The sequence below is a fragment of the Setaria italica genome, chromosome III (assembly GCF_000263155.2).
Source record: "Setaria italica strain Yugu1 chromosome III, Setaria_italica_v2.0, whole genome shotgun sequence".
NCBI classification, from domain to species: Eukaryota; Viridiplantae; Streptophyta; class Magnoliopsida; order Poales; family Poaceae; genus Setaria; species Setaria italica.
In genome coordinates this window covers 44,760,246-44,824,103 of record NC_028452.1, presented here as the reverse complement: position 1 = coordinate 44,824,103, position 63,858 = coordinate 44,760,246, and the positions used below count along the sequence as shown (strand labels likewise).

At 45.9% G+C, this 63,858-nt stretch overlaps 5 protein-coding genes across 7 annotated transcripts in view; 3 read left to right on the top strand and 2 right to left on the bottom strand.

Annotated features, from left to right (window-relative positions):
• Positions 1-3,293: 3,293 nt before the first annotated feature.
• Positions 3,294-5,500, bottom strand: LOC101782273 (protein phosphatase 1 regulatory subunit 12C). The gene has a single exon (XM_004964035.3). The coding sequence runs from the start codon at positions 5,248-5,250 to the stop codon at positions 4,180-4,182; it is 1,071 nt and encodes a 356-aa protein (XP_004964092.2). The 5' UTR covers positions 5,251-5,500; the 3' UTR covers positions 3,294-4,179.
• A 15,070-nt stretch (positions 5,501-20,570) lies between these two features.
• LOC101781579 (protein ACCELERATED CELL DEATH 6) lies at positions 20,571-24,687 on the bottom strand. The gene is made up of 3 exons (XM_004962819.2): positions 23,470-24,687; positions 21,563-22,143; positions 20,571-21,469 (listed from the first exon to the last, which is right to left on the bottom strand). The coding sequence occupies exons 1-3, from the start codon at positions 24,527-24,529 to the stop codon at positions 20,756-20,758; spliced, it is 2,355 nt and encodes a 784-aa protein (XP_004962876.1). The 5' UTR covers positions 24,530-24,687; the 3' UTR covers positions 20,571-20,755.
• Positions 24,688-26,716: 2,029 nt separating this feature from the next.
• On the top strand, positions 26,717-30,124 carry LOC111256772. The gene is made up of 4 exons (XM_022825301.1): positions 26,717-26,950; positions 29,082-29,508; positions 29,593-29,742; positions 29,829-30,124. Exons 1-4 carry the CDS (start codon positions 26,717-26,719, stop codon positions 30,077-30,079), a joined length of 1,062 nt encoding a protein of 353 aa, XP_022681036.1. The 3' UTR covers positions 30,080-30,124.
• Positions 30,125-55,016: 24,892 nt separating this feature from the next.
• Positions 55,017-59,614, top strand: LOC101781185 (AP-5 complex subunit mu). The gene is made up of 8 exons (XM_004962818.3): positions 55,017-55,177; positions 55,257-55,415; positions 55,818-56,126; positions 56,341-56,624; positions 56,763-57,658; positions 58,089-58,145; positions 58,627-58,674; positions 59,253-59,614. The coding sequence occupies exons 1-8, from the start codon at positions 55,107-55,109 to the stop codon at positions 59,325-59,327; spliced, it is 1,899 nt and encodes a 632-aa protein (XP_004962875.1). The 5' UTR covers positions 55,017-55,106; the 3' UTR covers positions 59,328-59,614.
• A 594-nt stretch (positions 59,615-60,208) lies between these two features.
• LOC101780781 (glutathione synthetase, chloroplastic) overlaps positions 60,209-63,858 on the top strand; it is a 5,057-nt gene continuing 1,407 nt past the window's right edge. Inside the window, exons 1-9 of one of the 3 annotated variants that reach the window (XM_012844920.3) lie at positions 60,209-60,450; positions 60,669-60,838; positions 61,142-61,217; positions 61,424-61,554; positions 62,173-62,295; positions 62,619-62,699; positions 63,018-63,098; positions 63,204-63,273; positions 63,546-63,667. In XM_012844920.3, the coding sequence (XP_012700374.1) occupies positions 60,337-60,450; positions 60,669-60,838; positions 61,142-61,217; positions 61,424-61,554; positions 62,173-62,295; positions 62,619-62,699; positions 63,018-63,098; positions 63,204-63,273; positions 63,546-63,667 (968 nt within the window). In that variant the 5' untranslated portion in view covers positions 60,209-60,336. Of the gene's footprint in view, positions 60,556-60,668; positions 60,839-61,141; positions 61,218-61,423; positions 61,555-62,172; positions 62,296-62,618; positions 62,700-63,017; positions 63,099-63,203; positions 63,274-63,545; positions 63,668-63,858 lie in introns of all 3 variants that reach the window. The other 2 variants (XM_012844921.3, XM_012844922.3) reach the window with 2 other exon arrangements.

Genomic DNA, 63,858 nt, shown 5'->3' with positions numbered 1-63,858 from the left:
TCCTATACGTGTCTTAATTACTTTATTTTGTGTTGTGTCTGTCACATGCATGAGCCCACGAGTTGTGTGATTGTTTTTTTAGAAACGAGTTGTGTGATGGCCTTGCATGTCAGTTCAGGCTGTCGCGAGAATAGCTCGCAGCAGACCGAGTCTTTGGGCTACGGGATACACTCTCGCGTCGTGCGCTCGTTTTCTTTTCAGTTGTAAGCGGTCTTTTACTTCTTTTCAGTTGTAAGCGGTCAATAAAAAGGATAAAACAACAACAGAAAAGCTGCAGCTTCATCGCAGCACAAAATCCTCTTCGTGTGTGTTCCTGGGAGCTCGCCTGGCGTTCATCATCGTGTGATCTCTGACAACCACAAGGTGCTCATGAGTCATGATGCTTGCCTATGATGCTGAGGATTGCCTCCAAGATTGTTTCGTTCATCTCAAGAAGCCATATCAAGATCCAAGTCTGCAGAGGACGCAGCGTCAACAGAACAAGTCCAAAGCAGATCTCATTCGACTGATCAACAACAGAACTACTCTAGTGGCGCTGCAACTGACTGGCGTACAGAGATGCTCAGGAGGTGAGATCGACGTCAAATCTGTGCAGTTTAAAGACGGAACAGCGCCTAAGCTTGAGATGTTAGACTCTGGTCACAGTGGCCGTGATGGAATAATGAATGCTGGGTTGTTTTCTGGGCTAGCATCCCTACAAAGCCTCAAGAAATTTGAGCTGAGCAACAGTAGCTTCGAGGGCAGTGAAGCATTCGTGGAAGACGTGCGGGCCCAGCTTGCCCAGAGCCCAAACCGGCCTGTTTTGATAAAAAAAAGATGGTAATTTCTGTGGTGCCACTGTAAATACTCCAAATCCTGGATTTGTCACCGGACTTATCCATTTCCTCTATGCAATTGTATCTGGACAATTGACGCATGCCTCTGTCAATTTTTCATTTCTCTTGCTCCTGTATTGAACCATTGATGTATGCACCTGAACAATTCTGAATCGGTACAGTGTGTCATGTCATTATCCTACTATCCTGGGTGGTGAGTGTGTGTGCGCCTCTATCCCAGTTGCGTTTGTGTGCCCACGTTTTTTTTCCTTTTTTTTTTTGGTTCTCTTGACGAGATGTGCTCTTGACATTTTAAGTTCTTGACCAATGGCAATATGCCATCAAATTCTTAATCAAATGCTGAACATCTAAAAATTACAACAGAACAGGGGCTAATTGTAGAGAGAATCGCATTTAAATACCTGGGTACCTTAGTACTTGCTCGATTTCTCCCAAACTGGTGCTGCACTGCTCCAGCCTGCTGGACTAATTCTGCGCCGCGCTCGCTGCCGCCTGCCTGCCGTCAGCAGGCCTGCAGCCGTGCGCCCTGGCATGCTGCTCGCCGGCGTCGTCGCGCCCAGCCGCCTTGCGCCCGTGCCGCTCCTAGCGCCCTGCCCCCGGTGCGCCTGCACTGTGCCCCAGAAAAGCCGCCCCACCGCCTCTCCTCTCTCCTCTTCGTCCTCCACTCTGGGGCGCTCGTTGCTCTGCCCCCCATCGCAAGAACATGCATTTAAATAGGAGAGGTGTCAAATGCTTATACTTGCAAATGCCTCATCCCTTCTCATCTGTTTCGCGGTTCTCCCCAATCAGTGGTGGATCCTTGCAAATGCAGCCCAAGCAAAGGTAACAATGAGGGGCCAAAGATCCATCAGTATCGTGCCAAAGACCGCCATTCCGAAAAAATTCAATATTGTTGGGATTGGTCCCTTCCTAACAAGTCGCGCCCGTGCAAGAAGACCCCATTTAAATATTCTATCCACATTTCTATATAGCACAGGGAGAGGGCTAATCATAAATATCGCAATAGCAGTGCTACGAGCAACCGGAGCTAGCACCATATACGCAGCAAGTGCAAAAGCAACCGTCATGCTTGTGACTGAACTCGACAACAGATAAACAGCTGCAATCAAGTTCCATTGCCGGGTGCCCAAGTCAACCATAGTAGTTCCAGATATTACGAGGGCAACAGTAGCTACGGTGGAGGAAACAAAAGCCAACGTGTTGGCCATCATGTATGCGTCGAAAATATACCTTCCAGCAAGTGTTGGTGTGCCTCCATTCAAATGATCATCTGCTTTGTAACCTCCAGGAATGGCGAAAGTTGCACCGAAAGCCACAGTTGCTATCAGGATTGCAACGACAATAAACATCTGCGTTGTATCTTTAATCAAATTCGATTCTTTCTTCTTCTCCTTTTGGTTCAAGGGACGTCTATGCTTTTGCTCAATGTGATCACAGCGAAGACCACTGTGCTTTGCACCGAATAATTTGAGAACCATATGTATCCGGCTTTCAGCGGTCTGAAAAAAAAACAGCCACAGAAGCGACAAATTCAGAATGGGCCCACAGAAGGAGAAAATTCTGAATGTTATTCAGTGCAGTGCATCCTTCTTTTGATAGCTAAGTGCAGTGCCGTGTTTCCGTCCTTGTCCTGCATATTCAAAATCCATTCTGCAGATGGAGTCTGACAAACAAATGAGACTATCTCCCGTCTTCTTTTCTCAACGGCAACATGAAGAAACGTCCTTCCTTTAGCATTGCGCAATCCAGCACTACTGGGAGACTTCTGAAGAAAAAATTCTACGGTACTCGTGGTACCTACGGAGGCAGCGACATGTATGGGGTACAGAGCTGCTGGGTTAGCTTCAAATACTTTTGCGACTATGTTGGAAATCCTGGTACGCCAATAATTACGAATCCAAGGAGGGCACCAGAAGAAACCAGATGAATCCTGGTGCAGAGACGAAGCGAAGTGAAGAGGCGTACTCCCATGTTTGTCCCCTTGTGTAGGAAGGCTCCTGTTCAATCTAAGTAGTACTTCTACCATCACTGCGAATATGATTTTTATGTTAATGAAAAAAAATTGAGCTTGAGGGTGCCTATATATATTATCTAAATCTCAATAGCTCTCCAAATAACGGGAATTATTTAATGGGAGAAGTCCACCTTTGGCCATCCAACTTTTGCTGGAGTCTGATTTTGACCATCCAACTCAAAAACCTGAAATCATTGAGCATCTAGGCTACCAAAATAAGACAAATTTGGCCATCTATCTTGTTTCGAATGTTGTTCTCCCTACACATATTTTCTAAAATTAAAAAGTTGGGCTAATCTCTGAAAATTTATAACTAACTTATTTCAAATCAGATAAATATGTAGCACAAAATTGTTTTTTATAAAGCTACAATCTATCTGTTGGTGATCAATTAGGAGCTATTTTGATCTTATTTGTTCAAATTTCTGGGGTTATATTGCTCGTAGTCACACCCTTTTATTTATTTGAATTATAATTTCACACTATATTAGACCTGAAGATCAACTAAAAGGATCCATACTCCACGTAGGGAACCAAATCTGTTGGAGTCAAATTAACTAAATCTTATTTGGAGGGCTAGCGAAGGCATGCTAGTTGCCATACCTAAATATGTTTTGCATGTGGTAGAGCATGGCACCGGAGAGGTTCATGTCATCTTCCAGATCTTTTGTATACTCACAGTCGCTAGATCCTCTTGGTTGATCTCTAGGTCTAATGTAACACAAAACTATAAATTCAATAAATAATAGGCGTGATTATGAGCAATAATACATTAGGAACATGAACAAATAAGATCCAAATAAGCACCTTCTAAACCAGCAAGATGACCAAATTTGTCCAGTTTTGCTCGTTCGTTGGTCAATGGATTTTGGTTTCTGAATCGGATGGCCAAAATCGAACTTTGACAAGAGTGGGATGCTCAAGAATGGACTTCTCCCTTATATAGAGGAAATCAACAATGTGATATGTAGAGATGATTACAGATGAGACATTAACTTACATACTGGGTGTTAATGAATAAACGACATTGGTCAAAACATGTGAAAAAAGACATAGGTAAGTGTCACAGAGAAAAAAAGGTATAAAATGGGGATGTATGTAAATTAAAAATCCCAAAACATAATGTTAAAGTGCAACGACTCAAGATCATCTTTTTGATCTGTGGAAAAAGAAAACACGACCATGATAGTTCTTTTTCAGATAAATGAACTCTAAGGCAGAATTACTGTTTAATCATGTTGATTCTAAACCATTATTTGTATTGTATTGGCCCTATGACAAGCAAAAATGGTATGCAAGCAGTATGTATATATAACAGAATTGACACATCTAGTTGGTACCTGTGTTTGTACTAGTAGCTCCGAGAACCGCAACATGCAGTGCATTTTGTCCATCTGGTCCAGAGTAGGAGAGATTGCCGCCACTCTTTTTATAAAGGGTGACTGCAATGGTATCCTTCTCCAGCAAGATGGCTAGGCACAAAGGCGAAATGCCTTTGGCAGGATAATTAGCCAATTCGGGATCAGAACCCATAAGCAGCCTGACCATATTCTTCTCTTCTGGTGCACCGCCGCCGTCAGCATCACCCTTATGACCCGGGCTTCTAATGTCTTCATCAGTTAGGACAGCATAAAGTGTCTCCTGATCATCCAGAATTCTACCATCTTCAATCCGGACAGCCTCATGCAGTGCCGTCTCGTGACGCTCGTTCTCCATTCTCAAGAGCTTGAGCTTCCCTTCGGCACCCTCATGTTCAGCTAGAGCAATGAGACGAGAAACCATTTTGGAGCTCCCAGAACGGACAGCACAATGCAAGGGTGTGTCGCCCATGTGATTCTTCGCAAACAGGAGGTCCCTGTCCCGATCACAGATGATGCCAGCACACTTCAAGAAATCATCGCCGTTGTCTCCATTGCTGGCAACTGCATGTAGTGCTGTGTCCCCATCTGGAGTGACGCCCTTGAGAAGTGCTCCTGCTGCAGGCGGAGCAGGCTCGTGGTCAACGCCCTCTTCTACATCACCAGCAGCTGACACCGCAATTCTTCCCTTGGTGCCGCTGCCTCCTGCTAGCAACTCAAGGAATTCTTGAGTAGGAGCCACCATTGGTGCCTTCTTTGCGTCTTCCCTCTCGAGAAGGAAGTTCAGTGCTTTCCAGGAGCCAACGCACGCAGATGCCAGCAGGAGGGGATTGATGCGGCCAGCAGGGAACTGGTCCTCCTTGGAAGGCTTCTTGCTCGTCGCCGCCGTCACCACAACCATCGCCATGGCATCCTCCTTGTTCAGCAGACCCTTCAACTTCTTGACATCGCCACGGTCTGCGGCCACCATCAGCTTGGCGTCCATGGCTACTGTCGGAGCATTTGGAGAACTAGGAGCTTCTTCTTCATTGATGCTTGCCATCTACCAGTGCTTTGTGGTTTCAACTTTCAAGTTGGATGAGGATGCGGTGTTTCTGGTCGGTTCTGCTCGCAACTCCGATCTCGATGCACTCTTAAAACAAATGCCAAGTCGTCCTTCCTCTCCGTTTACCAAACGCAAGTCGTGTTTTTAATTAGTTGCTCTCTCGCACAATAAGTCTTAATCTTAATTGTTTCTGGCTTCATAATGATATGATCTGGTGCAGGTTCTCCCGGGGTCCATGTGCCCTCCGATCCTCTCCGTTTACCCAATACAATGCAAGTCATGTTTTCATATATTTTTTTAGAACCTTCATTTTTTTAATAGGATCTCTCTTACAAGTATTAGGATCTAGTATCTGTTCCAGCTTCTGTGCTTCTGGGATTTTTGTACGTCTTGTGCATCTGGGCTTTTTTCTTTTGATGAAGGCATCCGTTTTTTAGACATCCTAAAAGCTACCTGTACAAAAATGCCTGAAGTAAACAGAGGATTAACATTAATCATTTCTGGCTTCATAATGATCTGGGTCGATCGGGTGGAGGTTCTTCCGGGTCACATGGCCGTCCATTGGCCCTAAACATACTCTTGCTTTAATTAACCTATCTTCACAAATTCATCGAGCTGCGCAGGGCCACATGAACACTGGCCCCAGAGCTACTCCTGTATTAATCTGCCTTCACAATGTCCTCGATCGAGATGTGCCAGCTTACAGCCAGATAAGATCTCGAGATGATGCAGGCTTTCCTGAGGGCCGTGCACGAGGAGTGAGACGACCACTGTTAACCAAATCTTGTACGTGTCTTAGTTACTTTATTTTGTGTTGTGTTTGTCACATGCATGAGCCCACGAGTTGTGTGATGGCCTTGCATGTCAGTTCAGGTCATGGCGAGAATAGCTCGCGTCGTGCCTCATGGGGATGGACGCGGCATGGTCGCGGCGAGAGAAGCGCTTGCTGCGCTCATTTTCTTTTCAGTTGTACTCAGTCAATAAAAGGGAGAATACAACAACAGAAAAGCTGCAGCTTCATCGCAGCTCAAAATCCTCTTGCATCTACTCGTGTTCGTGTGTTCCTGGGAACTCGCCGGCGTTCATCGTCTTGTGATCTCTGACAATTGGTATCAGAGCCAGATACAGGTTGTGGGTCCGTGATCACACTCTCGAGAGCATCTCCATGCCTCGCAGATGTAGCGCCTCCCCTCCGTCAGCTTTCGGCGGCCGCACCTCGGGCAGCGGCAGGAACCATAACCACGGGCTGGTGATTCAACGCGTGGTCAAGGAGGCGGGAGGATTGGCAAACTACCCCCATCCTGACGAAGAACAACTACGAGCAATGGGCTGTGATGATGAGGATCAAGCTCCAGGTGCGCGGACTCTGGGATGCAGTCAAGCACGGCACCGATGACTACGTCGAAGACTGCATGGCACTGGAGGCCGTGTGCAGCGGCATCCCCCCGAAGATGTACACCACCGTGGGGAACAAGAAGACCGCCAAGGCGGCGTGCGACTGCTTCAAGATGATGTGGATCAGCGACGAACGGATCTGCAAGTCCTCAGCACAGAAGGCGCGCCAACAGTTCGAGACCCTCGCGTTTAAGAACGGCGAGGCTATCGAAGATTTTGCCCTCCACCTCACCGATTTGGTCAGTCAGCTTGACACCCTCAGTGATCCAATCGAAGAGAAGAAGGTCATCGAGAAGTACCTCCACGTCATCCCTCCTAGGTTCTCTCAAGTTGCTATTTCCATTGAAACGATGCTTGATCTATCAAAGCTCTCTGTGGAGGAAGTGACAGGCAGATTGAAGGCAGCGAAGGACCGGCAAGAGCCAACCCCAGCTACCGGTGCCGGTGGCAAACTCTACCTCTCGGAGGAGGAGTGGCTCGAACGCTACAAGAAGAGGGACCCAGGAGGCTGAACACAACAGTTTTGGCTCCAACGGGCGCGGCAAGCGCCGTGGCAAGCCACGCGGTCACGGTGGAGGCAGCATGGACTCGCGCTCAAGCGGGACCTCGAGCCGGGGCGCTCCCAACGACGTCTGCAAGAGCTGCGGCAAGAAAGGCCCCTGGGCCAAAGACTGTCGAAGCCGGCCGAAGCAAGAGCAGGCCCATGTGGCGCAAGATGATGAGCCCACGCTTCTTCTTCTCCAAGCTAAAGTCAACGCCACCAATGCCGCATCTGCAACTCCACCGATCCCCGCCACAGCAACCATCCCCTTGCCGCCGCCACCTCTCACCGCATAGACTGGGGCCATAGCTGGCTCCAAGGCAGTCGAATGTCACCCGCTTGCGCCCGGTGCACCTGAGCCCTAGGCGCTGGTGGCCCAGGCTGAGGACGTCTGCTCCCAGCGCTCGTGAGGCGGCATGGAGCTGGTGGAAGCAAAGGTCTTTGCCGCGTTTGGAGGCTCGGAGTAGCGGGATCCATGCTGGTGGATGCTAGACACTGGGGCCACAAACCACATGACGGGGTCCCGGGCCGCATTCTTCGACATCGACAGCGGCACCACCAGCACAGTGCGGTTCGGCAATGGGTCCGTCGTCCAAATCGAAGGGTGCGGCACCATCCTCTACGCTTGCAAGAATAGGGAACACCGTTGCCTCACCAATGTCTACTACATCCCGTGTCTGACTGCCAACATCATCACTGTTGGGCAGCTGGATGAGCGCGGGTATCAGGTACTGATCGAAGATGGTGTGATGTAGATCCACGATGAGAATCGTCGCCTCCTCACCAAGGTTCATAGGACTCCAAGCCGACTCTACATGCTCGACCTTGACATTGCACGACCAGTGTGTCACGCGGCGTGCGGCGGTGAGGATGCTTGGAGGTGGCACGCTCGGTTTGGGCACATCAACTTCACCGCGCTGCGCAAGATGTGTCGTGAGGGACTTGTGCGGGGATTACCCGTGCTCTCACAAGTGGAGCAGGTGTGCGAGGCCTGCCTCACGGGCAAGCATCGTCATGCGGCGTTCCTACACCAGGCGTAGAGCCGTGCGAGGAAGCCCCTGGAGCTTGTGCACGACGACCTTTGTGGGCCAATCATGCCAGCAACACCGAGCGGGAACTGCTACTTCCTCCTTCTCATCAACGACTTTAGCCATTTCATGTGGATCACTTTGCTTCCGAGTAAAGATGGTGCTCCGACGGCGATCCAATGCATCCAGGTGGTGGTGGAGCGCAAGAGTAGCAGGAAGCTCCTTGCTCTGCGCACTGACCGTGGAGGAGAGTTCAACACCACCGACTTCAACGACTACTGCGCAGAGCTTGGCATGCGACGCGAGCTCACATCACCATACATGCCACAACAGAATGGCGTCATCGAGCACTGCAACCAGTCGGTGGTAGGCACGGTGAGGAGCATGCTGAGGTCAAAGGGCTGCCATGTATGTTTTGGGGGAAGGCGGTCACTACCGCTGTCTATCTCCTGAATAGATCGTCGTCCAAGAGCATCAGAGGCAAAACCCCCTATGAACTCTAGCATTGAAGCATGCTAGCGGTACATGACCTCCACACATTCGGATGTGTGGCACATGTGAAGACCACAACACGTAGTGTTAAGAAGCTCGATGACAGGAGCAAGCCGATGATCTTCGTTGGCTATGAACTAGGCTCAAAGGTGTACTGAGTCTACGACCCGGCCACCAGACGCATCCACATTAGTAGAGACGTGATCTTCGATGAGCTAGCTCAGTGGCGGTGGAGCGGAGATGAGATTGTGAGCGACGATGACAACAAGTACAACACCATGTTCCAGCCGCGCGTCATCATCAAGATGAACATCGTGGAGCAGCCTACACCAACAGCGGCACCAAGTCCGTGTACACTTGCAGTACCGATGGCCTCAACCAGAACTGACCTCTCACCAGTCCAGTTTGTGTCCCCGCCTCCAGGAGTAGTACGATGACCATGACGATGCGCCCCTGTGGTTCCGCCATGTCGACAACATGCTAGGCCTGGCTTCACCGTCGGGGTTTACAACATGGGAGCTTGAGGAAGACTTGCTGCTAGTGAGCACCGAGGAGCCGGTGACGCTGGCAGAGGTGCAACAAGAGCACTGCTAGCAGGAAGCAATGGCCGAGGAGTTGAAATCGATTTAATCCAACGGAACATGGCAGCTCATTGATCCTCCTCTTTGCAAGCACCCGATCGGACTCAAATGGGTCTTTAAGATGAAGAAGGACGCCACAGGGAACATCATCAAGCACAAAGCGTGGCTCGTGACAAAAGGGTATGTGCAACAGTAGGGCATCGACTTCGATGACACGTTTGCTCCGGTGGCAAGACTAAGTCAGTGCGCTTGCTACTTGCACACGCGGCGAGCGAAGGATGGGATGTCCATCATATGGATGTCAAGTCTGCCTTTCTCAATGGTGAGGTGCAGGAGGAGGCGTACGTGGTCCAGCCGCTCGGGTTCGATGTCATGGGCCAGCAACACAAGGTTATGTGCCTGACCAAGGCACTCTATGGACTTCGTCAAGCACCGCGGGCCTGGTACGCCAAGTTGGACGCGTCGTTCGTGTCACTTAAGTTCCAGCGGAGCATCTTAGAACATGCTTTGTACCTGCGTGGAGTGGGAGTGTAGCAATCAACATTGCTTAGATTAACAAAAATCAGGACCTTAACACCTAGAACATGAACACATCTTAGTAAAGATTAGAAGCACAACCGGCAGCAACATTGTGTGATGACCCAACCATGAGAGTCAGGGACGAAGCTAGGGATGCCGTTGCCATAGTTGTACTGGCTCGTAGGAGATTACGTCGACCCTCTGGCCTCCACCTTGTTTGGCCAAGAGACGGCGATAGTAGGACAGCGGTGGCCTTCAGATGGCTCCAGTGCCGCCAAAGATCGCGATGGCAATGTTAGGGGGCATGCGTGGGTTTAGCCTTCATTAGGTTAGCCTCAAAACTAGTCGAGCCCCCCTTTTTATTGTGGCGCTAGGCGACTTGGGGCCGCAACCACGAGTTGGTTGCGCCTCTGATCAAGGCGCGAGGTGGCAGTCGCGAGTCCGAGTCTTGGGCGTGTTTCCTTATCCTCCCCTTCCTCTTTCTTGGCCTTTTGACCATCTCTGAATTTTCCAACATTCTCTCCTTTGGTCTAAAGGCCTATAACTTATGCCATTCTTAAAGCAGAATTGTGCAGGGAGACAATGTGTTACAATAGTGATTAAAATCTCACTGTGACACTGTTGTCCACAATGTATAAAACTACCTATCATAATGGGAGGCGGTTGTCTTATGACCCTCCAAAATCATAGGCTATCCGATAATCCCATGCCGGCAACATGTTCACTGAATATAATGGGAGGTAAGCCTTTGGTTAATGGATCTGCAAGCATTTTTTTAGTACTTATATGCTCTAACTCAATGGTGTAATCTTGGATTCTATCTTTCACAACAAGATACTTAATCTCAATGTGCTTTGCAGCATCACTTGACTTGTTGTTATTCGAATAGAAAACTGCTCACTTATTATCATAGTATAAATTTAGTGGCCTACTTATGCTGTCTACCACTCTTAATCCTGGGATGAAACTCTTAAGCCATACAGCTTGCCCCATAGCTTCATAACATGCCACAAACTCAGCTTGCATTGTTGATGTAGCTGTTAGTGTTTGTTTGGAGCTTTTCCACGATATAGCCCCATTTGCAAGTGTGAAGAAATAACCTGATGTGGATCTTCTTGTGTCAACACAGCCTACAAAATCAGCATCTGAATAGCCGATTATCTCTAATTTCTTAATTCTCTTATACGTAAGCATGTAATTCTTAGTGCATTACATATAACACAAAACTTTCTTAACTCCTTTCCAGTAGCCCATTCCTGGATTGGATTGATATCTTCCAAGCATCTTGCTAATAAAGGCCAAGTCAGGGCATGTACACACTTGTGCATACATTATGCTTCCAACAGCTGAAGCATAAGGAATCGTTCTCATTTGATCAGTTTCTAATTGATTCCTGGGACTTTGGAATGACCCAAACTTATCACCCTTAACAACTGGAGCAGCTGTGCCTGAACATTGGTGCATATTATATCTTTCAAGGACCTTCTCTATGTAAGCTCTTTGAGAGAGTCCTAATACACCTTTGGACCTGTCTCGATGAATCTCAATACCTAAGACATAAGCAGCATCACTAAGGTCCTTCGTGTCAAAGTTCGATGAGAGAAAACCCTTTGTCTCATGTAGCAAGTTCTTATCGCTGCTTGCTAATAGGATGTTATCCACATAAAGTATTAGGATGATTATAGAGCTCCCCTTAGTCTTAACATATACGCAATTATCCTTCTTATTTTGAATGAAGCCAATTCTCTTAATCACTTCATCAAACTTAAGGTACCATTATCTGGATGCTTGTTTCAACCCATAAATGGATTTTCTTAGTTTGCATCGCATATGTTCCTTGCCTTCCATGACAAAACCTTCATGTTGCGTCATGAACATATTCTCATGCAAGTCACCATTAAGGAACGCAGTCTTAACGTCCATCTGATGCAGCTGAAGATCATAATGAGCTACTAAAGCCATAACGATGCTAAATGAATATTTTTTTGAGACATGCGAGAAGGTTTGGTTATAATCGACTCCTTCTACTTGTGTGAAGCCCTTAGCCATGAGTCTTGCTTTAAACCTTTTGATCTTCCCTTTAGAGTCATATTTAGTTTTGTAGATCCATTTACAGCTTATTGTCTTGGCTCCTTCAGGAATTTCTACTAAGTCCCATGCTCTATTTGCTTCCATGGACTTCAACTCTTCTTCCATGGCCTCGCACCACTTATGTGAGTGCTCACTTCTTATGGCTTCCTTAAATGAGTTTGGGTCATCCACCTTCCCCATGTCGTGTCCCTCTTCACTTATGTACACATACTCATCGGAAAGGGTGGACTTCCTATCACACGTTGACCTTCTCAGATGATGTGGTGCTACTACCTGCGGTGCTTCTACTTGAGCAGGTTCCTACTGAACCACCTCGGGCTCATCAGTGGCCTCCCGTTGCAATCCATCAGTAGGTTCTACCACATCTTCACTTTGATGCTCACTTATTACAGGTGCATCTACATTTTCACTTAAGGTAGGTGTTACTCCCACATTTTCTACTGGGGATTCCACCACCTGAGATGTAATTGTGGTATATGACATAGGAGCATAATAATCCTGACTCATGGGTAACGGCTCATAGGTTCGAATCTCCTCAAGATCAATTTTTCTAGCCTATGTGCATCCAGTTTCCTCTAAGAAGACATCATGCCTTGTCTCTACAAACTTAGTGGTATGCTTAGGACAATAAAAGCGGTACCCCTTTAACTTTTTCGGATATCCAATAAAATAACAGCTTTCGGTCTTAGGATCTAATTTTCCAAGTTGCAGATTAAATACCGTTGTTTCAGCTGCACAACCTCACACATGTAAATAATTCATGCTAGACTTCCTACCAGTCCAAAATTCATAAGGAGTCTTAGGGACTGACTTACTAGGAACACGATTATTAATTTGTGCGGCAATCTTTAAAGCTTCCATCCACAGACTCACTGGCAGCATAGAGGTACTAAGCATACTATGCACCATGTTCATAGAGGTGCGATTTCTTCTCTCAACAACACCATTTTGCTGAGGCTCACCAGGAGTGGAATACTGAGCTACTATGCCATTATCTTGGAGAAATCTGGCAAAAGGGTCCCATAATTTGTCCATATGTGGAGTGTTTCCCAATATACTCCCCTCCCCTATCTGATCTTACTACTTTGATCTTTAAGTCATGCTGATTTTCTACTCAACTTTAAAGATTTTAAACTTATCAAGTGCTTCAGGGATAGATGTATCCATAACGGGAAAAATCATCAGTGAAGGTAATGAAATAGTTATAACCATCCACTGATCTTACATTAAATGGATCGCATATATCAGTATGAATTATTTCTAATAATCCTAAACTACACTTAGCTCCATCCTTTTTAATTTGTTTTTCAAATTTTCCTTTAATATAGTCAACACATTGATCTAAGTCAGAGAAATTTAAGTTTGGAAGTATCTCTTCTCTAATGAGACGCTCCAACCTCCCCTTCGAAATGTGGCCTAAGTGGAAGTGCCACAATTTCGACGAAGTCTCAATATTTCTCTTTCACTTATGGTTGACATCACTTACATTCATCACAGAAGAATTAGTACTTAGAGGCAACAAGTAAAGCTTATCATGTAAAGGGGCATGACAAATAATCTTATTGTCAAAACTTATTACACACTTGTTCCCAAAGTTGTAGGAATAACCACCAAAATCTAATGATGAAATAGAAATCAAGTTTCTTTTAAGCAATGGTACATAAAGAACATTATTTAAATGAAGCCTGAAGCTACTGCTAAGTTCTAATGTGAGATCTCCAACACCTCAACTTCAGCGTCAACTCCATTTGCAACTTTAATGGCACGTTCCCCTTTCTTATAGTCCACGCACCACGTACTCCCTGTGAGGAATTAGTAACATGAATGGTTGCACCAGAATCAATCCACCATGTACTTAATGGAAAATCAACATAAAGGGACTCATCGACTATAGAAATAAAATCATCATTACCGTTTTTGACGCACCATTCCTTAAAATGAGCACAGTGCTTCTTAATGTGTCCATAATTCTTGCAGTGATGGCATTTAGGATGGCCACCCTTAGATGAGGATGGCCACCCAACCCCATCCCTTGGAAAAAAAAAGGTAGCATCGAAGAAAGGAAGGAGCGAGATGGTGGTTTTTGTTGTTCCCGTGAAGCGATGATCATTCGCTTGGCGAATGAAGTGGATCAACCTCTTTTTGGCTCGGGCCAAACAAGGAGGGGAGCTGGGGAAGGCCGACGATGGCAATGAGGGGGAAGCTGTCATAGAAGCTTTGCCCCTTGCTTTACAGAAATTGTTATGAACTTACTAAATGACCTTATTTACTAAATTGCTTATTTTTGCCCTTATTCACCTCGTGCCTAATGAGATTGGCAAAATCGCCCTTCTCAGATCTTTGCCTCTCTTCTTCCTGACTGCACTTCGCGATTAATGTGGGAATATCCCACTTCGCGTCGCTGCCATTATAGTTGATCATGAAGGGATCAAACACTGAGGGCAACAAAAGCATGATGTAGTGAAGCAGTGTCTCATCATTGAGAGGGCACTTCAAGTCGTTGAGCTTATCCCTTAGGTCAATGAGGCTCGTGATTTGCTCCCTAACACTGCCTTGCCCATCATACTTAGTGTTCATTAACTTAGACATGATGGTTCTAGCATTACATTTAGTGTAGCCTTTGAAATACTCCTCAACCTTTTCCATAAAGTATTTGGCATTTTGGGATTTTTCTTAATAGCTCCCCTTATTGCCGGGTTTGTGGTCTGCTCCATTATCATAAGGACCACCCTGTTTGATCACTCCCACTGCTCCTTTTCTTTCTATAGGCAATAGTGTGCTCAAGAAGGGTAGTATCATTATCCCCTTGAGTAGTAGGAGCAATAGGAAGATCGTCCCTCGTGGAGTGGTCCTGATCCATAACGCATAGGACCAAGCCAATCTGATTCTTCCAGGTGGTGAAGTTGCCTCCTCCAAGTTTCTCTATGCCATTGATATAGCTTATGACGCTGGAAGGAGTCAAGTCTGAATGAAAGAATTTTAATCAATAATGATGACAATAATAAGCAATAAATTTAATCTACGTTGACTCGATTAAAAACATAAATAAACAACTTTATATCACCGTTGGCAGAAGCAAAGGCAAAATGACATGAAATAATTTTGCATCACTGTTGGGTAGAAGCAAAATAACTTAATTAAAATATTTATGGACAACCAATTAATAACAATGTTGGTTAGAAATTAATTATGTGCCCAAATAAACATGAAATAATTCTAAATAAATTTCACATTGGTTCTATTTACTTAGAATATTATCACTTAAAATTAATCAGGTTAATTATGCTATACAAAAAGTAATTTAGCATAATTAATTACTCATGGAAATTAAATTGCACAAAGGATAAATACTAAAGGCTAAAGGCAAAATAGTGAGTGGGCTGTGAAAAACTTAAAACCAGCCTGAGCTCAAAATCAGCCCACAGCGGCCCAAATCCTTTTGGCCCAGCTCGCTTAGCAGCAGCCTGACAGTGGCCCGTGCGAGCGGCCCAAGTCAACCTCCAGAGAAGTCCTCATGTGCAGCTTGAACAACAACGGCTCGTGCGAGCCGGCGGCCCAACGCGCAAGAAACCGCAGCCTAGCAGACGCAAGGCAGCCCAGCTGACATGGCGGCGAGGCGCGGCCTAACTTACGGCTTGCTAGAGGCCCGTGCAAGCCCAGCCCGCATGCGGCCAGCTCTCCCTGCGCATGCCATGGGCTAGAGCCCAGCAGCTAATGGCTTGGTCGCCATTTTGGCCCAACGGCGCGCGCTGCGGCCGGTTGCCTCAATCGCCGCCATCCATCAGATCCGACAGTCGAGCGCGTGGATTGGAGGAATAAAAAAAGCGTGCCGACCGGCTCCGGGGAAAGCCCTAGTGCATTCGACTCCCCTATCCCCCAGCCTCTCCGCTGCAGCCCTCCCCTTCTTTTGCCTCTGCGCCGCCACTCTCCTCTCCTCCCCTAGCCCAGCTGGTCGCCACCTGCCCGCCTGCCCTTGCCTGGCTCCACCGTGGGCCCTCTTGCCAGAGCTGGCGTGCGACCGAGTCGTGAGCGGATCCGTCAAGGGGGTCCACTGCGGGGCATGATGGCAGAGCGAGCGCATCTTAGGCGTAGTGGTGGCTCCGGAAGTTCCAGCGCCATCCGCTGCCCGCCGCTAGCTAGAGCGTGCCGCCGACGCCTTGCATCTACATTGCTTAAATTAACAAAAACCACGATCTTAACACCTAGAACATGAACACATCTTAGTAAAGATTGGAAGCACAACCGGCAGCAATGTTGGGTGATGATCCAGCCATGAGAGTGGGAGACGAAGCTGGGGATGTTGTTGCTGTAGTTGTACTAGCTCGTAGGAGATCACATCGACCCTCTGGCTCCACCTTGTTTGGCCAGAGACAGCGATAGTAGGACGGCGATGGCCTTCAGATGGCTTCAGCACCGCCAGAGATCGGGATGCTAATGTTAGGGGACGTGCGTGGGTTTGGCCTTTATTAGGTTAGCCTCAAAACCAGCCGGGCCCCCCTTTTATTATGGTGCTGGGCGACCTGGGACCGCAATCACAAGTTGATTGCACCTCCGATCAAGGTGCGAGGTGTCGGTCGCGAGTCCGAGTCTCGAGCGTGTTTCCTTATCCTCCCCTTCCTCTTTCTCAGCCTTTTGACCATCTCTGAATTTTCCAACAGGGAGAACATCGCCTGGTGGTGGGAGTCTACGTCGTCGACCTCGTCATCACCGGTAGTGACCATGGCAAACTGGAGCTGTTCAAGCAGGAGATGAATGGCACATTTCAGATGAGCGACCTTGGGCTACTGCACTACTACCTCGGCTTGGAAGTTAAACAAACCGAACACGACATCACTTAAGTCAGGGTGCCTATGCAGCGAAGATCTTGGAGATGGCCGGCATGGCTGGGTGCAATCCCAGTCAGATTTCCATGGAGCCTCGTCTCAAGCTTTGCAACGCCAGCACTGCTCCACCTGTCGACGCCACCGAGTTCAAAAGGATTGTGGGCTCACTGAGATACTTGGTGAACTCGCGACCGGACTTGGCATTTTCTGTTGGCTACATCATTAGGTTCATGGCTTCTCCAACGGCTGAGCACCTGGCGGCCATGAAAAGAGTGCTGCACTATGTTGCAGGTACTGTCAACTACGGCTGCCACTACAAGAGGAGGATTGGAGTAGCTGAACTCGTCGGCTACAGCGACAGTGATCTTGCGGGCGACATCGACACGTGCAAGAGCACCACGGGTGTCTTCTTCCTCGACAACAATTTGATCACCTGGAAAAAACAGAAGGTTGTTGCTCTGTCCTCATGTGAGACAGAGTACATTGCAGCTACGACAGCTGCCTGCCAGGGTGTGTGGTTGGCGTGTCTTCTTGCTGAGCTCAGGGGAGAGGAAGCAGGCGCCATCACTTTGAAGATTGACAACCAATCTGCAATAATGCTCAGTAAGAACCCTGTGTTCCATGATCGCAGTAAACATATTGAAACAAGATATCACTACATCAGAGAATGCATTGAGGAAGGCAGGGTGAAGGTCCAACACATTGGCACCAATGGGCAGCTTGCGGACATTCTGACAAAACCACTTGGGTGCTGAAGTTCACGGAGCTCCGTTCCAGGATCAGCGTCGTCAACATCCAGTAAGGTACAAGGTTTGGGGGGGAGATGTGTTAACCAAATCTTGTACGTGTCTTGGTTACTTTATTTTGTGTTGTGTCTGTCACATGAATGAGCCCACGAGTTGTGTGATTGTCTTGCATGTCAGTTCAGGTCGTGGCGAGAATAGCTCGCAGCAGACCGAGTCTTTGGGCTACGGGATACACTCTCGCGTCGTGCCTTGTGGGGATGGACGCGGCATTGTCGTGGCGAGAGAAGCGCTCATGCGCTCATTTTCTTTTCGGTTGTAATTGGTCAATAAAAGGGAGAATACAACAACAGAAAAGCTGCAGCTTCATCACAGCACAAAATCCTCTTGCGTCTACTCGTGTTCGTGTGTTCCTGGGAGCTCGCCGGTGTTCATCGTCATGTGATCTCTGACAACCACAAGGTGCTCATGAGTCATGAACTGGGTGTGATGTGGCCTATGATGCTGAGGATTGCCTCCAAGATTGTTCCGTTCATCTCAAGAAGCCATCTCAAGATCCAAGTCCACCAACGTCAGGCATCGAGGAAGCACAGCGGCAACAGAACAAGTCCAAAGCAGATCTCATTTGACTGATCAACAACAGAACTAGTCTAGTGGCGCTGCAACTGACTGGCGTACAGAGATGCTCAGGAGGTGAGATCGACGTCAAATCTGTGCAGTTTAAAGACGGAACAGCGCCTAAGCTTGTGATGTTAGTCACAGTGGCCGTGATGGAATAATCAATGCTGGGTTGTTTTCTGGGCTAGCATCCCTACAAAGCCTCAAGAAATTTGAGCTGAGCAACAGTAGCTTCGAGGGCAGTGAAGCATTCGTGGAAGACGTGCGGGCCCAGCTTGCCCAGAACCCAAACCGGCCTGTTTGATAAAAAAAAAGATGGTAATTTCTGTGGTGCCACTGTAAATACTCCAAATCCTGGATTTGTCACCGGACTTATCCATCTCCTCTATGCAATTGTATCTGAACAATTGACGCATGCCGCTGTCAATGGTTCATTTCTCTTGCTCCTGTATTGAACCATTGATGTATGCACCTGAACAATTCTGAATCGGTAGTGTGTCTTGTCATTATCCTACTATCCTGGGTGGTGAGTGTGTGTGCGCCTCTATCCCAGTTGCGTTTGTGTGCCCACGTTTTTTTTTTCCTTCTTTTTGGTTCTCTTGACGAGATGTGCTCTTTACATTTTAAGTTCTTGACCAATGGCAATATGCCATCAAATCCTTAACCAAATGCTGAACATCTAAAAATTACAACAAAACAGGGGCTAATTGTAGAGAGAATCGCATTTAAATACCTGGGTACCTTAGTACTTGCTCGATTTCTCCCAAACTGGTGCTGCACTGCTTCAGCCTGCTGGACTAATTCTGCGCCGCGCTCGCCGCCGCCTGCCTGCCGTCAGCAGGCCTGCAGCCGTGCGCCGTGGCATGCTGCTCGCTGGCGTCGTCGTGCCCAGCCGCCTTGCGCCCGTGCCGCTCCTAGCGCCCTGCCCACGGTGCGCCTGCACTGTGCCCCAGAAAAGCCGCCCCACCGCCTCTCCTCTCTCCTCTTCGTCCTCCACTCTGGGGCGCTCGTTGCTCTGCCCCCCATCGCAAGAACATGCATTTAAATAGGAGAGGTGTCAAATGCTTATACTTGTGCAAAACCTGTCTCTGCTCAGTAAGCAATATTTCTGCTGCTTGTTGTTTCATCTCTGAAACCTCTTCAATTTTGAAGAGAGTGAATACTCGAGAGAGATCAAACTGCACAGCTTGTATTGATCATGAGATTACATATTCATACATGTACATTGAGTCTATCGGCTATGAGCAGATGAGAACGAGTCCCGCGGGAGCGAGCGGAGGGAGCGGGACGCCGTGGTGGGCGTGCGTGCGCGCACTGGGCGCGGCCGTTGCGCCAGGCCGTTGGCCAGAGCTGAGGCGTTTGACTAACAAATTTGACCCCATCTGTTCCCTCTCGTGTCAGGAAGACAAATGCATACTTGACCTTTTATTCATTCAGCCTTGTTTAGTTCACCCCCAACTCCCAACTTTGGCACTATGTAAAAAGAAGATTCTCCATCACATCAAACTTGCGGTACATGCATGGAGTACTAAATGTAGACGAAATTAAAAATTAATTGCACAATTTTGTTGTACTTTGCGAGACAAATCTTTTGAGCCTAATTAGTCAATGTTTGGACAATAATTCACAAATACAAACGAAACGCTACAGTGTGCTACAATGCTGTAACAGTAATTTGGCACCTCCAAACTTTAGCAACTAAACAAGGCCTCAGTTTCGTCAGTCTTAGTGATGCAGAGCAAGTCGGCCACAAACAGAACGACTGAGCGACTTCACCATCTTCGTACGTTGCAACACCTGACGGCCTACAGCAAGCTCCGCTTCAATTAGCTCTGAGCAGGCGCTTGCCGGATGGTAATACCTAGTGTTCAGTTAATGTGTTCTTTCGTTAATGACCAAGCCACTGCATATTAGGGTGAGGTCTGGACTTGTAAGGGTTATCGAAGAGCACGAAACTCGATCTAGAACACTATGGTAGAGTAGTAGTTGTGCAGGCGCCGTCGCATTGTCAGCTCCTCATCTCTGATTTGGTCCATGCATTTACTTCTTTACCTAAATTTCTAGCATTCTCGCTGTTCTTGCTTTTGCCCGTCGTTCTTATTTGTTCATTCTCCCATCTCGTCGGTCGAGTCCTCATGCCTAGTAGTCCATCTCTATTTGAGAAAGTAAGAATAAAATCTTTCTGGCTTGATATGTGTTTGTCGGCTGGGTAAATTTTCTGTTTTTGGAACTGAAATTTGTGATCTGACAACTCTCTGATATTCAGCAAATACTCTTGCCATCGGAGGTTACATGGATGCATCTGCTTGATTGTGGTAAAATATGACAATTCGACCCTGTCCAAAGCTGGGGAGCACTCATTTATCTGAATTCCATGAGAATTGTCATATTTAGAAACTGTGATCGGACCAACGTTACGAAAAGGAAAACAATGAATAGTTTGGGGAGCACTCATCTATGAACTCAATGCAGCTGTACAAGACATGTAGAAGTAACATCACTTAATTTATTGATAACTTAAAAGCACACAAAGCAGTCTAACCAAACAAATTAAGTCACACAAGGCAGTACAACGCACACCGAAACTACGGTAACATAACATCTCAACATTTAAGGTTAAAATCATGATTAATGCCTCATCCCTTCTCATATATTTCGCGGTTCTCCCCAATCAGTGGTGGATCCTTGCAAATGCAGCCCAAGCAAAGGTAGCAATGAGGGGCCAAAGATCCATCAGTATCATCTGAATGACCACCACTGCGAAAAAATTCAATATTGTTGGGATTGGTCCCATCCTAACAAGTCGCGCCCGTGCAAGAAAACCCCATTTAAATATTTTCTCCACATTTCTATATAGCACAGGGAGAGGGCTAATCATAAAGATCGCAATAGCAGTGCTACGAGCAACCGGAGCTAGCACCATATACGCAGCAAGTGCAAAAGCAACCGTCATGCTTGTGACTGAACTCGACAACATAAAAACAGCTGCATTCAAGTTCCATTGCCGGGTGCCCAAGTCAACCATAGTAGATCCAGATATTACGAGGGCAAGAGTAGCTACAGTGGAGCAAACAAAAGCCAACGTGTTGGCCATCATGTATGCGTCGAAAATATACCTCCCAGCAAGTGTTGGTGTGCCTCCATTCAAATGATCATCTGCTTTGTAACCTCCAGGAATGGCGAAAGTTGCACCGAAAGCCACAGTTGCTATCAGGATTGCAACGACAATAAACATCTGCGTTGTATCTTTAATCAAATTTGATTGTTTCTTCTTCTCCTTTTGGTTCAGAGGACGTCTATACTTTTGCTCAATGTGATCACAGCGAAGACCACTGTGCTTTGCACCAAATAATTTGAGAGCCATATGTATCCGGCTTTCAGCGGTCTGAAAAGAAACAGCCACAGAAGCATGAGCGACAAATTCAGAATGGGCCCACAGAAGGAGAAAATTCTTAATGTTAAGGTCAAAATATATTACCAGAGCATAGTACATGCCCCGAGGAAGATTGCTTCTGGAAAGATCAAGGGGAGTATGCCCTTTGACATTTGATAAATGTAGATGCACTTTCTTATTCCCAAGTAGAGCACTGCACATCATAAGCATCCTACTTTTGATAGCTAAGTGCAGTGCCGTGTTTCCGTCCTTGTCCTGCATATTCAAAATCCATTCTGCAGATGGAGTCTGACAAACAAATGAGACTATCTCCCATCTTCTTTTCTCAACGGCAACATGAAGAAACGTCCTTCCTTTAGCATTGCGCAATCCAGCACTACTAGGGGACTTCCGAAGAAAAAATTCTACGGTACCTATGGAGGCAGCGACATGTATGGGAAACAGTCCGCTGTTGTCTGCTTGATACAGAGCTGCTGGGTTAGCTTTAAATACTTTTGCCACTATGTTGGAAATCCTGGTACGCCAATAATTACGAGTCCAATGAGGGTACCAGAAGAAACCAAATGGACAGTGCAGAGACGAAGCGAAGTGAAGAGGCGTACTCCCATGTTTGTCCCCTTGTGTAGGAAGGCTCCTGTTCCATCTAAGTAGTACTTTTACCATCACTGCGAATATGATTTTATGTTAACGAAAAAAATTGAGCTTGAGTGTGCCTATCATATATATTATCTAAACCTCAATAGCTCTCCAAATAACGGGAATTTTTAATGGGAGAAGTCCACCTTTGGCCATCCAACTTTTGCTGGAGTCTGATTTTGACCATCCAACTCAAAAACCTGAAATCATTGAGCATCTAGGCTACCAAAATAAGACAAATTTGGCCATCTATCTTGTTTCGAATGTTGTTCTCCCTACACATATTTTCTAAAATTAAAAAGTTGGGCTAATCTCTGAAAATTTATAACTAACTTATTTCAAATCAGATAAATATGTAGCACCAAATTGTTTTTTATAAAGTTACAATCTCTCTGTTGGTGATCAATTTGGAGCTATTTTGATCTTATTTGTTCAAATTTCTGGTGTTATATTGCTCGTAGTCACACCCTTTTATTTATTTGAATTATAATTTCACACTATATTAGACCTGAAGATCAACTAAAAGGATCCATACTCCACGTAGGGAACCAAATCTGTTGAAGTCAAATTAACTAAATCTTATTTGGAAGGCTAGCGAAGGCATGTTAGTTGCGATACCTAAATATGTTTTGTATGTGGTAGAGCATGGCACCGGAGAGGTTCATGTCATCTTCCAGATCTTTTGTATACTCACAGTCGCTAGATCCTCTTGGTTGATCTCTAGGTCTAATGTAACACAAAACTATAAATTCAATAAATAATAGGCGTGATTATAAGCAATAATACATTAGGAACATGAACAAATAAGATCCAAATAAGCACCTTCTAAACCAGCAAGATGACCAAATTTGTCCGGTTTTGCTCGTTCATTGGTCAATGGATTTTGGTTTCTGAATCGAATGGCCAAAATCGAACTTTAAAAAGAGTGGGATGCCCAAGAATGGACTTCTCCCTTATATAGAGGAAATCAACAATGTGATATGTAGAGATGATTACAGATGAGACATTAACTTACATACTGGGTGTTAATGAATAAACGACATTGGTCAAAACATGTGAAAAAAGACATAGGTAAGTGTCACGGAGCAAAAATGGGATAAAATGGCGATGTATGTAAATTAAAAATCCCAAAACATAATGTTAAAGTGCAACGACTCAAGATCATCTTTTTGATCTGTGGAAAATGAAAACACGACCATGATAGTTCTTTTTCAGATAAATGAACTCTAGGGCAGAATTAATGTTTAAGCATGTTGATTCTAAACCATTATTTGTATTGTACTGGCCCTATGACAAGCAAAAATGGTATGCAAGCAGTATGTATATATAACAGAATTGACACATCTAGTTGGTACCTGTGTTTGTACTAGTAGCTTGGAGAACCGCAACATGCAATGCATTTTGTCCATCTGGTCCAGAGTAGGAGAGATTGCCGCCACTCTTTTCATAAAGAGTGACTGCAATGGTATCCTTCTCCAGCAAGATGGCTAGGCACAAAGGCGAAATGCCTTTGGCAGGATAATTAGCCAATTCGGGATCAGAATCCATTAGCAGCCTGACCATATTCTTCTCTTCTGGTGCACCGCCGCCGTCAGCATCACCCTTATGACCCGGGCTTCTAATGTCTTCATCAGTTAGGACAGCATAAAGTGTCTCCTGATCATCCAGAATTCTACCACCTTCAATCCGGACAGCCTCATGCAGTGCCGTCTCGTGACGCTCGTTCTCCATTCTCAAGAGCTTGAGCTTCCCTTCGGCACCCTCATGTTCAGCTAGAGCAATGAGACGAGAAACCATTTTGGAGCTCCCAGCACGGACAGCACAATGCAATGGTGTGTCGCCCATGTGATTCTTCGCAAACAGGAGGTCCCTGTCCCGATCACAGATGATGCCAGCATACTTCAAGAAATCATCGCCGTTGTCTCCATTGCTGGCAACTGCATGTAGTGTCGTGTCCCCATCTGGAGTGACGCCCTTGAGAAGTGCTCCTGCTGCAGGCGGAGCAGGCTCGTGGTCAACGCCCTCTTCTACATCACCAGCAGCTGACACCACACTTCTTCCCTTGGTGCCGCTGCCTCCTGCTAGCAACTCAAGGAAATCTTGAGTAGGAGCCACCATTGGTGCCTTCTTTGCGTCTTCCCTCTCGAGAAGGAAGTTCAGTGCCTTCCAGGAGCCAACGCACGCAGATGCCAGCAGGAGGGGATTGATGCGGCCAGCAGGGAACTGGTCCTCCTTGGAAGGCTTCTTGCTCGTCGCCGCCGTCACCACAACCATCGCCATGGCATCCTCCTTGTTCAGCAGACCCTTCAACTTCTTGACATCGCCACGGTCTGCGGCCACCATCAGCTTGGCGTCCATGGCTACTGTCGGAGCATTTGGAGAACTAGGAGCTTCTTCTTCATTGATGCTTGCCATCTACCAGTGCTTTGTGGTTTCAACTTTCAAGTTGGATGAGGATGCGGTGTTTGTGGTTGGTTCTGCTCGCAACTCCTATCTCGATGCACTCTTAAAACAAGTGCCAAGTCCTCCTTCCTCTCCGTTTACCAAATGCAAGTCGTGTTTTTAATTAGTTGCTCTCTGGCACAATGTTTGGTTCCACGACTAAAGTCTAGTTCCTATCATATATAATATTTAGATACTAATTAGGAGGACTAAATATGAGCTAATTATAAACCGATTGCACAGATGGAGGCTAATTCACGAGACGAATCTATTAAACCTAATTAGTGTGCTAATCATTAATTAATTAGGCTTAATAGATTCATTTCGCGAATTAGCTGTTGGATATATAAGCACTTTTAGTTTTAATTTAATCCAGAAATAAATCATGAATACGATGAACAGATAGCAGATTAAACTAAACATGTCTACGCAAGATCTAGACAAGTCTATCATTGCAAATAGAATCACATATTCTACCATACTATCCAGTGCTATCAGACTGCAACAGATCATAATAGCTAGTATGGAAGACATAATTTGAGATAAGAGATCGTACGTTTCTTTCTTGATGAAGATTGGCTCCTGGACGACTACCGGGTACAGCCGGCGACGACGATCAGCAGCCTCACGTTGTTCGCGACGGCGAGCGACGCCTGAGTGACAAAGAGGTAGACGAGCCGTGGTAAAGGAGTCGATGAAGAACTTGACGAAGCGGAGGAAGCGATCGAGCAGTCGCGCAGAGAGCTTCCCAAAAACCTTTTTCGCCCTCTCCCGATGCAGGATCGCTGAAGACGATGCTTCCAGAGACCTACTCTCCCAATCGCCGGTGCACGCCGACAATTGGGATGGAGTAGACTACGGTGGTGGCGCAGCAGCGAGAGGAGGCAAAAATCCTAGCTCGAATAGATCTATTTTTGGTAGAGGTCGGTTAGGATTCCATATATCTCACTGACTTAAGGACCAAGTAACCAAAAAATAAAACAGCAAAAGCCACGCCCCCGCAAGGTGAGGGGCCGAATTCCGGCGGACCATTCACGCAGGTGCCGCACGCCCGCGCCCTTTGCCCCGCCGGGCGGGGCGGGGCGGAGCACGCGCGTGTGGAGCTCTCCTTCTCTCCCCACACACATAGCTTGGAGGAGTGGAGACAACTTCCATATTTAAGTTGGTCATCCTCTCCTCCACTAGCAATATGGGACTAAAGACTTGCACCACTGCACCTCTTGGCCACATGGGCCTTTGAGATTTATTTGGAATTGTAAAATTACTATGGGCTAGGCCCATTATTTCAAATTAGCCTCCATTTATGCAATTAGTTTTATAATTAATCTATATTTAATACTCTTAATTAGTATCTAAATATTCAATGTTTAATTGTTTCTGGCTTCATAGTGATATGATCTGGTGCAGGTTCTCCCGGGGTCCATGCGCCCTCCGATCCTCTCCGTTTACCCAATACAATGCATGTCATGTTTTCATATATATTTTTAGAACCTTCATGTTTTTATATGATCTCTCTTACAAGTATTAGGATCTAGTATTTGTTCCAGCTTTTGTGCTTCTGGGATTTTTGTACGTCTCGTGCTTCTGGGCTTTTTTCTTTTGATGAATGAAGGCATCCGTTTTTTCAGACATCCTAGAAGCTACTCTTGACAGCACCAGGCCACCAACCATCATTACTCTTCTTTACTCCAAGGTTGACTCTTCTTGACAGCACCAGGCCACCAACCATCACTCCATTAGCAGCAGCAACCCCCATCCACAGAAGCACACAGCACATCAGAGAGGACCAGGGGCGGACCCAGGGCCGGCGACCCTAGGCGGCTGCCTGGGCTCTAGCTCACAAATTACAAGGTCAAATCAGCCGCAAACACCTTGAGCCGGAGACAAGAAAGGCGGCAGCCTTAGGCTACGCCGGGTTCGATTCAGTCGTTGGGTCCGCCACTGATGGAGGCCACAACGCTGAGCTTGGGAAAGTCTGTGCTGTATGGAGCGCTTGGCTATGCCAAATCCGTTGTAGCGGAGGTGGTGGCCTTGCAGCTCGGTGTCCAGCGCGACCATGCTTTCATCAGGAAAAATCTCGAGATGATGCAGGCTTTCCTGAGGGCCGTGCACGAGGAGTGAGACGACCACAAGGTGCTCATGAGTCATGACCTGGGTGTGATGTGGCCTATGATGCTGAGGATTGCCTCCAAGATTGTTCCGTTCATCTCAACAAGCCATCGTGGTGGCGCCTCCCGAGCACGCTGCGGGAGCGGCACCGCATGTCCGCATTGCCAACTCGTCAAGAGCGCTGCTGGATCCAAGTCTGCAGAGGACGCTGGGCTGTCCGGCTTTGCCGGTGCAACAACAATGTCAGGCATCGAGGAAGCACAGCGGCAACAGAACAAGTCCAAGGCAGATCTCATTCGACTGATCAACAACAGAACTAGTCTAGTAGCGCTGCAACTGACTGGCGTGCAGAGATGCTCAGGAGGTGAGACCGACGTCAAATCTGTGCAGTTTAAAGACGGAGCAGCGCCTAAGGCCGGTGTTAAAGTTTAGCACCTCATTTTAACATTTTTTTATCACATTGTTTCCCAAACACATGTGTTAAAAGGGATATGTTAAAGTTTAACACCCCCAATTTTATAAACACCTCAAGGGAGTGTTAAAAGTTGTTAAAAGTGGTCCCCTCTCCACTTTTTCTCACCATTGCCCCCTTCTCTCTCCTCCCTCTTGCTCTCCGCCGGCCATAAATGAGGGGGCAATGGAGTTATTTCCCACCAAAGATGTTAAAGTTTAACACACCATTCAAACACCCCAATGTGTTAAACTTTAGTACTCTATTTGAGAGTGTTAAAATTTTAATACTTGTTAAACTTTAACATAGGGTATCTAAATAGACCATATGTTAGACTTTGGTCACAGTGGCCGTGATGGAATAATCAATGCTGGGTTGTTTTCTGGGCTAGCATCCCTACAAAGCCTCAAGAAATTTGAGCTGAGCAACAGTAGCTTCGAGGGCAGTGAAGCATTCGTGGAAGACGTGCGGGCCCAGCTTGCCCAGAACCCAAACCGGCCTGTTTTGATAAAAAAAAGATGGTAATTTCTGTGGTGCCACTGTAAACACTCCAAATCCTGGATTTGTCACCGGACTTATCCATCTCCTCTATGCAATTGTATCTGAACAATTGACGCATGCCTCTGTCAATTTTTCATTTCTCTTGCTCTTGCATTGAACCATTGATGTATGCGCCGGAACAATTCTGAATCGGTAGTGTGTCATGTCATTATCCAACTATCCTGGGTGGTGAGTGTGTGCGCGCCTCTATTTTTTTTTTTGGTTCTCTTGACGAGATGTGCTCTTGACATTTTAAGTTCTTGACCAATGGCAAACAAATCCTTAATCAAATGCTGAACATCTCTTGTTTAGTTGGCCAATTTGGGAGATACAAAATTACTGTGCCAGCACTGTAGCACACTGTAGCGTTTCGTTTGTATTTGTGAATTATTGTCAAAATATTGACTAATTAGGCTCAAAAGATTCGTCTCGCAAAGTACAACAAAACTGTGCAATTAGTTTTTAATTTCATCTACATTTAGTACTCCATGCATGTACCGCAAGTTTGATGTGATGGTGAATCTTCTTTTTGCATAGTGTCAAAGTTGGGAGTTGGGGAGTAACTAAACATGGCCTAAAAATTACAACAAAACAGGGGCAAATTGTAGAGAGAATCGCATTTAAATACCTGGGTACCTTAGTATACTTGGGGCTGTTTGCATACTAGGTGCTAAACTTTAGCAGTGTCACATCGGATGTTCGGATGCTAATTAGCAGGACTAAACATTAGCTAATTATAAAACTAATTGCAGAGCACTGTGCTAATTCGCGAGACGAATCTATTAAGCCTAATTAATCCATCATTAGCAAATGGTTACTGTAGCACCATATTGTCAAATCATGAACTAATTAGGCTTAATAGATTCGTCTCGCGAATTAAACTCCATTTGTGCAATTAGTTTTGTAATTAGCCTATGTTTAATACTCCTAATTAGCATCCAAACATCCGATTGACAGGTGCTAAATTTTAGTGGGGTGTATCCAACACCCCCTTGCTCGATTTCTCCCAAACTGGTGCTGCACTGCTTTAGCCTGCTGGACTAATTCTGCGTCGCGCTTGCCGCCGCCTGCCTGCCGTCAGCAGGCCTGCAACCGTGCGCCCTGGCATGCTACTTGCCAGCGTCGTCGCGCCCAGCCGCCTTGCGCCTGTGCCGCTCCTAGCGCCCTGCCCCCGGTGGGAAAAAAATTAGGTGAGGACCGTCCGCAAATTCATCGCTGTGCGGCCCCCCGTCTCGAATACGTCCGCTGGCGGATCGACGTCTCCGCACGTGCCTCGCTCGCTCGGCTCCTCCGCGCATGCCTCGCTCGCTCGGCTCCTCCGCGCATGCCTCGCTCGCTCGGCTCTCCCGTCCTCTGGTTCCGCAGGGGCTAGCTCGCTCGCACGGCTCGCTCGTTCCTCTGATTCCGCGCCTGCTCAATCGCTAGCTCGCCCGGCTCGCTCGTTCGTCTGGTTTTCGCAAGCGCACCGCCCAGTTGCTAGATCTCGCGACCGTCCTCCTCCTCCGTCCACCGCCGGCCACCCCCGCCGCCCTCGAGCCCGGCGGCCGCCCCCGCCACCGTCTCCCTCATCTGCCGGCGTCTTCCTCCGTCGTCCGCCGCCGGCCGCCCCCGCCGCCCTCGAGCCTGGCGGTCGGCCCGGCCACTGTCTCCCTCGTCCGCCGGCGCGTCTTCCTCCGTCGTCCTCCGCCGGCCGGCCCCGTCGTCCTCCGTCATCCGCTGCCGTCTTCCTCCTTCGTCCGCCGCCGACCGTCCCGCCGCCCTCGAGCAAATGAAGGCAACACTAACCCATTTAGATCTCAGTTCACAACACTGAAAGAGCACTATGCTGTTTCAGGAGAAAGAAATATAAACGGTATGCTTTCTTGATTTTTGACTGTACGAATGATAATGCTATTTTGCATCTCTCCATCTAATCCCAAAACAACAAATTTATTAGATAATCTGGAACTAGTTCATGAGCCAGAAAATACTGCCAGATCAAGTGGTGAGTTTCTCCAGAGAAGTGTGTCAGCAACTGATCTAGATATAACTGAATTGGCACCACAGAACACTCACCATGTTGCTTCAGAAGACGCAGATGTTAAAGGTTTTCCCCTTTTCTTTCTGAATTTAACGTTTATACACATTTTCTAACTTAGTTTAATTAAAGGACTTATCTGTTACCCCTGTCAGATGTTCGCGGGGATATCTGTGTTTCACAAGCTGGTGCTGATTTCGAAACAACTGGTGAAGTTGAAGGTTGTATTAAGAAAATTGAACCCATAGGTGACATGGGGACACATAAACTGGTAGTCCAAGATTCGTCTGATGAGCTGGTAATGCAGAACATTACCAAAAGAATTTCACTGGAGAGGAAACAGGTGAACCGGACTGCGACTCCTCAAGCATCTCATGGAGGCATCTGCTGTCAGAGCTCCCTTTAGTATCTTCGTGGAAATCTTGATATGCAATGCTGAGAAAATCCTTCAGCTCAGCAAAACCATCATGAGCACCGAACCGTGATACAGAGGCCATTCTCATTCCTTCATGATCAATTGACTGGTTTGTTCTATCCTGCAACAATGCCAAATTCACTGTCAGCTCACAAATGTAGGTCAGATCAACTCTTGTATGCACATTAAGCATTGCATCAGGATATGCGGACAGAATATGATACTTACCTCCGAAGAATTCAGCCATCTTGCAACAACAGAGTTTCCCGATCTTCCTAACTGAGGGCATATAGACAATACAGCAACTACACTGACAACATGATTTCGCCTATTGGTTATTGAACTATATATAGATGCAGACAATGCAGCAATACTGAAGATGATCTCTCCAGATGGTACTATCACAAGATGATGTCCTGCGTCAGAAAATAGGAAGTTTGCAACCTAGATTTTCTTATGCAGTTGTAACATTTTCCACCATTGTCAGATTCTTGTTGTGGCTCCTTCAATTTGAAACAGATTAATGTTGTAGTTTGTACTTTGTAGTAATCACAGATGTACATGATGATCAATGTATCACCTTTTCTTGACATGATCAATGTATCACCTTTTCTTTTGATATGAAATATATATGGATGTGTTGGAAAAAAATATATACTGTCTTAATGTATGAATCTGGCTCAGTAATCCTCTTATGTGGTATAAAAAAGAAGAAAAATGATGGCAGAAGAGGGTACAATATGGTAATCTGAAAAAACAAATTATATGATCCCATAGATAAGTTCACATGTTCCAACCGACACAGCTTAGATGAAAATAAGCATCAGTAAAAATAAATTTCTGCTGTAACACAACTTTGATGAAAATTAAGCATCAGTGAATAAATTTCTGCTGTAACACAACAAAGTTACATATTTTCTTTATTTGTCGGTCCATCAAAATCCAATTTTCTAGCAGGCAGCTGCATTGTGGCAGCTTGATCAACCCCAAGTAAGAGACTTGTATATCCTCCTCTAATATATGGAACACTCATGACAGAAGAATTCCCGTGCATATTGAAGTGTGGTATTGTACTGTTAGCATCAACGCTACCATCATTTAGGTCCTGTCATAGAATATGAAAATGTTTATAAAAATAATATGTAAGCAAATAAATATGAAAAATAAATGCAGTCAAAGCCAAAAGTCTTACAATAAATTTATCTGGACTAGCACCTTCATAACTATTTTCCGCTACATTATTTGATTCTTCTCCTATAGTCAAACACATATAGTTAATAATACAAGTATAGAATAAAATAATAATGCTAGAATTGGTACGATCAATACCTTTCTTTTTAGTAGTTTTCTTCTTCTTGCCTGTATTCTTTTCAAGGGAGATGGTCCCTCGTTTACTCTTTGCACCTTTTACCACCTCAGGAACTCTAAACGATATTGTACCTTTAAATGTATTTGTTGCGAAGTCAGCTGAAACAAGAGGAGCCTCATTCGATTGTTCTTCCATCTTACTTAGATAATTATCTGCATCCAAATCCAACTTATCCATGGCTTCCTCCAAAAGATCAAGAAGTTCTTTTGACTTTGAACACTTCAATGCAATAGATGTTGCCTTCCGTGAGATGCGTGCGGCATGGGTTTTTAAACTTTCCTCCTCATATCCTTGTTTCTGAATATAAAATCCTCTCTTTGCATATTTTGTCCATCTGTGCTGGATATATTGTGAAGGCAAAATGAAAACATCGTTGACATTGAAGACTTTGAAGGCATGCTTGCACAATATACCTATCAGATATGAATGCCATGTTTCAACAATTTGTATTAGATGCTGTATTATTGCAATTTCAAATTTGAATATATATATATATATATATATATATATATATACGTACCTATGGATTCGTACTTCCTGCAAGCACATGTAATGGTACTGTCTGCTTTGTTGAATATGACAGTTGCTCCATAATCAGAATGCATATGTGTAACCGTATATGTCAGAATTGACCCTTCGGCTTGCAACAACTTACAAGAGAATGAAAATTGTTTGTTAAATTCTTCCTCAAACTCTTTATACATCCTCCCTGTATATGACTCAGCTGCGGTCTTCAACAGAGGAATATGAGTAACTGGGCTCTTTCGACGTGAATTAAAATCTTCATCCAACTCATTATTACGAAGACTACTGGAAACCTTCTCACATTCTTCAAGAAGTTCCGAAAGACCCAGTTTTCTACGAAATCTTTTCTTGAATACATTATTCATACCTTCGCTCCTTTGGGTCGAGTTCATATCAGCTGTAAACGAGTCACGATACACAGCAGCCCATTTTGCCCTCAAATCATATAGGTTTTCCATCCATTTGTTGTCCTCAAGGTTGTAGTCATGCAACAATTCATCCCACTTCTTTTTGAAGTAAAACTCCGATCTGTCTTCATAGACACATCTCTTAAAATCAGGTAGAAACTTGTCAGGATGCTTTTGAATTACATGGCCGAGATGTTTAGCAGCATTAAGGTAAATATGCCACAAACAGAGGCGATGACTTGTGTTTGGAAATACATAAGCAATTGCTCCTGCCATGGCCGCGTCTTGATCAGTAAAGATTGTGCTAGGATGTTTGCCTGACATTGCCGTTAGAAAGGTTTCAAATAGCCAAACAAATGATGGTATAGTCTCGTCAAACAACAATGCAGCTCCAAAAATGATAGTTTGCTTGTGATGGTTAGTTCCGAGGAATGGAGCAAAAGGCATTTCAAACTTATTAGTCTGAAATGTTGTGTCAAATGACACAGCATCACCAAAGCATGCGTAATCCATGATAGATTGGCCATCTGCCCAAAAGAAATTAGCTATCCGACCATCTTTCTTGTCTATTTGCATGGCATAAAAAAATGTTGGATCCTCCATCTACTTACGCTTCAAGTATTCCAGTAGTGTTTCTGCATCATTGGATTCTAAGTACTTCTTACGCTCACGGCCAATCTCATTGTTGCAATCCATCCGTGAGAATGGCACTTTGTCTGCTCCTCCATAAAACTCCTTCATAAACTCAAAAACTTGAGCTGGCTTCATCCCGGATTCCCTCATCTGCCCAATTAGCTTCCTGTCCGCTTCTTGAACACTTCGTTGGGACCTCAGCTTGCCCCTTTTATTTGGACTAGCAAGGTAATGGTTGTGATCAAGTATAACCTTTTGCACCATCCAAATCCCCTCTTTACTAACACTAAACTGAACACGAGCATCGCAACCCGTCCTTGTAGTGTGCCTTGATGACTCAATTTCTCGATGACCTTCGTTACTGCAAACCAAATATTTCTGACGTAGAGTCCCATCTCCTCGTCGCTTTGTATGGCTCTTTCTAATACTAAACCCAATCTTACCAGCATAGGTGTTGTACATCTCATAAGCTTTATCCTCTGATTCGAAAGCCATTCCAACTTCAGGAACGATCATAGGTTGCACAACTTCATCAGCCATCTGTTGCACATTTAGTCGAGAATTAATGTGACTTACCTTTAGCATACGAAATAAATTACGCTCTCAATTAAATAAATTATTTGTAATTTAGTTACCTTATCTGGTGCTTCATCTCCTATTTCTTCAGGTATCATGCAACACACTCTAATGTTATCGTCGGAGTAGTTCTGTGCAATCTAGCATTTATATGGTCATAAATCAGTGGAGGTCGAGGTCATGTAGCACGATCAAACACACACGTAAAAACTCATCGTGATCAAAGAATGTGAAAGAAAATATGTACCTGCGTTGGCTGCACTCCGTTATGTGCTAGGGCAGGCACAGACGACACCATAGGAGACGAGTCAGGAACGTTGTCCTTCTCCTGGCTTCCTACCGCCATTGCAGCTGCGATATGTGGGGATGCTTCTCCTGCTGTGGAGTTCAGACTGCTATCCTCCTGGCCTCCTTCTCCCATGATAGCTGCTACGGTTGCGATGTTCATCGAAGATTTCTATGGTGGTTGTCCTTCTTTGCCACGGTCTAGGATCGCACAAAGATTGCTTCTCCTGAACTTGGATACGGCGCCGGAAACGGTGGCAGCGTCGGCGGCACGCAAGGGATGCGGTGACGGACAACGAACGGATCCTCACGTGGAGACGAGAGATAGGGCGGTTCTCATCTAGCGGACGATGGTTTCTGTTTCTGCGCTGGTTTCTGTTTTCATCTGATTTTGATGACGAGCCGAGCGAGCTGTCGAGCTACCGAACCACGCGACCGAGCTAAGCCGAGCTGAGGTGTGTGCGGAGGAGCCGAGCGAGCGAGGTGTGCGCGGAGGCGTCGATCCGCCAGCGCAACGAATCGAGACGGGGGCTGCACGGGAGTATTTTGCGGTCCGTTCCCAGGCAATTTTTTTCCCCCCGGTGCGCCTGCATGCACTGTGCCCCAGAAGCTGTTCTTGCCAGCACCGTGGCCCGTCGTCGTAGGGTTGGGAGTCTAGTGGCGATGGGACTCCTACTTAGCTTCCGTGCGATGGATAAGCAATATGGTTTTAAAGCACGTTAAGTTCAACTAATATACCCAACTTATAAATAAATAAATTCAACATTTTCTGAAAAATATATTAACATTTATAAATGCTACATTCAACATTTTTGGAAAAATAACTATTTTCAAAATTTTTCTTGAACTATTCCAACATTTCAATAGAATGAATTCAACATCTACTGCAACCTATATCAACATTCGGGAAAAAATCGGTTTCTTCTCCGGCGGTGGTAGCATGTGCGGCAGCGGGGGGCAACGACGGCGCGCATGGCCGGGCTGCTCTCGGCAGCAACGCGTGGCGAGGCCCAGCGGTGCCGGGAGGGAGGATGCCCGGCAGCGGGGAGGCGAAGACGCCTGACAGTGCAGAGCCTGGCGACGTAGGGAGGTGAGGAGCTCGGCAGCGGAGGGAGGGAGGAGACCACGACGGCGGGGCCCGACGACGCTTGGAGGCAAGGAGTCCTGGTGGCGCAGAGCCTAGTGGCGTAGGGAGGTGAGGAGCCCGGTGGCGGAAGGAGGAAGGAGACCCCGACGGCGTGGGAAGGTGAGGAGGTTGTAACACCCAGTGTTAATGACAACTTAAGTATGACATTAAGAAGCTAATGGTGAAATTTGGATTAAAGGAAGGTAAATTGAGCAATCGAACTTGAGCCGAATTCGACCAAATTTGCAATTTAGAGTTTCAAATTTGGATAAATTTGATAAAGATATGAAATTGAGACTTGAGAGTATTTAGAACTCAAAAGAGTGAAGCTTGGGGTCTAATTCAAGTCATAAACCTCTCAGAAATATAATCGAAGATGGAATCAACAAAGTTACTATGCATCGTCCAAAAACATGAGAATCTGAAAATATTAGTGAGTACACAACTTTGGGACAAGTTTCTGAAGAATCTTCCATGTAAGTGAGCAAATATTTTTGGATATTAGTGAAATAGGGTCTATGGAAGAGTTAAATGAGATATTGTTAGCCACAAAAAGTGGGAAATTCAAATTTAAAATGAATCTCAAAGTAGGCAAGATATGCGAATCTAAGCCTTCTCGTCAAAATAATCCCAAGTCTGAAAAACAACATCGATTAGCAATGTTTGGAGCAAATTTCAGACAAATCCAGTGTAAAAGTTATATGAGTTCTGGTGCAAAATGGAATCTTGGTTAGATAAAAAACAAACTTAGGCAAGGGTCAAGCTGCATGGAACAAGTTTGCCTAATTTAAATCAAGCTCAAAGAAGTATAAATGGCCCTGCACCATATCCGACGAAACTGAATTGAAAGGATTCAGTTACAGATTGATTTTGCTCGAACTTTGGGCTGAAAAATCAGGGTCTTAGATTGCTTATCTTGGTTGGAGGCCAATCTATCAAATGAAGAGCGATAAATCCTCTACAAGTTTGTTTAAAAGAGTTTCAGGTGTTGACATGGAAAATTTTGAGCAAATGAGGCCTGAACATGTCGGTTGGGAAAAGAAGGGAAGGGGAGGAATCAGAGAGAGCAGAGGAGGCAGGAGGCGTGCCACAGCGCGTCACCTCTGCCCGCCAGCCAGCAAGATGTGCCAGGCCACGTCCGCACCACGCACGCCTGCAAGTCGCCGAGGTGGCCTCCATGCATGGTGAAAAATTCGCATAAATACCGGTCCCCGCCCTCATCCGATTTACCCTGCCGCCATTTTCACCAAAGCGAGCAGAGCTCGACCGAGGCGCCATCGCCGGCCGATTCAACTGCGTCGCCGCTCCTCTCCGCAATTCCACCCGCCCAAAACTCCAGCAGCACCTCGCCAACCCCTCACATCCCTCCGTTGCCCCAGTTCCCCACCGGCGAGCCCACACCCGCCGCATCTCCTGTCCGCCCGACCACCACAACTGCTCCTCCGGTGAGCCTTCCACGCCACCCCTCTCTTCTTGTTTTGCTCGGGTCTAGGAGCTTAGTTAGGTCGCACCAGGGGCCGTTTTTGTGCCGTCGCTAGGCCTTGCGCCGGCCGGCCACCGGCCATGGGGCCGCCACCTGTGGAGGGCCTGACTCAGGCCGCCTCTACGGGGGCGGGGGGAGGGGGGGCGCCGCCGCCCGCGGGTGCGCCCAGGCCTGGGAATGCTCCCCGGCCTGGCCCCGTCACCATCGAGGCTACCGTCGGCGAGCCGCCGGTCTTGCCCGCCCCCGCGCCCTGTTTTGGTGTCGGGCAGGGAGGCCTGGCTGGCTGGCCCCATGTGTCTTTGAGAGTGGGTAGGGGAGGGCCGGTAGGAAAAATTCCAGGGGGTTATTCGGATAAGGTTGAGGATTTTTGGTTTTAAAAATAGATTTAAATAAACTGCCACACCATTTAATTCACTGGAAATTGTAGAAGTACCCAAAAATAGTGAAATAAATTTTGCTAGGTTTGTTTTAATCTCCTTTATACATTAAAATTGTTAAAACTTAATTGCATATAGAAAATTTTTGCGAGTTTATTTACTGTCTTTAATTAAAGGTATTAAATAAATACTTAATAATTCCAAAATACATAAAATATGAAATAATGCTTTTCTAATTACAAATTAACCATAATCTATAGTAATTAGAAGTTTAAGATTAGAAAATAATTATGATGCTTTTCAAAAATAAAAGAAAAGGCTTACGTATTTAAATAAAAAGATAAGGATTAAATATTCAATTAATGCTTTTCCTTAAAATATTTAAGTAAATGCTTAAGCTTTATAAATAAATAAAATTCTGAATAATGTTTTGATTAATTCCAAATAAATGTTAATCTATAGTTCTGCGTTTTCCTTTACATTAGAAATTAATTCAAATGCTTTTCAAAAATAAAAAGGAAAGCCAAAAATGGGATAAATAAAGGAAGTTTAAATCGTGGGTTAGTCGTTATGGGCAGAGTTTTGTTGGCTTGCAACTTTATCATGAAGTTAAGTTGTCTAATTTGTTGTTGGCTTGCAACTTTATCATGAAGGAAGTTGTATAGTCGTGTGCTTAAAAAGTTGCATCTCTGACTCATGCATGTACTTTATCATAGACATTGAAGCTCCAGAAGTGGAATTTCTGGAAATTTCTAAAGAACCTCCGGAGTTTGAGGAGGTTGTCGAGTTGGTCCCTTGTGAAGCAGGATTGTTTGAAGACGCTAACTTTTTGTGGATCAAGACAAGCCCTGGTGCATTTAAGCCTATCTACTTTTGGAGTTATTATTTCATGTGTCCAACTATTGGTCATTTTCTTTATGAATGCATTAAGTCTAAGAGTTGATGAAAACTTACTTTTATGCATAATCCAACCTTGTTATTAAGGACATCTTTGCCACCTATTCCAAATAATTAGTAAGTATCCCATGCTTAGCAAAGCATAGTCATGCTACCTTTATCCTTTTTTAGTACCTATGGTACTCAACAACCTAAGGTAATATTGTCATACATATGTATATCAAGGAAATGACCTGTTTTGGAAGGTAGTGGACGGAAGCTTGGGTGGAACCAAGAAAGGAATCTTGAGTTCCGTAGTTCTGTCTACTTGGTTAATTTGATTAAGGACCGTTCGTTGTTTTAACCAGTGATCAAGTGATATTACCTGGTTACTTACTGCCATATGGGAACCAGCAAGCCCGGTAGGTTAGTTGGCTCTCTGATCGGAAATATTTCGTACCTATCCTTGGCGTGCAGTGGAAGGGTAGGGGCGTAGCCTGAAATTCACATTGGAGATCAGGCCAGACGTGGGTTCCCATGTGGGGGTGCATCCCTGGGTTCGAGTAGTCATATTTCCAATCATTGGGTACAGCTAATCGAAAGGTCGTTATGTGCAACCTGGACAGTTGTACATAGCTGGTGGTCGGGTATCTCCTACAGGATGTAAATCGGTCCGGATCACTGCAATTCTCGGATATGAATGCACTTGATCTTTTTTTGAGCATCGTAGTGTAATGAAGAGAAGGGAACCGTTTGCTTTGAATAAATATGTTGTATGACTTAGTTCCATCTGGTTGCTAAAATATTTTCATCATCTAGACCGGTCAGGTAACAAACTCAATCTAAAATAAAAGATAAAACTAAGGTTTCACTTATAGTAAGCTCTTTCTACAAAATGTGAGTCAGCCAATACACCATAAAGCTATCATACAGTATACAAAAAGTATTTATATTGGTTAGACGGGTCAGACTTGCTGAGTACTTCGTACTCAGGGGATCCTTTGTTGCTGTTTTTAGAAACCCAGCAGGGACCCACCGAGGAGGAAGCTCCGAAGAACTAGGGTATCTTATGAGTCTCATGATACCCCAGAATAAACTTAGATGTTTAATTACTTGCCCTAGACTGCTTTATATTTTAAACTCTTAGTGATGGTTTAACTTGCACTGTTAAGTTTCTTTCAATCTATGGTTTGTAATAAATCGTACCTCTGGTATGTATATAAAAATGTAATATTTGTTGATACTATCCCATCATGGAAGCGATCCTGATGTATGGCTATGGAATACACCGTGGAGGTTTTCGAGGAGTTCTGTGAACCCTCGATGAACTACCCGACTTACACTGTTTTAAGTGTATTTTGGATAATTGCTGTTCTGATAGTAATTAGGCGAACTTAGCCAGTTTAAATTGAGCGGTTCTGCCACAGAGGCCCAGCGGCGCATGGAGGTGGGGAAGCCCGGCGGCACGGGTGGGTAGCAGCGGCGGGGCAGGAGTAGTGTGGGAGGCAACGGTTGGGGGAGGAGATAAGGTTGTATCGGACGGTCTATATAGATTTGTTGACGCTCATTATTGACACACTTTTTTTTACCATTTAACTATTTTTTTATGCATATTCTTATACTAACCAGTCGCTTGGCACTTGAAATAACCCTATTTTCACACACGCAAGATATTTTGGAGGATATTATGTTTTCGCAGAAAATTGGGCTAAATATGCATTTTTTGTAAAGCCTTGAACAGCAGTGGAGCACAGGAAGACAAAGACCAGGAGGCAAAAAAGGGCCCAGGCCGATCGGCCTGATGCCCCTCAGGCCATCGGCCTAGGGTCTTTTGATCCCTATCGTGCTCGTTTTTGGCACGCAATCCTCCAAGATGACTTAAGGGCTAAATTTGTGAAGATATAACAAGGATCACTTCGGGATCAAGGATGAATCAAAGAGGATCAAGCGGTGATTTGAAAAGTTATTGAAGATCAATCTCATCCCGTAACTACCGACGTGTCAGTCCCACATGCAAGTGAAAATAAGCTTCTAGAACATCAGAAGACTTGGGGATGAAGGAGGACGCGAGAGGCCACAAGGAAACCCTCCTAGCCGATCGACTTGGGGCTTTCCTCACTCCCCTCACCTTCCAATTTCTACCACGCGCTTTCCAGACTATAAAGTGTCGGAGTTACGGATCCAGCAGTCCACCAGGAGGTTACCCAGGTGGTTGATTTGTAGGCAAAGGTGATTGCGAGACCAAGAACTCAAAGGTGACCATAAGAACATGAAGGGGCACGAGATTTTAAACAGGTTCGGACCTCCAAAGAGTAATACCCTACATCTTGTATGCGTGGATTGTATTGCTTGGTATGAGAATCGATGCCCTAGGAGGGTGCCCTTGGCCGCCTTATATAGTCCGATGGCCAAGAGTTACAAATCGGTTTAGATCTAATCCACTCGATCTTTACATGAAATGTATTCTAAGGAGGATTATAATACATGTGCCACAAAGTCTGGGTAGATTAGGACAGCATAGTTGCCTTGACGTGTACTCTAAGTAACTTCATGTCCTCGGCCTGCACACCCTGGTCGGGTGGGCCCACTTGTCAGGTCTAGCTAGTATCCTGGTCAGTGGAGATCCATGGGGTACCCGTATCCCTCAAGCCCCCGAGTGATGTGTAGGCGAACAGGAACTTGAGGTCATCTCAAGGAAGCTTGAAATGAGGCCGGCTGAAGCTATGACGATGTCATGGGGACAGAGAGGCTACGCAGTGCTCAGATAAGGAAGACAAAATCTGAGCGTGCGCAGAGTCAACACACAGAGCGAAGACGAGTGCTAAGTTGGTGGAGGTTAGGCATCCAACAAGTCGAAGCGAAGGTTGCGGAGGGCATCGCAAGACGCACTCCGTGGGAGTAGCCCCCAAGCATTAAAGCGATTAGTATAATTGGTGCAATGGTCAAAGAAGGTAGTTGTCTCTATGAAGCAATCTTCAGTGTCCAGGTATAGCCGTGGGAGCATGCCGACCATAAATTTGCGCCCAAGTCTCTTGCAGGGAAATGTTGAAGCAATAATGGGTAAACGACAAAAAGGTCCTTCATCACGGGAGTGTTGCTATATTAGTGGAGCAACACGAGAGTACCTTCACGGGGACTTTGCTTCGTCATAGTATCTGTACGGGGATTCTTTTGTTGCCACAGCATGTGCATTGGAGTACTGTTTTGCCAGGAGAGCTGCACGGGAGCTGGGGGGTAGGGGGTGCTGTTCACTAGTACCTTGAAGATAAGGCCAGGCACCAAGTGAATACTGTAGAGACATGGTGGTATGAGGGGGCTCTGCTGTGCATCCACATGCGCTTACTGTAGCATCTTGGAGGGTAGCCGACTGCGTGGCTATAAATAGATCTGCTCTTCATCTTCGAGGGTCATGGCTTGGGTTATAGTGCTTGTTGGCTTGAAGCTTGTAGTGTTTGATAGGTGTAGTAATCACCAATGCTCTTAATGCTAGAAGAATTCTCGTGAAGAATGCCCAGGTGCTCCTTTCCTCTATAGTCTCTGCGATCGAGCTGGGAGGTAACGATACTAGAAGAATCCTCGTGAGGAGGCTGTATCGTGAACCATCCCAACTTTGTCCAAGACACCGGCAAGGAAGCTTGAGTGCAGCTTTCTGTATTGCAGTTTTTTCTTTTTCTTCCTTGTTGCTTCTTATCCTGGGGTGTCATCTATTCCGGAGCTGTTCATACACGCTTTGTGATATTGTAAAAGCCTAGAATTTGATTTTAGTCCAGTGAAAGCTTCTCTTTATATCTGGTTCTTATTTTATGAGGTCATGGAGGAATGTTTTGTCCCTTGGTTTGTAGTGTTGTGGATGTTAGCCAAGTAGATTTAGATGCCCAGCCCTCGAGGGTGAGTACTCACATGGCCGCGGAGGCACGTCGAGTAGAATTAGGCGCCCAACCCCCGAGCAGAGGACTGGCGAGGGCCGCGGAGGCATGCCAAGTAGAGTTAGGCGTCCAGCCCCCAAGGAGAGGACTGGAGAGGGCCGCGGAGGCGTGCTGAGCAGAATTAGCCCCCGAGAAAAGGATTGGCGAGGGCCGCGGAGGTGTGCCGAGTAGAATTAGGCACCCAGCCCCCAAGGAGAGGACTGGTGAGGGCTGCGGTGGCGCGCCAAGTAGAATTAGGCGCCCAGTTCCCAAGGAGAGGACTGGCGAGCGCCACAGAGGCTCGCCGAGTAGAATTATGTACTTGTCTCTGAGGATGGATGATGATAGTGCCTCGGAGGTGCTCTTCAGCAAAGATCTTGAAAAATCCATCAGGCGCACACGATGTTTAACAGAAGGCACCGCAGATTGCGCCCCACGCACCTGCACAGTGCTAACGGTAGGGGCCTCGATTTCCGTCCGCAATTGATGCCATTATCTCCTTTAAAAATGCAAGGGTCACGAACCGTTGCTGTTCGCTTCTTCAATCTCTCGCAGCGCCGCGCACCTAGACCTCACTGAGTGCTCCGCCTTTTCCTTCGCAAAACCCTAGGTTGCGCTGCCGCTTTCCAGCACGTATCGCCACCATCGCCTGAACTGTTGCACTGCCGCCACCCGAGCCGCTGCGCCGCCACTGCCGCCTTGCCATTTTATGCGTCGAAAAACCCTAGTGTATTTTAGATCTAATTCGTGGGCTTGCATAGTAATGGCGCAGTGCAATGCTCCCAATCCTTCCTCGGTGTGGATGAAGAGCGTGATGATGCAAGAGCAGAATGAAGCCCTTGTCAACCGTGAGCTCCTCGGCCCGTTAGAGCTGCTCGAGTGGTGGGCCACTGATGGCCAGGAGTTTCCATCCGAGGATAGGGAGCAAGCGGTGGTCTTTGCCCCATTCTTCGAGTGCAGGTTCAGGATCTTGACTGGAGATTTCTTCCGTAGGCTCCTGCATTATTACAAGATCGATTTGGTACACCTCAATCCTAACTCGATCTTAGATATTGCTATTTTCATTCATTTGTGCGAGGCATATTTAGGCATCCCCTCCAACTCCAATCTGTGGCGGTATCTGTACCGACTTAAGCCTGTCAATACCAAGGGTAGGAAGGATATGGTTTTAGGTGGGGATGGGTTCTCTCTGTGCCCCAAGAAGATGCACGAGTATTTCAATCTTCAGTTGAAGGAGTCCCACAAGGGGTGGCACGCCGAGTGGTTTTTGATTGCTAATCAGAAGCCTGAGTTGCGTCGCGCACAGGATTTGGTCCTGTCTTGGTGTCTGAGTGGTAGGCTCAGCCGTCCCCGGTGGAGCAGATCCAGGTGAACATGCTACTAGCAAGGATTGCTGACCTCAAGGCGTGAGGATTGACCCCTGCGGCGATCGGGATCAACTTCTACCAAAGGGGCCGCCCAGCCGATCAAGCACCGAGTACACCTGGCATTCGAGTACTCAAGACACAGTGATCCAACTCGGGAGGTTGCTAGCTCTATGCCTACTGAGAAGATTGTTCGCCGGTTGGGTGGGTTGTTCAAGGGCAAGATCCACAACACGGGCGCCCCTAAGGCCTTTTCTTTGAGAAATCCGCCACCTTCCCCGGTGAGTCTGCATTCATTTTTGCTTAGATGTAATGTGCTTCAAATTTGCAATCTTACTGATTTGAGGCCATTTTTGATTTAGAGCGATCCTTGTGTATATTTTTGCCCTTCGTCGTTGCCTAGCGGGGCTCAGGCGATGCCACCCAAAGTCACGCTGGTTGATGTGCCCGTTGCGCTGCCGCCTAGTCTTGAATTTGAGTCCGATTCCTCGCTAGGGCCCACTGATAGCGCAGCTGGCAGGGACCGAGGTGTAGATCAGGAGACGTGGCAAGCAACTCGCAAGCAGCCCTTGTCCAAGGCATCTGTGCCGGCCAAGAAGAAGAAAAAGCTGGCTGGTCGGAAGAAAACTGCCTCGACTACTTCTGCCGCTTCTAGGTCGGGTGGTGAGGCGAGGACCAACACACTAAGTCTGGCTGCACAAGAGGAGGAGCCGGAGCTCGGGGAACTACCGCGTTTGTCGCGGCACGCCTTAGGGAGGCGCTAAAAGAGAAGATCTGGGGCAGCTCCAGTGGCGATACCCCTACCCCGCCACACGAGTTGCACCCGAAAATGCGCTTAATGAAGAGTACTTTGTAAGTATTGCTACCTTCTATGATTTCTGAACTTGTTGCAGTGATATGACCTTTCTTTGTGTTTTCTACTGTGATGATGATGATGCAGATCTGGTTGCGATCGGATGACAGCAGCACCCAGTTGAACAGGTGTTCTGGCCAAGCTGAGTCCACCAGCGGTTGCGCCGCTAAAGAATTGCTGACTCTAGAGGTCGAAACTGGCGGGGGTGGCTGAACCGAAGAAGCCGTGCCAAGTCTTGTGCCGCAGCATGATGAGGTCAGCACTAAAGCAACCAATGATGGCATGGCTAACCCTGGGATTACAATGGAGTAAGAGGAGGAGGTCGGAGCTCGGGACATGGCCGGTGGTGAAGGCGTTGAGGTCAGGGTTCTGACTCAAGGCGAGGTCGAGGTTGAAGACATGGCTCAGGATGGTGAGGGGGATGCTGAAGTTAGTGGAGGACTTCAGGGGGACATCGAGGTCGAGGACGTGGCCCAAGAGTACACTGAGGTTGGGTAGGCAGCGTGAGAGGGCGTGGTGGTGGAGGATGAGGCTGAGGAAGGCACCGAGGCCAATCGTCAGTGAGATGATCCACCCATGGATGGTTCGTTGCCTGGTGCGCCCCCTTCACATGTTGCCCAAGATCCTAATGTCGTCCCTTACACTGATACTAAGGTTGAAGAGGATGAGAGGAAGGACAGGGAGGCTCTAGCTGGGCTGCATGAGGTGGGAGCCAAGATTAATGAGTACCTTCACGTAAGCATGCTATCCAACCTATTAGGTTTGTGCTTAATAGTTAACTTCTTCTATGGAGATCTGATTATATGAATTTGAACAAGGATTGGCTGAGCGTGCTCAAAAGAGGAGGGAAGTGATCTTCCATTGCGATTGCTTTCGAGAAAGGTCAGTGCGTCTGGAGGCCGAGCTTGAGAAGGCAAAGAAGAACTTCCAAAATCTGCAATCTCACCAGGACATCGAGAGGGCAGCTCATGATGCAATCATGAAAGGTGCGATGCGCTGACCTTATTCTTTGATATGCTTTTAATTCTGCAGTCTTGAGTTCTGATTCTGTTTCTGATTCTTCTGCAGAGTCTGCGGCATAGATTGGTAGGCTAAAATGGAGCCTTAAGGAGAATGAGGGTGTGAAAGCATGCCTCAAAGCTATCTTTGCTGCTGAGAAGGAAGTTATCAGCTCAGAGTTGTCAAGTGAGTTTTTTCAACCTGTCAAACCATGTTTTTCTTCAATGTCAATGTGCTGATGCATGCTTGATTGGCTGAGCAAATTCGAAGAGTAGAGAGGTGAGGCTGTAGCGGGATCATAAGGAGTGTGAGGATGCCAATGCAAGCCTCCAAGAGCAGCACGATGTAGCAGTGAATGGTGAGTATGCAGTTTCCTAGAAGCTGGTCTATGAGGCCAATGCACACAGAGACCTCGAGCACCACTTAGAGGATGCCGTAGGTAATCTTCAGAATGACCAACGTATAATTGCAGGGTTGGAGTTAGAGCTGGAAGAACTGCGGAAGTCGGCTGGGTATGTGATGGATATGATCAAAGCAGACGCCGACCCAGCCAAACCAACGCCTTGTCTTGATCGTCTCAGAGCTGCTCTGGGTCTTCTGAGGAAACTGCTAAAGGATACCGCTATTGAGTGTCTCAAGAACACTTTTGCGCTGCTTATCTCGTACTTCCTGACCACTCCCTTTAAGCGTGTCGCCACTAGAATTGCCACTGACTTTGAAGAAGATAAGAATCTGGAGGTGGCCGAGGAGTAGCATGACACGACTGAATTGATTGTAAATGGTCTTGACCTATAAGAAAAACTTTGAGAGGTATTAAACTCCCTTTGTGCTATGTTAAATGATATGCATCTCGCTATATTTTAATGTAAGAAAAGTTTCATCCCTCCCTTGGCGTATATGACAGGACAATGTGTAGCTGAAGCCTGTAGCCACTAAGCACCTAGCCTCACCTGGCCAGCATCCTGCTGAGAGCAGATCTCGAGCTTGTAGGAGGGGTGAACGCAAGGTAGTCTAGGTTTCGCTAGCTAGGACACCAACTACACGTGTTGGTCGTATAGCCTTGAGAAGGGGAGGAAATAAGGTATGACCCAGAGGTCGGCGAGGGGAAGCCCTCGAGTTTAAAAGCAAACAGGTTGCTGAACAGGTCGGGCAGCCCCGAGCATCTAGCACAGCTCGGAAAAGAAAAAAGCGGTAAAGTAGTAGGTACATGAAAAAGGAACCACGTGGGTACTTATTTATTCAACATAAGAAAGAGAAATAGAATACATAGCTGTATATACTAGAGATAGAATCGTTGTAGATGCTCGATGTTCCATCGGTTGGGGACGCCGGATCCATCCTCCCATTGTAGTTGGTAAGTGCCTGGTTGGATGACTTCTTTGATGATGAAGGGGCCCTCCCAAGGGGTGGCCAATTTGTGCATGTCCTTGGTTGACTGTACTCGGCGAAGCACCAAGTCGCCAACATTGAAGGAATGTTCCTTAACGTTGCGATCATGGTAGTGTGTATCTGCTGCTCATGGCATGCATGCTGGAGGAGAGCTACTACACGATGTTCTTCAAGACTATCAATGCCAAATAGCCAACTTCTTTCTACCTTGCCCTCTTCGTAGTATTGTATACGTGGGGCGCCAAAGGCCACATCAGACGGCAAGATAGCTTCGGAACCATACACCATGAAGAAAGGTGTGTACCCAGTAGCTCGGCTCTTCTGCGTTCTTAGGCCCAGATGACATGGGGCAACTCTCATAGCCACTTGGTGGCGTACTTGGATGCATTGTCGAAGATGCATGATTTGAGGGATTGGAGAACCATCCCATTTGCATGTTCCACTTGGCCGTTGCAGTGTGGATGCGTTACTGAGGAGTAATACACATCAATGAGATTGTTTGGGCAAAAGTCCCAGAACTCGGCGTGTGTGAACTATGCACCTAGGTCAGTTATAATTCTGTTAGGCACTCCAAAATGATGCATAATTTCTTCCACAAATTGGGCTGCTTGGGCTGGTTTGATGCTGGTTACTGGCTTGACCTCAATCCACTTCGTAAATTTATCAATTGCCACAAAAATGTGTGTGTACCTGCGAAGGGCGGTGTGTACCTTCGTAAAATGAGGCGGTTTTGAAGGGTCCAACCATGTCCAGCCGCTAGCATGCGAAGGGCCATGATGGAGGGATGGTGCGTAGGGCCTGAGCCGGGAGGTGCTGCTGCTTTGAAAAGAATTGACAGCCTTTGCATCGATGAACGAGCTCCTTTGCATCAGCTACTGCTGTAGGCCAATAAAAATCTGAGCGGAACGCTTTGCCAACCAGAGTGCCCGAGACGGTGTGGCTACCACACATACCCGAGTGGATTTCATGCAACAGTTCAATGCCTTCGCTGCACAAGACACATATCACCAGTATCCATGTAGACGCAACTTTTCAGTAGAGTTCTTTGCTGATGACAACGTAATTAGCAAAGCGTCGAGCTATTTTTTCGTGCTCTACTTTATCCTCTGTTGCCATCTGGTTGGTGATTAAGGCTATAAATGGAGCATGCCAATCTTCTTCTGCCTTAATCATCATGACTTCAATTGATTTTAGGTCGGTCAGGGCCTGAGCGTTGGTTTCACTAGCCTGGTCAGGATCCAGGATTTTGATTGAGGGTTTTCGGAGATCCTTAATGAAAATGCCAGCCGGGACCTGCGCACGTTTAGAGCCGAGTTTGGACAGGACGTCGACAGCCACGTTATGGTCCCTGGGGACATGGTGAAACTCGAGGCCGTGAAAGTGAGCTTCGAGCTTGCATATTTCTATGCAGTAATCATCAATGGAGTCCTTGGTGTAGTCCCAATTCTTGTTGACCTGCTCTATGATGACCTTCGAATCGTCATAAGCAAGAATACGGTTGATTCCAAGGGAAACAACAATGCGGAGTCCGTGGATGAGAGCTTCGTACTCGACGCCATTGTTGGTAGATTTGTAGTGGATATGGAGTACGTACTTGAGCTGCTCGCCTTTGGGAGATATGAAAAGCACGCCTGCACTGGCTCCTTCGAGGTTAAGGGTGCCACCGAAGTACATGACCCAATGTTCCGGCCTTTCTAGGGGGGGTTTGAATTTCCGTCCATTCTGCCACGAAGTCGGCTAGAATGTGTGACTTGATCGCATGACGTGGGTGAAACTCACGATCAAACTCTCTGAGCTCCACAGACCACTTGACTACTCGGTCGTTGACATCCCTGCTATGCAGGATCTCGTCGATGGGGAACAAGGAGACTACACAGATTTTGTGTGCCTGGAAGTAATGACATAGCTTTCTTGAAGATATTAGCACTATGTAGAGTAGTTTCTGCACCTGGGTGTAGCAGGTTTTCAAATCACTGAGGAGTTTGCTGACGTAGTAAACTAGTCTCTACACCGCGTAGGCGTGGCCGGGTTCTTGATGTTCTACGACCAGCACGGTGCTGACCACATGTGTTGTGGCAGATATGTAGAGGTAGAGTGTTTCTTGGTTGGCCGGGGCCATCATGACTGGAGGTGTGGTAAGGAAAACCTTGAGCTCGTCGAGTGCCTTACTCACCTCATCATCCCATACGAATTTATCTACCTTTTTGAGGAGCTTGAAGAGGGGCAGACCTTTTTCTCCAAGTTTGCTGATGAAGCGGTTAAGGGCTGCCATCATGCCAGTAAGTTTCATGACATCTTTCTTGTTGGATGATGTCATCATGTTTCTGATTGCATCCACCTTGATGGGGTTGGCTTCAATGTCTCATTGCCTGACCATAAAGCCCAAGAGCTTGCCAGACGGGACACCAAAGATGCACTTGCTGGGGTTAAGTTTCCAGCAGCAAGCCCGGAGGCTGTTGAAAGTCTCCTCGAGGTTGGCTATGAAGCTGTCTTCATCTTTGGTTTTGATGACCACGTCGTCAACGCAGGCCTCAATGTTTCTGTGGAGCTAAGTTGCGAGGCAACCCTGAATAGCCTTCTGATAGGTGGCGCCAACATTTTTTAATCCAAAGGTCATAGTGTTGTAGTAGTACATACCAAAGGGCGTTATGAACACCGTCTTGTCTTGGTCAGCCGGGTTGAGGGCAATTTGGTGATAGCCCGAGTAGCAGTCGAGAAAGCAGAGCAAGATGCTTCCCGCAGTAGAGTCTACAACTTGGTCCATAAGCGAAAGAGGGAAGGGGTCCTTAGGGCAGTGCTTATCCAGGTTGGTATAATCAGTGCACATTTTCCATTCACCGGTTTTCTTTCTTACAAGGACTGGGTTTGCTAACCAGTCAGGATGCTTACATTCGAGATGAATCTGACGGCTAGGAGCTTATTCAATTCTACCCTAATGGCCTCCTTGCGATCTTGGGCGAAACGACGTAGTTTTTGTTTCACCGAGCGTGCAGTCTTGCTGAAGTCCAAGAAGTGCTCAGCCAGCTCCCTGGGGACACTAGGCATGTTAGATGGCTTCCATGCGAATATGTTTGAGTTGTCCTCCATGAAACTAGTGAGCATGAGTTCCTATTTCTCTTAGTGGTCGGCCTTAATGAGAGCCATCTTGGTCGGGTCTTCAAGCCCGAGGCAAATCTTCTTGACCCGGGGGTCAGGCTGCAGTGCTGTGGAGGTTGGCTCCTTCTCAGGGATCGTTAGCTGATCCGTTCTTATCTTTTGAGCCTCGACAACCATGACAGTGGTAATTGCTGATAACTCCAGGACTTCTGTGAGTTGGACTGCCTCTATGTTGCATTTGTATGAGGTCTCCACTCGCCGTAGATAGAAAAGACTCCATTTGGAGCTGGCATCTTGAGGACAAGGTAGGTATGGTGCAGGATTGCCATGAACCTTGCTATCATTGGCCTACCGAAGATAGCATGGTACAATGTCTTGAAGTTGGCCACCTCAAATGTGAGGTACTCAGTGTGATAGTTGGCCTGTGTCCCAAAAGTGACTGGCAAAACAACTTGGCTGATGGGGTAGGATCCTTTTCCAGAGACAATGCCATAGAAGCGTTCTTCACAAGGTTGGAGCCGCTTGAAATCAAAGTCCATGCGTTTCAATGTCTCAGTGAAGATGATGTTAAGGCCACTGCCGCCATCAATCAACACCTTTGGGAGTAGGGCTCGATCTATGGTCGGGCAAACCACCAATGGGTAGGACCCGGGATCTAGGATGTCGACCCAATGATCTTACCTAGAGAAGGTTATGGTCTGCTCAGACCAGCGCAGGTACTGGACTGGCTATACTGAAATGAAGTGGACCTCTCACTAGCGTTGCTTCTGCTGGCGATTGCTGCAAAAGGCGTTGCGGCCGCCTATAATGATGTTGACTTGGCGTGAAGGCCATTGGAAATCTCCATTCTGGTCGGTGTTGGGCCGCTAGACATCTTGCTGCGAATGGTCACGGCGCTCTTCTCTGCTACCACGGTCGTCGCGTCTGTTGTTGCGGTCATCATGGTCATCATCCTGGCGGTTGTCGCGATTGTCTTGGCGACGGTCACCATCACATCCACGTTAGTCACGCTTGTTGTTGTCCCAACGGTAGTTGTTGCGGCGAGGCCATTTGTATTCCACCGGGGCGCCGAGCTCTTTTTTCAAAGCCATGCAGTCTCGTAGAGTATGAAGGGCATGCTTGTGGAAAGGGCGCAGGCCGCTGAGGGTTCCATCAAATTCTTCCCGGTCGAGAGTGCTCTGCCTGGTCGGATTGCCTTCAGCAACGTAGACCTTCGGGGCCATTTTTCGAATTCGATGTTCCGGACGTGCTCGGGGCTCGTCGTGGAGTAGCTGATTGTAATTATTGGCCCGGCGATGTCTCTGGAATTGGACTTTGGATGCTTCTTCGAGGTCACCTTGAGCGTTAACAACATCCATCATCTGTCCGACCGTCTTTGGTTTTGCCTCATACAATTTTTCAAACATCTTCTGGTTTGTCAAACCAGCGCAAAAATACTAAATGATATCCCGATCATCAATGCCAGTCAGCCTATTGCGGTTCTCAAACAAACGATTGGCGTATTCTCGAAGTGGCTTACCTTCTATCTAGTGAATTTGGCCGAGTTTCTCCCTGTTGCCAGGTCGGCTATAGGTGGCCTAATAATTCTGAGTGAAGGCTCTAGCGAGCTGACCCCAAGTGTCGATCTTATTTGGAGGAAGATTTTCTAGCCACAAGAGCGGAGCAGGTCCCATCACTACTGGGAAATAAGCGGCCATCTGGTCGTAGGTGCCATTGGCAGCCCTCACACGGTGTTGTATGTCTTGAGCCATATAGTGGGGTCGGAATGGTCGTCGTACTTTTCGTTGATGGCTGGCTTGAACGTGGGTGGCTAAACAATAGCCCTGAGGCAAGGTGTAAAAGCAGTGAAGCCGTCTATCACCATGGCGTCATCATAACCATCGTCATGGTAATACCAGTCGGGTGGACGATACCATCATCATGGTAATACCAGTCGGGAGGACATCGTCCACCATTGTTGCGTCTAGGTGGGTAATAGGCATCTTCATAATCATACTCATGCCTGGGCGGGTTGTACGCATCTTCGTGGGTTGTATGCTTCCTCGTAGTCATAATCACACCTGGCGGATCACAGGCGCCTCCAGGGGCGCCATATGCGCGGTCATAGTCGGTGCGACGGCGCATGTCATCTTCTTGTTGACGCCTATCAGCACGCACTGCATTGCGGTTGGGTACAAGAGCGTCGTAGTCGTGATCATACTCGGCACGTCGACAGACTTCATACTCATCGCGCTCGTTGTGGCATTTGTTTAGGTCGGCGCGTATGTTGCGGTTCTGACGGAGATCACGTTCTGGTTGGCCTTGGTCTCCATCATTGCCTCCGTCGCGCGGTCGGTTGTCATGATTGTCTTGCTGGCGGGCATTGTTAACATTGTTGTTAACAGGAGGGTTGGCGTTGTCGTGGGTGAGTTGGGCTGCCAGTTGGTTGATAGGTTGAGCAGCCGATTGAGCAACCGGTGGGTTGGCAGGTGGGACGGCGTTTTGGTCCACCTCCTCTTCGTTGATTGGGTCCAGCCGACCACCTGCACGTTCACCTTGGCGATGGTCGGATCTGCTATGCCCGAACCGGCTCCGAGAATGTCTAGAAGACGTGGACCGAGAGTGTGTGCGTCGGTCATTGAATTGCGCCTCGATTAGAGCATTGGCAGCTTGGAGTCATGCTTTAGCCCGGCAGACCTGTTCTGAATCTGGGAGATTTTCCAGCTCGGCGACAGCAGCCCCCAAGTTGGCCTGGGATGTAGTGAAGACATTGTGGCCAGCCTGCTCGATGTCGGCTAGTAGATTGTAGGCTCGTGGTACGTGCCTGGGTCTCTCCTAGGCTCTGCCTTGGTTGGCATTATCACGGTCATTGCGTAGCTCTAGGCGTTGATCGACTGCTGCATCCGGGTTAGTGGCAGGCTGTAGTTGGGCATCAACTTGCTCCTATCGGCGCCATACTGCACAGTTTTGGTTCCTGGAGTTACATCCTTCTTCTTGAGATTCCTTTTCTCCATCGTAAGGTGGCTCATCAATGGAGACAACGAACGCTTCTTGATCTAGTGTGGAATAATTGCTCTCATCGTCGCTTCCATAAGGGTCTGGCGTCAGGACGATGCGAGGCACCTGAAATTCACCACAGTTTGGAGGTTGGGAGGTTGCGGGTGGGTCTCCAGATTGGATCTGGAAAACTTGGTCAATCTTGGTGGAGTACTCGGAGGCCGAGTTCCGTAGACCGAAGGGGGCGCGGGACGGACCCTGCGCCGACTTGGAATCATGCAGTGATGCCTTGGACAGCTCTATGCACTCGACGATAGTGCAGTTGATACGATCTAACCCCGTGATCAGATTGAAGGACATGGGTGGGCGAGCACTGGCGACCAGATCTGGGACCCTCTCAGAGAGGGATAGTTCACCGACTTGCTGGGCAAGCAAGATGACGATCCTCGGGTGAAGGGTCTGTTCCATCGGAGCAGATCAAACGGGAGCCGAGTTGGAGGCGGACGCCGAGCTGGAGTTGGACACTGAGTTGGACGAAGCTGCCGAGTCTACAGGAGTCGTCGAGTCGACGGAGAAAGTGGTCGGAATAGATTCCGTCAGCATGGTTTCGAATTGAATCTGGACCGAATTGTCAAGGAAGTCCTTCATGCTCTCGGGAAAAACAACGCCGGGATGGGATGCTATCAAGGTCACAAAAGCGGATCTCGCAAGTTCCCCTACCTGGCGCACCAACTGTCGGAGTTACGGATCCGGCAGTCCACCAGGGGGTTACCCATGTGGTTGATTTGTAGGCAAAGGCGATTGCGAGACCAAGAACTCGAAGGTGATCACAAGAACACGAAGGGGCACGAGGGTTTTAGATAGGTTCGGGCCTCCAAAGAGTAATACCCTACGTACTGTATGCGTGGACTGTATTGTTTGGTATGAGAATCAATGCCTTAGGAGGGTGCCCTTGGCCGCCTTACATAGTCTGACGGCTAAGAGTTACAAATCGATTTAGTTCTAACCTACTCGGTCTTTACATGGAAGATATTCTAAGTTGGATTACAATACACGTCCCACAAAGTTCGAGTAGATTAGGACAACGTAGTTGTCTTGACGTGTACTCCAAGTAACTTCGTGTTCTCGGCCCGCACACCCTGGTCGGGCGGGCCCACTTGTTAGGTCCGGCTAGTATCCTGATTGGTGGGGATCCATGGGGTACTTGTATCCCTCATAAAGATCTTGAAAATTCACCAAGTCCGCAGATTAATCCACCATAACTCGACGAAACCAAGAACATACACCAGAGGGAGCTGAGAGCCGCTGCAAGTTTTCGAAGTTGTCTAGGAGATAGCTTAGGCCGACCCTAGCCTCCAAGACCTCCCTGCATGGTTGTGTCATGGTGGAGTTTAGGAGCTAGTTGTGATCATCAATGGTATGTACTCGGAGGTGATGATCTAAATACATCTATTATATGAGCAATGTTTTTCATGTCATTCGATCTGTTAGTGACGCAATGCCTCCTTTTATACTCTTCTATCTATCATGAATATGCTTGTTCCTTAGTCTAATTCATGGTTAGACTACATAGCTTACTTTCTATAATCATGGTGATTAAATCTACTAAGTTGATCCTTCTTGATAGCTAGACACGTTTACCTTATGACTATGCCCTTAATCTACCTACGCTGATAGAAAGGATCGTGACAGGTTCTTTCTTGTGTAAGGTGGGGTTTTTCGGGAGGTTGGTCAGAGGTAGTAGTTTATAGATTGCTTTGGATGAGATGCATATTGTGCTTGCTTATTAGCTGAACTACAAGTAGAAGACGCTAGGCACTTGCTACCATTGGTGGTATTATCATATATATCTGTGGATGAGATCTACTTTTACTCGTGCTATTAATCTTTACATCAAGTTTGCTCTCATATGCAATCTATGCTTCATGCTAGGATTAGTTCCGTTGAGTTAGATAGATAACCTTAGTCAGTTCGTTGCCGATCCAACCTTGGATGGAATATTAAAAAAAAAGCTACGAAGCTTGCTGTTTACAGATTAGCTAACTACCGGCAACTACTGTCAACGAGACTGTAGCATGAATCTTAGACACCGGAAGCCACGTAAGAAGCTAGCTACCGAAAGACAGATAGGATCCACGAGTCGGAAGGCCCAAAGGGCACGACGCACGGCACGAGTCGACCAGTGGACGGAACGAGAAGGCTTGGCTCGGAACTCGGAAGAGTCTGGTCTTTTTTATTCACTTCTTCAAAGCTACTTGCGCACTCAGTTTTAGAATTAACCCAGTCACTTGCCGGCCCGAAATCGCGAGTTCCTCGTCATCTTCAACCTCTACTAGACAGGTTCAGCACTCAGCATGGATGGATGAAATTTAGAAAAAAAAACAATATTACTTCCTGCTACGCTAAATTGTCTTATGCATTGGCACGTGTAATTTTAATTAGGTGAATTAATACAAATTCATATGGCACTGTACCTTATTTGCGATTCAGTATAAAGGTATCACAAAACAACACCATGCTTGCCCTAACGGAGGGAACACATTTGCATGTCCAAAATCGTAATAAAATAAAAGAAAAAAGAAAATCGCAGATGGGTCGGTCGGGCCGGACTCCAGGATTGAAGAGAATTTGGGCCGTCAAGCCTTCCACAAGACTCAGGAATCTCACTCGGCCCATCAAGTCGTCTTCCACCTCCGTCCCGAAACGCAGCAGCAGCGTCAGAAGACAGCGGCGGCACGGCTTCTCCTCCTCCTCCCCCCCACCCATTCCCCGGCGAGCCATGTCCGGCGGCGGGTGCAGCGTGCGCGCCATCTGGATCCTTACGCCGCACGACACCGTGGCCTTCTCCAGGTACCCATCCGAACTTTTCCCCGTCAAGGATTTGGCCCTTCTGATCCAATGGGGCTCACCTCTCCCTTCCTTCCGTCAGGCGGTTCGCGGTAGTGGAGAAGCGATGGCGCGCCTCCTGGGAAGCGGAGGGCGGAGGTGGCGGCGAGGGGGACGGGTGGGGCGCTGGGGCGACGACGCCGCCGCAGCAGCCGCCGGCCGACCACGAGGTCGCTGCCGCCTTCGCTGAGCGCCGGAAAAGGTTAGCCGTCGTTCCTTTGGTCCTTCGGTCAGCTGACTGTGTCGCGGATGCGTGTAGATTAGTCACTGAATTTTACTCGTGAGTAGAAGTGAATTGGGTGTTGGGATATTATCGATTATATGGTAGGAACAGAATGATACAGCAATGTTGTTTTGCCTGAAAACACCACAAACTGATTAACCGAAGATCCTAATACATGTAACGCAGCGAACATATAAACATCAAAGTACAGATCATACAGGGCTTAAAAGAATCGAATGTAATACATTTCAGTTTATCAAATAAACACCAGTTTATCACATTTCAGTCACTGAAGCCATGAGCCTGTTGCATAATGCACCATTGCTGTAGGAGGTAGAAACAAATGTAATACATGATTGATGTATCGTTGTCACTCTGTAGGGAAGGAACTGCACGTGGTTCTGGTATTCGTACAAGCCTGTCATCTGTAGGGTCAGATTCCTGGGTCGACGATCCAATCACTCGCCAAGTTATATCACTTCACATTGCTAAAGAGGAATCAGATGGCTTCATGATCTGGCCAGTGGTTCTGCAGAAGCGCGGATGGTATTATGTCCTTGTGTTGCCTATGGTGGATCCGCAGTCATTTAGAGCGTACGAGAATCTTTTAAAAAGGTCTGATTGTGGGAGTTCGGCCAAGGAGAATGGCAATCTCTCATCCATCCTGCTCAATCTTCCATGCATAACAGGGTAATGTAAGTTTGCTTACCTATTATTGGTTGTGTTTTCTAATCCAAGTTTTATTCTTATCACCACCAACCCCACCATCACTTAATATGAAAATGTTTCCTAGTGATATGTTGCCATCTTCAGCATCCAATTAACGATTATATGTTCATTACATGAACATCTGATGTTGTTCAACCAGCAGCTTGATTAACTTACACCTCATGTTTAATGATAGGGCATTTATGGTTGCGCATGTTATTGGGGACATAATTACTGGTGATGTTGCTGAACCTGAGGTGATCGTTAGCTCCGGGCCCTCTGTTGGTGGACTATTGGATTCATTGACTGGAAGTATAGGTATTTCTGCCCGATCAAAGCCTATTGCTGCACCTGTTGCTGCACCAACTGCTTCAGCCTCTTCACCTGTTGGCGCTGCTCAATCCGAGTCCTTAAAAGGTGGTGTTAGACCTTTTGACAAGGATTTACTGCGGAACTTCATCATTGGTGCAATGCCTTTTGGTTAGTATTAACAAAGCCTCCATGGTGTATAATACGTCATGTTGTTCTCTTATTCTTGAATGCCTGTTATTCTCTTTTAAAGCTTTTTCGTTGATCTATACTCTAACAAATCAACTTAGCTAATAATTTCTTTTGCAGGCACACCTCAGGATCTCAATTATGCCAATGTTAATTCAATTAGAACTACTGGATATTCTGGCGATCCTCTTCCGACCGACCAGAAGCAACCTGCCTGGAAACCCTACCTGTACAAAGGGAGGCAAAGGATTCTTTTTTCTAGCCTGGAGACTATACATGCTGCACTGTATGACCGTGACGATGTGCCAGATTTCCTTTCTGTTTCAGGACAAGTAACCTGTAGGGCTGAACTAGAAGGACTACCTGATGTTTCTTTGCCACTGACTGGGTTAAAAACTGCTCATGTTGAGGTCTCATCATTCCATCATTGTGTCCAAGCTTCAGAGCCCACTAATAATAAGCAAACCCTTGTTTTTCAGCCACCATTAGGAAATTTTGTATTAATGCATTATCAATCACCATGCAACACTGCTCCTCCTGTTAAAGGGTTCTACCAGTTGTCCATGGTTTCTGAAAATGAAGGTGCTTTTCTATTTAAGCTGACATTGATGGAGGGTTACAAGTCTCCCTTCATTATGGATTTTTGCATGATTACAATGCCATTCCCTCGAAGAAGGGTTGCATCGTATGAGGGAAATCCATCAATTGGGACAGTTTCAATGACAGAGCATTCAATTGAATGGAGGATTGTTACAAGTGGCCGGGGCCTCAGTGGTAGAAGCATTGAGGCTACCTTCCCTGGTACTGTTAGGTTTCTTCCTAGAACAACACAGAGAACAAGTTCGTCATTTCGGCTAGTTTCAAGCACTGCATATACTGATGATAGTGACAATGAGCAAGATAACGTTAAGAATGGAGCTAGCTTGGATGATTACATCATGGAAAAAATCAATAAGGATCTTCAGGCAGTTGATTTAGAAGAGCCATTGTCTTGGCAAGCATATAATTATGCTAAGGTATGTCACTACCAAATGGTATACTAGGAAACTTCAGAAGCCTTCTTGTCATTTACTTTTGTTTTGAAGATATTGTTGTAAGCAAAGTAAGTGCCACATCTGGTCATTGATTAATGGCATGCTTGATCTCCATGTTGGTTCATATAGGACTGTGAAACATTTGACTTCTGTATTATTTCTTCGTATAGTACCTATGCCCAAAATTGATAAAAATATTACTGGGAATCAACATTACACTTGATATCTATATCAACTATATTGGTTCTGTCGGTTGGGTATGATGGACGTGTTTATTCTTCTACGCACTCATGAAATTTTCTAGTGCCCAAAGACTTTCTTATATTCTTGTGTGGGTTTTCCATGAGCATGCGTTTTAGTTTTTTTTTAGCTTCTTACTGCTCTGTTGATTAATCATAAATCATTTTTTTAGGTTTCTTTCAAGATCACTGGAGGCACGCTATCTGGTCTTACAATTGATCCAAAATCTGTAAGTTACACATTACTTTTCTCACTCACTGTAGTGAGGTGTCATCATTAAATACAGCTCTGATAGATAATTAAAATGAAGTATTGTTGATAATCGCTGCTTTTTGTTAAGTTGCCAAATGGAAATCACACCTCAACATGTCGCATGCATTTACAGATTTTTTTCAGCTGCCAGTTTATAATGTTGTGTTATTTTTGAAGTAGCTAAATTCCGAGCAAATCATATTTCTCAGTTTGATGTCAGGCAGAATTTATCTATGTATTTGCTCAAGATTTTCTGCTTAAATATCTGGCTCTCCACCTTAAAAGGTTATTTGTCAGTGCGATGATACTGTACTGCTGCACACGTGGTAGAATAAGTATTGAAGTTACATTTTTCTCTTGTAATAGTGTCATTAGAAGTGCACTGTGTGCAATGCTTTATTGAAATAAATCTATCACAAATTTATTTCATGTTTTGATGTTTTAATGACCTCCTGCAGGTAAACATATACCCTTCTGTTAAAGCCCCACCTGAATACTCAATGCAGGTACTGTTTTGATCTTGATAGCTACTCAACTCTATTATTAATCATTAAATAGCGAACCCACTGAAATTGGATAGCTGGTTCGCAGCAGTTTTGTATTTATTCTTGGAGGATTTTTTTCTGTCAGGCTACAGTTTTGTAAGCATGCATCTAATGAGCTTGTTATGTCAGTGCCAAGATAGTGACAACTGACAAGCTAATACAGATTTGATCTACCACCACACCACTTTGTAGCTTATCTTAACTAAATGTCTCTGTATGAACTGGCCAGTTGAGATCTTCATTTCCTTTTCCATTGAGTTTCAGAAAGTAACAAACTTGCTGGCTGTGTAGCAGTTAACTACTCAAGAAAAAATAAATAAATAACCACTGCTTTTAAGTTGCTTTGGTTTTCCTCCCAATGTCAAAACTGGTGCTTAGTTGCCTATTCTTCTGTTATGCTTTTCAGCTTCATGCTTACTTCGTATCCTCTTCCTCGGAAAGCAGACTTGATCTCTTCATTAGTTGACTCGCAATAAAATGGTTTCTATTTCCCTAATCTGCTTAAATGATGTTTGTGTATTTGTTCCCCCGTTTGACAGGCTTCTTCTGGAGATTACATACTGTGGAACACCTTGGGAAAATGTCCTACCGCTATTCTACCTAGAGAACTATGATTGTCAGTGTGTTTCAGCATAGTGTCAGCATAATTTGGTGTAGATCTTTTTGTTGTACAGACTCCACGTTTTGTTTTCCCGTGTTTCCGTTCCTCGTACAAGATCTGTGGTGGGAAGTTTTTGGTCCTTCCCATTCATGAGTTCTTTCCCTTTTTTTAAGGAGAAAAACTACAAACCTGCAGATCTTTCTGTCTGAAGTCCCATCACTTGTGGCTGTCGTGTGGCAATACAATCTGAAATCCATGATGTTTTGAGCAATGGAATTTCCCATCTCCTGTGGTTGGCAACCTTTCGGTTGATAATTGTTTTAATTGTGGATTTGGTGTACCAGCGGCGTGAAATCCAGATTACATGCTGCTGTTGCAATGCCTTGTAACCTGTATGATCATCACCGGTGGAGGTGTGACATGGTAAACGCTAGCGAGGCTCATCACGCATTCTACTTTTTTTTAGGTTAGCTCGTAGTCATGTTTTGGTTAACTATGATATACTGTTTCTACAGAGATATACTCTGTTTAACTAACCATAAAATTTTTCATCTCTTGCTGTTTGGTCTTTTTTTTAAAAAAAAATTGTAGTGTAACTGCTCTAGTTACATGTTCATTCAAGATGCAGGATCCGTGAAAAATCCCACAACATGAAGCTGAAAAAGAAACGAATTTAGAGAATTTTTAATAGTAGCTTTATTCTTTCGTTGATGTTGGTGGAGGCGGCTGCCTAAAGCAGAGATAAGGGGATTCGATTGGCACACTTTTTACAAAAGGCTAAAAAGCCTAGGTTGACCCCCTGCCATTTTCGTGCAGCCCCCTCCGCTTTTCTTGAAATCTCAAGCCACATCCCCTGCCTTGCCGCAGCTATAAATTTGAATTCATTTCGTTTCATCCGCTGATCTGCAAACCAAACCAGAGCGAGGCCTTAGGTTGCAATTGCAGTTACCCCTTCCACGAACTGCCAAACTCTGCGCTCCTCCTGATTGGCTGATTCCACTGCCACTACCCGCGAGGCTGCGATGAGCGCCGCCGTGCCGCCGCCGGCGGATCCCGCCGCGGCGGGGGAGATGGCGCGGGAGGCCGCCGCGTGGTGCGCGCTGCACGGCCTCGTCGTTGGGGACCGCGCCGATCCGGTGACCTAATTCTCGGCTCTCGCCGCTCTTGTGTCTTCTACAATCCTGTGCACAGCGCCGATCCGCTGAGACTCTGCTCAGTGTCGTACTGTCATGAGCAGAATTGTGTGTACCAAACATGGTTGCCTCAGGATTTGATGCTGAGTCGTGAAATATAATTGCAAGCTATTGTCCTAAGTTCTGGCTCCTGACTGAACATTGTCGTTGAACTCTGGCAGAGATCAGGAACAGTCCCTGGTGTAGGATTGGTTCACGCTCCATTCTCCCTGCTCCCGGCGCATCTTCCAGAAACCTTTTGGAAGCAGGCGTGTGAGCTGGCTCCAATTTTTAACGAGCTTGTGGATCGTGTTAGTCTGGATGGGAATTTCTTGCAAGATTCTTTGTCCAAGTAAATTTCTTTTCCATAGTAATTTCTATCCACGTCATATATTGTCATTCAGAGTTCTGTTGGCAACGTGAATTAATAAACTGCGAATGTTAGTTCACCTGATTCTAGTAAATCCCCTTCTGCGTTTCCAGAGTGTGCTGTATACTCACTGAATTAGATCGTTGAAATTTGAAACAAACTGTGTATTATTTGTAACGGCCTGTTTAAACTTCTGAGCAAACAAAAAGACCATCCAGGTCACAAGCTCAAAATCTCTATGAACCGTTGGACTGATGGTCTTGGTTGATCATGTTGTAATTTCAGAACAAGGCAGGTTGATGATTTCACATCTAGGCTCTTAGAAATTCACAGGAAAATGATGGAAATAAATAAGGAGGAGGTAATTTACTAACGTTACTACTGAGTACTAATAAGCATATATTATCTCTTAACTTCTTGGTGTCAAACTTCTTAACCTGCACATTAAATATTACTAGACATTAAATTATCTTAAGATCTGTTTTCTAATCCTTTTTTTGGGATGGGGAGGGTGGTAATGCCTTTTTTTTGTATGGAAGTACTGATCAGTGCCCAAATATTTATCAGAATATTCGCTTAGGGTTGCACCGATCAGATTATATGCTAGATTCAGAAACAAGTTCTCTTCTTCAAATAGAGCTCAATACCATCTCAACATCATTTCCTGGGCTTGGTCCCTTAGTAAGTGAGCTTCACAGGTAAAGTCCGGCATATTGTTTCTATAACAGAATTATCTTCCTGCGCATGAAGGTTTTCCTTTTTTTGTAAAAAAAGATCTGGTTCAAGAATAGAGATATAATGCCCTGACATGTAGACTGAAAACTCTGCTGTTCTTTTTTAAAATGATAGATAAGTAGGGCTTGCTAAATTACACGTGGTACTGTGGTAGAACAGTAGGGCTTAGTTGTGTCTACCTCATATGTTTAATTTTGCTTAAATATGGAAAATCTAGTCCAGTAGCATAATATGTACCACTACTAATTTGGGACCATATTAAGGATATCATCTGGCGATTTCTCATTCTAGAAGTAATGAAATACTAGCCATATATTACGTATATACTGTATTCTTTTCTCGTAGGGCTATAATTCTCTAGAGAGTTTCTGCTCCAAGTTCTTTAATTGTCAGTGGATATGGAGAAGGCACTCTTAGTTGTGCTTGTGCATTGAATTTATTTCCATTTCTCCCCAATGAATCTACCTTGAGTTTTCTCCTTTTCACTAGTTGAGGTTCTTATTTGTTTAATTTATCAGCATTATTATTGTGTCTTCAACATGATGAGGATACAAATTGAGCATTCACTAATTACTATGCAGGACCTTAATTAATCAGTATGGACGTGTATTGAGCCTGGAACCAAAGAGGGTTCCTGGAAATGCAGCTAGCAGTAAATTTGCAGAAGCTTTGGCCAGAGCATGGACTGAGTTTGATGTTGACAGGTTTGGTATTCTCTAGTTGAACATGCATATTCATTAGGTCCCGTTTGGATGGGCTAAAAGTGGTGGACTAAAAATTAGCAATAGGTGTGAAAATGGGAACATGAGCCACTTTTGAGATAATAGGGGTTAGGGCTAATGGGCTGTAACCACCAAATTTGCCCTTCTCTGTGCAAATTAGCCCGCAATTAGCCCATGTGTAATCCTCCTATTCAACATCCAAATCCTAGGACTAAAAATTAGCCCTGGAATCCAATCGGGGCTTTATATGTTATACTACTATCTAAATGAGTATTAACTGTTATTCTTTTCCATGAATTTCTCAGTGCTATAGTTATGATGATTGTTCAGCCTGAAGAAAGAAATATGTATGACCAATACTGGATTACCAAATATTTGAAGGAATCATATCCTTTTATGTTCTGCTTTCATATTTTCTGTAATGATGAAAACTACAGTTTATTTTGTCAGATTCCTGTGTAGTGACTCAACTGCTTGATTGGCTTTATTCAATTACCTTTTCTCCCATATAACAGCTATCATTTTGCCTTCCCATCTCTAACCTTGAGTTCAATCTTGTCATTGCTTTTTCACGTATATCTTTCTTCCCAGTTTGCCACTAAAGATTGCTAAGTGTTTGGTAATTTTGGGACACTGTTTCAAGTATTTGAATTGCAATATAAAAATTGTAAGATCAAACTTGTGTTCCCTTGACAACGTATCACACATGGCATAACAACTATTAGAAAAACATTGACACAGGTGGAGGCTGAAGGGCATGTTCTACCAGATGGAACTCTTCTAGTGTACGTATCCATAGATGTCGAAAATCAATTATTAATTATGTATTCTAAGCATTTGAGCAATCAACCTTGCAGTATGTTCATTGTAATTTTTTTTGAAATATTCAGAGACGGCAAGAAAGTTGCTGTGGTGTATTATAGAGCAGGATATACACCGAATGATTATCCTTCAGAAGCAGTATGAGTGCATTACTATTTTCCTTTCCACACATAGTCTTTTCCGATTGAAAACTGAGTTGCCACAGATTATTTTTCTCTGTGACCTATTTCATTCTTATTTGAACATGTTTTAATGCTTCTAGTTCTATATTCCTTTATTACACTTGAAGTTCATTTTTTGTCTTGTTAATAAAGTCAAACACTTTGCTGTATATGATCTGGATACATTTGGGTTATTTTTTTAATGATAATATGCTAAAATTATCATGACAAGCTTGTTGTGTATTCTAGGAATGGAGTGCGAGACTTTTGATTGAACAATCATCTTCTGTGAAGTGTCCTTCAATATCATATCAATTAGTGGGAACTAAAAGGATTCAACAAGAACTGGCAAACCCTAATGTTCTTGAAAGGTATCAAGACCTCTTCAATAACAAATAGTACACACTTGAACATTCATATATTATTCATATGGCATTTTGGGTCTACATGCATTCCTAGATAAATGTGGTGCTTGTAGGCCAATTGTGCTTTTGTTGTTCTGATACAACTCAACTGCTAATATAATGATCAGATCAATTATTAGCCTTTAATGTAGGCTAAA

Excerpts from the sequence above, each read along its gene's own strand:
- LOC111256772 (XM_022825301.1), top strand. The coding sequence starts at position 26,717 with ATGTGGCCTATGATGCTGAGGATTGCCTCCAAGATTGTTCCGTTCATC. Across the intron at positions 29,509-29,592 it reads AGGAGAAAGAAATATAAACG|ATAATCTGGAACTAGTTCAT; the intron begins GTATGCTTTCTT and ends CAAATTTATTAG. Across the intron at positions 29,743-29,828 it reads AGAAGACGCAGATGTTAAAG|ATGTTCGCGGGGATATCTGT; the intron begins GTTTTCCCCTTT and ends TACCCCTGTCAG.
- LOC101782273 (XM_004964035.3), bottom strand. The coding sequence starts at position 5,250 with ATGGCAAGCATCAATGAAGAAGAAGCTCCTAGTTCTCCAAATGCTCCG.
- LOC101781185 (XM_004962818.3), top strand. The coding sequence starts at position 55,107 with ATGTCCGGCGGCGGGTGCAGCGTGCGCGCCATCTGGATCCTTACGCCG. Across the intron at positions 55,416-55,817 it reads TTCGCTGAGCGCCGGAAAAG|GGAAGGAACTGCACGTGGTT; the intron begins GTTAGCCGTCGT and ends GTCACTCTGTAG. Across the intron at positions 58,675-59,252 it reads CACCTGAATACTCAATGCAG|GCTTCTTCTGGAGATTACAT; the intron begins GTACTGTTTTGA and ends CCCGTTTGACAG.
- LOC101781579 (XM_004962819.2), bottom strand. The coding sequence starts at position 24,529 with ATGGCAAGCATCAATGAAGAAGAAGCTCCTAGTTCTCCAAATGCTCCG. Across the intron at positions 22,144-23,469 it reads AGCTACTAGTACAAACACAG|TGATGGTAAAAGTACTACTT; the intron begins GTACCAACTAGA and ends TCATATTCGCAG. Across the intron at positions 21,470-21,562 it reads GGGGCATGTACTATGCTCTG|ACCGCTGAAAGCCGGATACA; the intron begins GTAATATATTTT and ends GTTTCTTTTCAG.